Here is a 72,089-nt window from a genome sequence, read left to right as displayed (position 1 = left end):
ATCTTGGCAAGGTGAGACCAGCTGATTGGCAACGGATGACGTATAGGAATATTTTTTTGTTGTATTAATTGTTTTATTGGCTTTATAGTCTTTCCGATTTTCGTCGTATTGTTATTACATGTTCAATTACTTTTTTTTTTGTAGGAGATTGTCAGTTGGCGAGGAAGTATGTGCTTGTAAAAGATAAAAAGTTTTTCAGTCAGTCAGTGTATTTCTTAAAACGTCTTTGCGTATTAACTGCAGAAAAACATTTAACACTATTCTCTGACTTCAATTGACTGTACGTTTTTTCCGCTACTTGTACATTTTCCTTCTTCGAATTTATATTACTTCACCATTTTCGACTTGCTCACTGTCTTTATTGGTTATTATCCTTCTAATTTAATTCATATTTTATTAATTTATCAAACGTGATGAAATTTTCGCTACCTGTCGCTGTTGCAGGTTTTTATACACATTCAGAGACCCATACACAGCTCTACAGCTTTATACTTAACGATGTGTTATAATTACTTTCGCATTCTCGCTTTAGCATGCCTTTCTTCTTGCTTTAATCCAACCTTCATCCATCGCATTTGACTATAATTCGTCTGAAAAAAATGCAAGAAGAATAATAATAAAAAAGCGATAATCAAAGCCATTATGGTAGCTCCACCAACAACAAAAATGGAAATGAAACGGAAAAGTAAAATACCAGAAATTGCATTGCAAATTGCGGCAATTTGGCATATAGCCGTGGCCTAGAGATGACGGAGGAGCTGGTGGTAGTCGACTGTCATTCACCTACTGTGCGTATATGACCGACACAGCTGGCGGTGCCACCAAACACACTTTCACTATCGAAATGAGCCGCGCTCTCCACTGCGACGCTACAAAGGTCGCGGGGCAGCCGCAATGTAAAAATACGTAATCGGCTTTGATTATGATGTTGGTGCTGGTGGTTTGTAAAGTTTGTATTTCTCCAAACTAAAATTGAAAATTTATTACAATCAAATAACCTCAAGTGCATAGCTATGCACAAATAATTTTATCTGTGAGGAATATACTACCAAAAAAGTTGATTTGCTTTTGTTAGGTGTTTAATTATTAATGAGCACCTCCATTTTGCCATGTGTTTATGGTGTGGTTTTTGTGGTTGTTCATGGATTGCTCAATTTAAATAGCAACTAAATCCAATATTATTGCTTTGGTTAAGTATATTTAACGACGATTTTTAAACAATGCAAGTTTGCTTAAAAAATTTCAGTTAAAATATATATCTTCATATTTAGAGAGAGAAAATAATATAGCGGTGTTGTAGTTGTGGGTGATATATAGAGATCAAATATAAGTAGTTTGTATGTAGAAAGTAAATATTGAAGGCAGAAGTAATCCTCCAGTTTTTGCCTTCTCTACAGGCCACAGCGACCTTATTACAATTAATCCACTTGACCGCATGGGCGTTTTGCCATACAAAAACGAAAAACTGAACAATGAAAGGACAATTACAAATCCCGCTATGGCGCGGAGGTATACATATGTACATATACATGTGTCGGTATATGTACATATCTACATAAAGTATTGCCGCAAAGTGATGGCAATAAAAGAACAAAAAGTAGGATGTGCACACTTCGTATTAGTTTTGTTAGTGTATGTCTGTGTATTTCCTATGCGGATGTAAAAATAAAATTACGGATGGCATGTGAATTAAATTAAAAATGATTTAAGCTTTTGTTTTAAACATGTTTCACAGCAATTTCAATGGCTTTTCAAAATGGCTAGTCGGCTTGAAGCTGATTGAAGATTGTTCAACTTATAAAACTGCTCTGATAAGTGCTAATAAGGTTTCGCATATAAACAGCACCACAAGAAGACACATCGTCAATGGCACCTCTCTTTGATATTTATATTGAGCTGATTTTTTGTTGAAAGAACAAAATTATTTGATTCATAGTTGTAATAAGAAACGTTCGGCGGTATCCATCAGTTATTATTTCTATGTCGTCTTTAAAGAAAAGACGATGGTTTTACCTTAAAAGTGGAAATATGTAAAAACTTTATGTAATAGTATCTTATAACGCGAGCCACCTTATTATTAAGCATAGAGTGGAGAATCTTTGCAATAAGGTAATAAATAGCTACCCTTATCCTCAGTCCTTGCTACCCTTATCCTAGTCCTATCTATTTTTGTTTGGCTTTCTTTAACATCACTCGTGTTATTTCTATTACTATTGCTCTACTTTCTACTTCACTGTCTGTGTTGCCCTACTTTATGTGTGTGCATATATTGCATCCACCATTTCCACAACTGCAGCGTCAATTCGCTGACTGTGGTTTTAAGCGCATTCGATGCGTTGCCGTTTTCATTGCCATGCCAATGCATTGGTTTATTTTATCTGTCACTCATTCGCTTCATGGCGTACTTGCGCTTGCTTTTATAGCTGTTCAACCACGCTTCGTACTTTCTTTACTCAATAGTGCTTTGTTATTGTAGTATCTTTCGTTTACATGCCCTTTCCATCATCTAGTAATTCGTGTATGTTGCTTTTTTAGCAAACAGCAGAGTAAATTGGGAATCATCACTTTCTTAGCAAAAAAAAAACACAGCAAAATGAAGGAATATGATGTGGTTTAAGTGTTTAAAAAGTTTAGCCAGCATTTGGTTATAATAGCAGATATACAGCTTCTCAGGAAATTAACATCCGTTCCTAGTGTTTGTTTTCTTGTCTTTCTATGTTGAGGCATCACGTTTCCTAGTGAACTGTTTGTATTTATAGTTTTGTATGAAGTTATACAAAATATAATTTATTTTAGAGCTTAAAAAATAATTCGAATCGAAGCTTAATTTTTTGTTTGATATTTGGGCGAATTTAGGTTTTTGATTGAGAGTATTTAAATTAGACTTTACTTACTAGCTAGTCTTTTAAAAATAATACTTTAGGAAAGTCGAGCAATGTTTTCTTACAATATTTAGCCATCAAAATCAATTTAAAAGGAGTTAAAGTATTCGCTCTTGAATAAATCTAATGGCCTTTAAATTTTATTTTAAAAATTCTTTTTTTTCAGTACCAAGATCCACTTATTTGAAAATTCAATATCATTTCATATTCGATTATTGTGCTGCAAGAGGATTATTCCACTAGCTTATCATTTTAAGGACCATAACTGGTCTATGCGTGGCCTGCAGGTCTACCAGACCTAACCTATCATTTTAAGACGAATTATCGAAATCCGTCTTAAAGTAAGCATGTCATATGCACACACGTCGACTGCCACTAAGCATATTTGCATTGACCTTTTGAGCATTCAACCGTTGGCAGCACTTGAAGTTGTGCAATCTTCGTTTACATAGACGGTGCTTACTTTGATAGCAAAATCGTGAGTGAGTTTGTACGCCTAAGTGTAGGCAATGATCGTGTACAGGGGCTTGTGTTTTTTTAACTTTGGTACTCAAACTAGCTCATGCGTGAAAAGTATAGCGCAATATTCACGATTACAGTATCAGCGTAAACACACTGACATACGGTGGTTCTTTGCGTGCATTATGAATTTTTTTGTTATTGCATTTGACACTCTACATTGTGTTGTATCTGCAAGTGGCAATAGCGTAAATTTATGACCTGCCAATTACAACAATAACACCGACTGAAAACAACAACACTAATACTAAAAGCGTCAACAAATAGCTGAAGACAGGCTAGATATGCATATGCATATATGTATGTATTGTTAGTGCCTTCAGTACCCTCTATTTGGTTGAATCTGCATATGGCACGTTTGCTTTATTTGTTTAGCTTAACACGACACACCAGCTAACGTTGTTGTCTCTCTACCATTGCGAGCATTCAGATGGTGCTAAGCACCACTTGCCAATAGTGTTGTGTCACCTCTATTGTGACGTTTGCGACCAGCAGCTGTGAGTGGTAGTATGCTAAATGTATTCAAGCGAAGCAAAGCCGCTGAGGTATGTTGTCAAAAATGGTATTGAATGTTAATTTTTTACTCTGGCAATTTGTCGTAATATTTTTCTATTATTCTATTCTTCCTCTCAGAGAGCCGAAGCTTAGCACTTAAAGTCCCAATTACTCTGTCAGAGCATGAAGTACCAAGACTAAAAGATTTATATCGAAAAATTTATTATGTGAAAAAACAGTTATATTTCAACCTGTAGCAATGTACAGTAACCCGTGTTACTGATAGCGAAAAAGCTTTGCGCTCGAAAACTATTTTACTCAATATTGAGAAGGAAGTATTTTCAATAAAAAGGTATATACATATATAAATAGTATTCTCTTCCACTCAAATTCCCAACCATTCCAATATGAAATATATGTAAATTTAATTTGCTTATAAATATGTATATATGTATAATATCTGCACAATAATAAAAGTTGAAACGTTTGCAGAAAGTTCAAGTCTTCCCTTTAAACATATTTACAATTTAAATCTGAGAGGACTTTTGATCCATTTTAAAGACAATTTCAGAGTTTGTTTGGCTGCATTGTTATAATACACACTGTATTGTTTAGTACACATAAAACTGTGTTTCTATGCACACTTTGCTTATCTTTATTTTTCTGCACTTGCCTTCATTTGGAAGTCTATGTGAGAATGACTGGTTTTTCTTTGCCTTAGCAACCAAACAGCCGACCAGTCCCTTCTGACTCAAACGCTTTGTCTGTCTCTAGTTGCTAATTTCTTTTGTTATTCACGTAGCATCGTAGTTTTAAAACGAAAAATATTATATTCATCATGTAATGCCTCGAAATATAAAAAGTAGTATAAATAGCCATAACTGATAAGTGCTCCAAACAACATGTTAGATAGCCAACAACAATATGAATATGGTCTTCTGGAGTCCATCTATTTTTATAGCTTCTCGCCCGGTTGCGGAAATTACACTACAGTTAAACGGAAATAAGAAACCATTTATAACAACAACATGTAATGCTATATGAAACAGAAAAGCAAATTATTTTATTAAAGTTCTAGTAACAGAACAGAAACAGAATCAGAACAGAATAAACGAACACAAACAAATTCGCCACTTTAATGCAATATTCACCTGTTTGATAGTGACAAGCAATAAATGGCTACCCGAAGTCGCCTCATGTTACTATGGATGACTTTGTGACGCTGCTGTTGCTGACATTGCCATTGACATTCATCTCACTCTCATCACAAAGGATTGTTCGACGAGATTCGTTGCGACACCAATGCAAATGTTATAATATAAAATTTCAAAATATTGTCTGCACATACTTTAACTCACGCTTAAAAGAAGTTAAAAACTGTGATGATCTACAGTTATTTACAAAAATATGTCTAAGGATTTAAAAAACTAAAAAAGTACTTGGGTAAAATTTTTGCCAAAACAATTATTACACTAGAGTACTTCTTCTTATTTGTAAATTGCATACAATTCCTTGTACCTTACTCCTTCAACGCAATCCACACATATATTTATATACTTAAATAGTACTCAAGTAAGTACAGGAATAATTTGGTCATGCAAAGGTTGGCGGGAATATCTATCCTTTGACAACATGGCTTTGCGTTGCCACAATATCGAAACAACCGCGCTGTAAGTAAGATAGAAAAATTTATTTTATTCGTTGCAATATATTTGTATGTAAATAATACTCTGTTGTTAATACACTCGTGCTTTCTAAGCCGGGACTTATAATATAATTTTTATTGTTTAAAAATGAAATAATAACGAAATGGTTTTGCAGTGTTGTAGGGACAGCTTAACAATTTTACTCACTTCTCTGTTTTCGCACGTTCTCCTTGGTATGTAATTGCATGCTCAATTATATAATCTTAGCACTAATCTCAATTAAAACATGTACAAAGACAAGTATATTTTTAAACTCTAATTTAGTTAGTATACTTCTTGGTTGAGAAGGTTCCTTGTGTACATAAATAATAAAAATTTAATTTTTAGAATTTGAAATAAACCAATGGATAATGTCTATTGACCAATGCGTATTTACCACTACTTCTCACAATGTATTGCTATACAAATTTTACTTCAACAAATCTTTATCTCCGCAATATCAAAACGGTTACAACAGAGGGCATCCGCAATTAATAGTTCACCAGAAGTAGTTATTGCTATTAAACTCAATCTTAGAAAAGTAAAGTAGAGCACTGGTAATATAAACATATGAGTATATATCCAAGTTTAGAGAGCGGATTTTCTTTTCAATAATTTCAATTCATGCAAAGTGTCTGCTAATCTAGAATAATTTATATCTATCTATTTAATATTTTCGTTTAAGCAACCAACTAGCTGCTTATTTGACGCAACAGAATCATGATTTCTCTTAATTCACATTTATTAGAAAATTGTATCTCAATATTTTTATTTTTACCAGTTAATAATAATTTTATCTCAGTAATAGTAAATTTTAACGATAATGAAAATTTTTCTCAATTAAGTGCAGTTAATTATTATTGCATAAAGAATTTAATGAATGCTGTTTTGCATGAAAAATATATGTGTGCATTATTTAATTGAATTACGCAAGCAGAAATATCATATTCAGCACTAATAAATTAAAAAAAGCATTTTACTGCAATTTTTTAACTGTTGAATAACGAGTTTAACGTTTTAGTTGCATATGTTATGCATATTCAAAATAGGAATATGGGAGAGTGGAAAGAGAAAGGAGAGTTCTGATAAATACCGTAATGAAGAGAACAATAAATAATTTCACTATTTTGACTGTACAAATAGCTGATATACATATGTATGTACAATAGGACCGACTAAAATTCTTCTCCTCTTATAAACAAAGATATTTAAAATTTACAGAATTTTGATTTGTATTCTGCGAGAATTTTTGTTAATATAATAACTATTCGAGTTATTAAATTAATAACTTTATTAATATTATAAAATTAATAACAGCTGCATTATCGATTGAAATTTATAATTTTTCGTAAAAAATATTTTTTCCATTTTACAATTTTCTGGAAGTAAATATTATGTCTAAGGATTACGGTGCCTTCAGCATATTTTATAATTTGTGTATACTCTTCGTACTGTCTAACTTTAATATTGCTCTCATTTTCTGACTAGTAGGTCACGTGACGCACATGACCTCGCTTAATAAATTTAATTTTCGCTAACCATAATTTCAAGACCATGCACTTCTCCAACAATTGCAGTGTGAATGTTTGCATGTTCATACTTGCATCATGGCACTGCTAGCTTGTTGCCCCAGTGGCTAGACGGTGACGGTCAGGCTGCAAATATGACCCAAATTAAGGTGATATTTAAAAATTTAATATTGCCAATAAGTTTAAAGCATTAAAAATATTTGTTAACTAGATTTTCACGTTATATATTTTAGTTTATGTCCGCTAACATCTCCTAACTAAGTAGTTATTTCAATTTCTTACTAGTTATAAGGGTGTTTTTGCACTCTCTTGTTGTATGTAACTCCTAAACCAAATGAGTTAGACATAGAAAATAATGATTTAATTATTTATAACCAAATTTATTCCATTAAGTTCAAGCATTACTCAAGTGGCTCAATATTATCTTGAAATTTGAGTAATTACAAAATTGAAAAGTTACAGTGTGATTGCTGAGCAGTAATAATAGTGCAAGCAAAGTTGTGGCTTTTGGTGAATTCCTTGTGCCCTTCAGACCTAAGTTTACTTGACTATGGCAAGCTAGCAACCACTACAAGTGCTGCATAATTAATGTGGCACTAACTGTAATGGAGTTGAACCAGATTGAACTCATGTACACACATACTCAAACATACATAAGCAACAACAAGTAAGAAAGGGCTATGTTCGGGTGTAACCGAACATTTTATACTCTCGCAATTTATTTGTTTAAATTTATTAATGTAACAAACAATTTGACTCACATATTCGGCATATATACGGTATAAGTTCCATAGAAAGTTTGAAAACCCTAATATTAAGTATATGGGAGATAGATGAAGTTATGACCCGATTTCCCTCATTGTTGGCCCGCGGTAATATTATTAGAAGAAACATATTTCCTCAAAATTTCTTCAAAATATCTGAGAGACTTAACTATAAATTCGGTAAAAAATTTGTTAGAAGAACTGAGGTCCTCATATTCGATATATAGGTTCTTAAAAACTTATGGACCAATTTCGACGATTTTTAGAAGGGCGATGCCACTCTTTAAATACAGTATTTTTGCACAGTTCTGCGTCGATATTTTCACTAGTACTAACTTTATATTTTGTAAAGTAAACAATTCAGACCGACTTCAGAGTTATGGTATATGGGAAGTAGGCGTGGTTGCGAACCGATTTGGACTATTTTCACAATATATCATTGAGAAGCTAGGAAAATATTATGAACCGAAATTGAAATTGGTCGAATAGTTTCGGAGATATGGTTTTTGACCCATAAGTGGGCGAAACCACGCCCATTTAAAATTTTGTATACGATTTTGAGTGCAGCTCTTCTGTACCATCTTTATAATGCAATTTAAAACTTCTGGTGGTTTTCCTTACTGAATTAAAGCATTTTTAGTAGTTTTCAGCATAACTTTTGTATGGGAGGTGGGCGTGGGAGGTTGGGTCGGCTTTAGTATAGTATCCCCCGATTTCAGGGTTGAAAGTAGTTGCCACAACTACTGAAATGAAATGATTATGATTCATGTATTTAGGGTAGAATCCCCACTTTTATTAATTTTTATTCGTTTGTACAATATTTATATATTGCAACACTTGATATCTGCCAACCTGGTTATTGAGCATATAAACAAAATTGTGCAAAAATTAAAAAGCTTATCTAAAGCAAATTTTAACTATATTGGCATAAAATAAATATGTGGAAACAATTTAGTGAAGTGTTAGTGTATAACAAGTGCATTATATAAATAAAAACTTAACTAACAATCGAAAAATCGCCACATAAAATTTGTGAAAATTTCAACTTAAAATGCAAATGTAAAAAAGAAGTAATGGGCGAAAGTGCTAAGGTCCACCTTGGTGTTGGATCGACCAGGGTTATTTTTTGGAAGCGCGGCCGAAGTCCGCCAATGCAGAAAATAGTTCTACACGGAAGAACTTGTCATTCCAACTCTTTGATAATCCCTGGTGTTGGATGGACCAGGGTTATTTTTTGGAAGCGCGGCCGAAGGCCTCCAATGCAGAAAGTAGTTCTACACGGAAGAACTTGTCATTCCAACTCTTTGATAATCCCTGGTGTTGGCTCGGTCAAGGTTATTTTTTTGAAGCTCGGCCGAAAGCCGCCAATGCAGAAAGTAGTTCTACGCGGAAGAACTTGTCTTTGTTTACCAATTGAAATGAAATGATTATGATTCATGTATTTAGGGTAAGTCTCCTGCGGCAACTATTATATATATTTGTAATCAGGAGAACGTCCTCTTTCCAATCACACCCTGAAATCGGGGGATACTAAACTAAAGTTTCTCCCCTCCATTTTTGGATTGTATAAGGTAGTACCTAAAAAAGGACTATGGAAAGTTTCCTCGAGTAGTTTGCGAGATATGTGCAAAAAACTTAATAGGTTGCGGGCCACGCCACTTCCCCAAAAAAATTACATCCATATTTGCAACTTCATAGTGCGATCCTTCATACCAAATTTAACTTCAATAGCTTAATTTATGGCAGAGTTATAGCTTTGTATATGTTTTCTGTTATTGCTATTTTGTAGGGGTGGCAGTGGTCCGATTACGCCCATCTTCGAACTTAACCTTCTTATGGTTTTTGGACTTAGAACCAACCGTTATGTGGACAAAACTGTAATACTCTCGTAGCAACTTTGTTGCGAGAGTATAAAAAGCTCTTTCCTAGCTGTTGGTACTGTCGCTGGCTTTGCGGGTGTGCAATTCGAGTTCATGTTTCGTGGTTATGCTGCGGTAGGTTTGTCGAATAACTAATTTTTTGCTACAAGTGCGCATTAGTATGGGGGTGAAATATAGTTCTGCTGTATGTTTTTAGATCACACACACTCGTTGGTAATTTATCTGCCAACGTCGAAATGATTTGCTTGGTAGTTTTGCAAAATGCTATCGGGCGATTTTTTGTATTACGATTTAATATTTGTATCTTTGCAAAATTATATTTTAATATTATCTTAATATATAAAAATCACGTGTCACGTTGTTTGTTTTCGATGGACTCCTAAACTACTGAACCGATTTTAATGAAATTTTTAACACTGTGTGCAGTTTGGTCCAACTTGAAAGATAGGATAGTTTATAACTCTCCTTATGGTCGCATTATTTATTTATTGCAAATTATTTGTTTATTATTAGCAAAGAGCTATCCACCAGTTGGTGGCGCTAAGTGCGCTATGTTACAATAGATGGCGCTACATTTCTTTATAAATTTTCATGGATTTAGGCTGTCATAACAAAAGCTGCCACTTGCTAAAAACATTAAATAAAAATGCGTTGTTTGAAGTTTATATTATTTGGATGTGAGTACATTCATTTGAATATTTGTACGTTAGTTTGTGGTTTGTCTTAGTTTTCTAGCGCTTTTGGATACATATTTATGCATTTGTATATTCATTTATACGTGTGTGTATATATGTGTGTTTTTTTCATAAAAATATTTCATTTTCAATATATGTTCGATTGTGTGTGTAGATAAAATTTGTCAGTACGTGTATACTTTTTCTGTAGTTGGCTTTGTATATTTTTACATTACCGCAAGTGTTTGAATATATTTACGATTGTATGTATATTTTCTCATTTGTTGGTTTGTGGGTGCTTTTGAAAATTTTTACATTGCGGCAGGTGTTTGTTTATATACGTGTAGTTGATTGTATTTTTTGAAATTTGAATTAGTTTTTGTGGAAAAAAATTTGTTTGAGCAAGTGTTTTTTGTGTGACGTAATTTGTTTCGTTATTATGGTTGGCGATCCTGTAATCAAGTCGATCAATAAAAATCACACAGCAGGACAATACTCTCAGCATTATTTCAGATCTACATCGCTCATTTGACACACTTCAATATCCTCTAATATTTTGACAAGGACAGGACGAATATCATATAATTATATCAATTTTAATACAAACTATACATTTTATAACTATATTCCTAGGTAATAATTTAAATGTATTAAAAAATAAAAAATATATATATAAATATATGTATATATGCAAATAAATTATTCACAGCAAAGCGTGCCCGGGTTTACTAGTCTTTATATAAATTATTTGAATTGCGTTGAAACAAGCCAGAGTTTATTGTCGCAAATAGAAATCCGTTGTACCGGATTTGCGGAAGTATACTTTTAGGTGTTCTAATAATATGGCAAGTTTTCTAATTTTTGTATACATTGTAGCAATTAATTTGGGAGAAACAAAAAATAATAAATTCATAACCATAAAGCACGTTAACAAATGAATGGTCCACCGATGTCAAATAATGCAACGCTCACAAATATTTTCAAAAAAAGTAGGATTAGTGATAGAAGGGTTAGTTGAAGGTACGAAAGGAGTACAGAATTTACTGCGTGTCCTCAAAGGGTGTAACTCTCTGTAGCAACTGTTTTCAACAACGCCCGCACAATATATAAAAATGTTTGAGTATGGGTATGTGAAATGTTAAACATGTTTATAGGTAGATCAACAGAATGGATGCCTTAAGTGAGCTTACCAATAAAATGTGTCGTAAGAATGTGACAAATAACATAAAAGCTGAGATAAAGATAAAGAAAAACAAAATATGTAGGGTCGCTGTATGTTTTTTTAGTTTGGGCTGGGAAAAAAGAAACAAGAAATTACGCATTCAGCTTAAGTAAAAGCAGCAATTTGAGATAAATTAATTATAAATGTTTACGTAAGAAGATTTTAGTCTGCATGTAAGTCAAACTTAGGTTATTGGCGGAGAATATGGACAAACTTGCATCTACAAACATAAATATGATATTTACTTCAATTTAGCTTTGAAACTGGAAAAAAAAACTTTTTCATTTAGTTCCAGCACAATCTTATTCTTCTTGTACAACAACTATTTGCGTATAATTCATTGGTATTTCTTTACATATCCATTTACACCAATTTTTTTTTGTATTATCCCTTTTTATGCCTTCATAGCGGAAATAACTTTGTACTTAGGCTGTCGTTTTTCTAATTTGCAACACTGAATAATTTAAATAAACTGTTTGCTTGCAAATGGCACGGGACTTAAGTGCTGAGCTCTTTTAATTCATTAAATAGGGAAGAAAAAAAGAAAACAAGGACTTTCGCAAATAAATAAATATCCTTTTAATTTACGATTGCCAGGTTCACAAATTGTGTAATGTTAGTTTAAGTAAAAAAATAATGAAAAATAAAATAAAATAAAGACTAAAATTATGTTTACTCAATTTTAAAATAAAAATAGAACAATTATAGTTAATATGACTGTTCGTGTTCGCCATTTTGTACGCCAATTTATGCTGATAATCGCAATCAATGGAACTACCTACTACAACATATTTGCGTTATCACCAACTTTCGTACCATATTGGCTGTTTCTGACGATCTTGGCTCTTCTCCTCTGTATAAGAGAAACTGGTGACATTTCTGCTGAAACACACATTCGTCGAACTGCAATTTTAGCAAGACAAAGAAGAGGCGAAGGCAGCATACCATATTTGCTTGCCAAACCAAGAAATGATGTAGAACTTTTCGGAAGTTTTGTCATCAGATTTCGAAAGTCTGCTGTTATATGTAAAATCCCGTAGGGCAAAACTTTTGGCGGTGATAGCTGCCTTAGAAGTTAAAACGCGTTTTTTTCAAATATTCTAATTAAATTAGCATTAACATTCTTATAAACACAAATCTATACGAATAAATATTTAATAAAATTACAGCAAGGTAATTTCATTTCTAACATGTTGCCGCAACAATGGTTGAAAGAAACACAAATTTATCGCAATTAAAAATAAAAATTTCCGATCAAACTACAAGGTGCTGCCAACACAATATTGGGTACTAATAGAAACTAGTTTGTGGCTCCGCGCAGATGTCTAAACTTATATCAACACTTGTTACACTGAAATGCGAAATATGACGAAATATGACACTGTTATACACAATATAACAATTACAATATATAATTGTTATGAATTTGACTTTAGGAAATTGGAAACAGCACTCTCTTGGTAGCTATTATGCCGCTAATGGATTGGTGAGATTAATTGTAAATAAAGAGGATTGATGTTACACAATCTTCGTCCGCAGAAGAATATTGTTTTCTTTCATAGCACAATCGTTCCAGAGCTTGAACGCCTTTAGGTATGTTTTGATTTGCGTTGTGTACATGTGAAAGGAAAGCATGACATTTTTGTATATTTGTTCCAAATATTTGTAAATTTCACATATTTTCATTCCGTTTTCGGTTATATGTATTTACTTTTCCGTCAACACTAATTACCACATACGCTTATCCTTCAGATATATAACGTTGATAATTTGAGTTCACTTACTTAAGTGAGCACTCATCGCAATATCATAGCTGGAATAACAGGTAGTATGAGCAACGTTAACTTTGGTACAAAAAGATATCACTGTCAAAGTCACGACGCTTAGTATATTGCGACCTGTCTTATTAAATCCACTATTCATCGACTAGGATATCACTGGTAGTCTTTACATGTATAAAGTGGGGAAAGTACAGTATAGACATAAGTAAGCATATGTACGTGAAGCCTGCTAAGTTGGGCATGCAAACATTTCAATGGATATACATATATATAATAATAACTGCGAGTATGCTCAAAAGTAATATCAAAGTTGATCCGATGGCTCCAAAGTGAGAAGTGCACTTACTCAAAAGGATGCAAGGCAAAACCTTCTCAATTGAAATAAAGTGGCAAATAGTTGTCTTCACGAGCTGACGAGTGTACTTATCGGGGTAATTTAGCGAACGTGTGAAAATGAATAATATGAAATGTGTGCTGGTAAATCATGGTAAGATTTAATAAAAGTTTAAAAGATTAAATTTAATTTTCACAAATTCATCTTAGGTTCATAAAATTCGATAATTACACACATTACTAAATATTTTAAGTGGAATAGAGATTAAATTTAGCAAAAGCAGTACTTAATATCTCGTTAGTTAAGCTCTCAAGTTTTATCATACAAATAGTTTGGTTATTTTTGAAATACATTTTTTAAATATTATTTATGCATTCTCTTTTTTCAATCATCTCTTATTGGAAGCGATGGCGCTTGCCTCGGCTAGAATGAAAACTAAGCACAAGTTTTTGAACTACCCCTGCCTGCTATCTCAAAGGGGTGCTGAACATAGATATCAAATAGTCAAGTGGTTGAAGAAAGGGGCAAATCCATACAAACAAATTTGGGAAAGGTGCTACCAATAACAATAACAAATGCAAAAATGAAAATTACTTCAACTATCATTGTCACTACCCAACAACTTCATACCACGATAAACTAACCTTGGGAAATTTTAACATATACAAACTAAACAATCACGCGCGACGTCAAAAATATCTGTTGCAGCATGATGATGTCGACGATGACGACCACGCTGGACAACATAACAATGCCTGTAAACATAATGTCAACCCCATACGATGAAACATCAACATGACAACAGTAACAACATACAAACATATGAAAATAGGAATCTGTGTGGGAAATTTTAACAGCACTTTTAACAAATGTGGTGCAACAATCTCAGATTGTTTGGTCTTTTGTTGTTTTACTTATTTTTAATTGCATCCGCAACCAGCAGATACATGGTAATACGAGAGGGTGCCGAAATAACAGTGAAATGTACAGCAGTTGGCTGAAACCGAGTATGTTAAATACGTGTTTGAAGCTCTGTGCTGATATTTTTTTAAATTTCTTTGATACAATTATACTGAAACAAGATGATGCCTGTGAAGCAAATATTTTGAAGCCATCCTTCAGTTTTTGGATTATGATTCTCGGTATCGAATTTTATGGTGTTAATTTAATTTTAATCTTATTAAAATCTTCAAACGAATGGCTGTTCTTTTCAGTGAGAATATGTATAATAAAATCAGATTGTCCTATAATTCCAATAAATATAAAACATATAAAATATATAATTAGAAAAAGTTTTATTCTAACAAGTATTCGCTATCATCTCTACAATTTAATTATATAAGGGGCCAATTCATGCCCCTACATATATCACGGTTTCCCATGTCACACGGCAGCATATTGTATTCAATCAATACACAGGTATTCCTGCAAACAGCTGCGGTCTACTGCATGCTGCACATAATGCGGTTAGACACATTTCCACAAAGGTGCAACGAACACAACACAACCTATACAGACATGCCAGACAGACCACCGTGCTCAATGTGTAACACATCATTTGATAGTGTTGAAGTATAAGAGTCAAAATTGGAACACGATGAGAAACAAATGCAATTGACATCATTGGCAAGCATGAAGAGCATTACTAATGGGTGTAATAATGAAATTCAATGAAACCAATGACAGATGTTAAAATGATGTTTGTTCAACATATATTTTATTGAATAAATAGAAATATATGTAATTAATAAATAGAACTGTTATCAATTTATATTTATTAATCTCTGAACAAATTTAATATCAGCAGCGGATTTTACAACAGTTGATATTTTTGTGAAATCAAGTTAAAACCATTAAATATTTGTACATATTAATTTAAATTTGTGTTTTATTAATAGTCACTGACAAGTGCCACATATTACTTATTGCAATTTGAAATAATTGCAATTAATTAAAGCTGTTACTAACTCACTCTAACATATATAAAATATCCAATTAATTAAAAATTACCCACAAAATTTAGAAGTTATTTTCTCACATTGTATATTTAATTTCGACAGACATTTTGGCAAATCGCTTTATTTAACTTCTTGTGTTTTTTCAATCATATCGATTTGGTTCTATTTAAATGCACAGTTTAGAAAATTCAATTTAAATTTAATTGCATAATAATTCAGGCATTTGCTAAGTGAACACTCATGAATTATCATTAAAAAGAAAGAAAGAAAAAATTTAAAAAAAAATTTTGAAAAAAATTATTAATTTTCCTCGCGTGCCAATCAATATTGTCAATCCGCTGAATTGTTTTCTAATTTTACGGGCAAGCGAATGTGATAGAAATCACAAAAGTCGTGGAAACAGTAAAAACAAGTAAGGAAGGGCTAAGTTCGGGTGTAACCGAACATTTTATACTCTCGCAATTTATTTATTTAACTTTATTAATATTATAAAATACACAATTTGGTCCACATATGCATATATATTGTATAAAGTCCATTGAACGTTGGAAACATTAATATTAGGTTAGAAGCACCGAGGTCCTCCTGTTCGATATATGGGGCCTTAAAAACCCATGGTCCGATTTCGGCGATTTTTAGAATGGGGCTGACACACTATAAACATAGTATTTGTGCAAAGTTCACTAGTGCTTCTTTTATATATTGTAAAGTAAACGATTCAGATTGGCTTCAAACTTCTGGTATAAAGGAAGGAGCTGTGGTTGTGAAGCGATATGGCCTATTTTCACAACACATCATTGGGATGTATGGAAGCTATTACAAACCAAGTTTCATTGAAATCGGTCGAGTAGTTCCTGAGATATGGTTTTTACCCATAAGTGGGCGACGCCACGCCCATTTTCCATTTTGTAAAAAATCTGAGTGCAGCTTCCATCTGCCATTTCTTATGTGAAATTTAGTGTTTCTGATGTTTTTTCAGTGAGTTAACCCACTTTTAGTAATTTTCAACCTAACTTTTGTATGGAAGGTGGGCGTGGTTATTATCCGATTTTTTCGTTTTTGAACTGTATTAAGAAGTGGCTAAAAACGACTGCACAAAGCTTGTTTTTTATAGCTCTATTGGTTTGCAAGAAATATACATAAAATCTATTTGGGGGCGGGGCCACGTCCACTTCCCCACATCAAATCGTTGCAATGCTACATTTGTGGATTATATTGTTCCATACGTGTTGTTGCGTGAGATGTCATTTAAGTGGTACTTAAGGGTGGTGAAGTGCACGAGGAGCAGTATGGCAAAATAGTGTTGAAGCAGAAGACAATTAATTCTTTTAATTATAATACTTTGTCTATTGTAAGACGTAAATAATATTGTCACTCACCAAGTGACAAACAGAATGGTACTGACTTTTGAAATGTTCACTAAAAAGTCACTGCTAAGACAAATAGAACTACACAATTATAGTAAATTACATTTGGAATTTACTAATTGGAATTTTGAATTTTGTGAATTTCTTTTTTTATTGTTTTAATATTTCTGAATGGAAATGTTACTCATACGAACTGTACGACTATTTGAATTTAATAATTTTGATCCAATACAGTATCTTGTAACACGTAATAGAAAATAGCAAACTGATGAGATTTAATTAGTTAGCTGCCATATGACAAATAGGGTGAAGTAAGTAATGAAATGTAATTAAAAATGTTTGTAGAAGTGAGGAAATTATTTCAATGTATAATATAAATAAAAAGATATAACCCCAAAAGCGTAAGCCACGTACCGATAAGTTTTTGAGCTATCTGGCAATAAGTGTATAAAGGGAGGTATAAAATAAAAGCCAGGCGGTCTTTTTGTCGCTTGCATCAATTTCTATTTATATATTGTTCATACGGATAGTAGCATGGATGTATGGAAGTTAATTATGTTCAAAAAAATTGCAAGGAGCTGACAGTGCTTGATTTACAAACTGCATAGTTATTTCTTATATTCTAAGAATATATCACATATCTGACTTAGATAAGACCTTAAAAATTTGGAAAAAAATTGTTTTAATAAAGCGATTGAGTTTCGTGCTTCGTCTATTTGACTATTGGATTATATGTGTATATTTTAAATATAAAACTGATAGTATATTAAAATTGTAGGCGAAGAAGCACATATTTGAATATGAAAATCGAAGAGCATTTACCACAGACCTTCTACTAATACTCGCCATATGCTAACTTTTTTATAAAATACTATGTGCTAACCCTTTCATATCCCCAATCCTTTCATTTGTAGAAAACAGCCCTAAAAATGTTCAGGGTTGTCATCACCTGTTCGCCACGCCAATGACACAAGCAATCTGCTCAGCAATTAACTATAACACCGAAATCGTTTCATCGTTTCAACAAGTAAGTTTTTGTGAAGATCTTTTTTCGCTTCCCTTTTGCGATGCTGACACGTCTTCGATATTCAACATCTAGCACCTTTACAATATTACAACAGTTGTAGTCAATAGAGGTACCCGCCTTCGCTTTTAGCAGCTGCAAATATTTTTCTGTGTTTGTGTGCCCTTGTAACACTGCTTCAAGGCTCATTGCTGGCGACGCCTTCACTTGTAAAGTGCTTGGTAAAGCGGCAAAATTTTCTATGCTACAATTTCTTATATACATATGTAATATACACAGTAGTTTCTGTAGATATAGGTGATTCCACTGAACGTCCTACTTTGCATTAGCTGTCCAATCCACGTTGCTGTAGTTTGATTTTCACCATTAGCCTTTTAATATACATATGTATATGTATTATACTTATATTCCTTATATTCCGACTTAGCGCAAATATCGAAAGTTTTAACTACCACTATAATATAAAGCATTTTCCTAGTGTTTTATGCAGCACTTATTCTCGATACGAATTTAAGTTTTGCAACTACTATTATAGCTAAAACTATTACATGCAACGGTATTTATTATTATTTAAACCGAATTACTTCCCCATTAGGCTACCAATTCTTAAAATAATATGAATCGTTATGGTTGTCATTTATTTGCATTATTGGATCTATATATATACCCTTAATAATACATCACGTCTTTAATTAATGTTACACAGAATTCCATAATTTCGGCATTCTTAAATTGGAATAGAAAATCTGTTTGTAAGATTTGCTGAGTTAATCTACTATCTATATTCCTCTCCAAGCTGCATACATACCAACATTTTCGTATTTGTACAGTAAAAGCGCACTGCATAATCCAATACACGCTCCAGCGCCTCTTTGTATGCTACAACACAATAGTTAAGCGTTTGCTGGTGTCGTTTGACTGCGATAATTACTTCGTCCTTGTTATCGTCTCCCAATTCAGCGCTTGCTTACACAAGCCAATAAAATCATTAGCTGTCTCCTTCGCAGATAACGATGAATTTGAATAAAGCAGTTTCTGCGTTGGAACAACAAAAGCAGCAATTAGCAAATTCATTTGCATGTACTTCTCCCAGCTCTCATTGCTTTAGTTGTTATCATGCTTATTGTGCCGTTAGTGGCACTCTACACTCACAATTAAGCGCAAAATATTTAGTAATTGTCAAATAATTATGCAAAAAATTCAGCCAATGCAGGCAAAGAACGTATATCGTACGTCTTTCACATAGCTGCATTTGATTTTCAAGTCGATTTAAATTCAATTAAAAATAAATGTAGATTTTATTTTGTATGGTAAATCTTAATCAGCATTTTAATCGAGTAGAGACCGGTAAATTGATCAATTGACTCCTGTCTAAAAACGCTATTACCTTCTTTTCATACTTGGTTTTCATACAAATATATGCTTCCTCGTAGTTCTTGGTTTTTAATTTGTTTGAAAATGTTGTTGTTGTTTCTATTTACAGTGTTTATACATATAAACCGTTAAAAACAGAAACATGTCAGATAAAATACATACACATGTTTGTATATAGGCATAAAAGTATGAATTTACTGCATGAGTTTGAGTATGTATTTTTACTAAAATGTGTTTTTATTTGATAAACAAGAACACAGTAATGAGATTTTAGGATATCAAATGAAAAAATGGGCATGTATTAAGCGCACATATATTCCAGTATTATCAGTGATTTAATTAATTGTGGATTTTTACTATTGTGGACCTAGTGACTTGTCGCCTTTACTGCTGTTAGATAAATATTTCCTATTCTACATTAACAATATTTGTACGTGTTTGTTTAGGCTCCATAAATTTGTTTTTGAAACTCACCTAGTAATTTGTGTACAAATATTTATTTATTTGCTTGTAAAGTGTTTCGGCGTGCAATTATTTCGGTTTTGGTTAGCCTTCAATAATGGCACCTATAAAAAAGTTTAACAGTTTGTAGTGAGTTTTGATTTCTAGTTAGTATATTTTTTGCGGTTATAGTGATTTCATATACATAAATTTTTAAAACTCGTGATTGAAATTTGTTGAAATTTGAATTTTGTTTTTATTTTTTCGTTTTAATACAATGTGCATATCATATTTATGGATATCAAAACTGGCAGTGTCTCTATGTACTCAATTTCATGTTTAGCTGAAGTTATACCTTTTTCACATAGGAGCTAATTGATCAATTAACCGGCTACTGATTAAAATCGATTTACCATATAAAATAAAAATCTCAGTTTTCTACATTAATTTTTTATTGAATTTTAATCGACTTGAAAATGAAATACAACTTTGCGACAAAGAACATATTTCCGCTGCTGGAAATAAATAATAAAATAGCAATCAGCTGATGAAATTTACCAACTTCTTATGAAAAAATAAAACAATATGTCTACTGTGTCGGCGTAATTTCTTATAATTGTGAAGCTCTGGAAAATTACTCCGTGATACACACCTGAACGTTAAATCTTAAAACACTTTAGCAATTATTGAAGAAATTAAAGAAAAATTGCTTATTGGGTTAATAACGCCAGAAGTAATTGCGCAGCTCAATGTATCAAAAGCGAAATAAATATGAAAAGGGACCTACACGGTTTAAGATTGAGGTAGGTGGTGTCTCATTTTTTTTGTACATTGCAATTACCAACTATTGTGTCACCTCCAGTGAGAGCCTCTGAATTAAGATATTATGAAATCACACAAATCACAAATTTGAAAAATGTGTATAATTAATGCCACATAAACTAATTAAATTTTGTTTAATTGAGCTAGCGCCTTCTACACATCAACAATCCTCCGCGTTCAATAAATCACATATGCATTACACTTTAGAAAATTGGCAGCCAAAAAGAGAAAGAAGAAACAGTGGTTGGTTGACTAAATCTAGAATAACTAGCGCTAATTGCACGGAAAATGGATCAGAAAGTCAAACAAATGTGTTTTGGTCTTTGTACATTTAATCTAGTGTATGTATGAGCTTCCGCTCATTAATCTTTAAAAATTTTGCCAGTATTTTCGCACAGATGCGGGTATTTACTACTTGGAACACTTTGAAAATAATCACATTCAGATGCTGATGAATTGCCTTTTTTGTACATGAACGTACTTAATAAATTGGTGGGTGAGTAATTACAAGTAACCTCTGCACAATAAAGGAACTTGGAACAATTTTGACATAACGCCAAACCACAGCCAACAAAAGCTGCACGTTCGTTGGCCATTGCAGTGAAGTGACCGACCTGGGCCCAGTCCGCGGCTCTGAAATTCGTTTAAAAATTTGTTACTTAAATAATTTCAAAACTGGTACGTTACATTCTTATATTTTTTAAAATTTATTATTTACACTCACCCTTTCGGAAACTCGTCAGCCAGAGCATTTCCATCATCTACATATTCATATTCTTTCCACCAACCATCTATCGCACGCAAAACATAATTAATCACTGCCTTTGGCTTGTCATCTCTACCCCCTATATAAAGATTTTGACCGGAAACTAGAAACCGTTCAGTACTGTGGCAAGCATCGTGCTTCATATGACAACGCTTCGCATGGATTTCGGCTATATACGCTAATTCGTCATCCCAGATTACTTCACGCATGCGAGTGGCTTTAGGAAAATATCCACGGCTTGGAAGTCCGAATTTTTGTTCACCTCCTGCTATTCTGTTGCGATGTTCATTGTGACGATCGACATAAAGGCGTTTCATTGACCCTGTCAATGGCAAAACACCAAGAACTTCGCCTTTGCTAGGCTTATAAGAGAGGTTACTGGTTTTGGCATGTACAAATAAATACGCTACTTACCACAGAATCTAGATCACACATAAAATGCTTATCATTGCGACATAATTTTTTCTGCTTATTACAGTAATAATAAGCGTTGGTAAAGACACAAGACCATAACGAAATAAGGACTAAACAAAATCGAAAATATTGAATATTCAACATGTTTAAGTTTTTATATTGTGATATGAAAAAATTGTGTAAACCTTCTTCAATAATTAAAAGAAATTAATTTGAAAATTTTGACTGAAGATTTTTCACATCAAATCACATTAAAGTTACCTGGAATATATACAAGTTATTTGAGAAAACTACATACATACAGTAAGGTTTGCCATTCCATCATGGCAAATTATACGATCCAACAATAAGTCGAAATTAATAAAATTTACTACCGAAATTCGGGGTCAGTGGCCTGAACTTTAAGAACGCTACTTCCAATTTATGGTCGCCATAATCGTCTTGTCAGATCAACAATTGAGTGTCTAATGGAAAAATTTGAATCCACAGTCACAGTACGAAATGTGCCAGTGAGACAAAGAAATGCACGAAGTGTCGAGAGTATTGCTGTCTCTAGCGCATCAATTGAGGAAGAGCCAAATTGGTCTCTCATACCTCGTTTCCAAGCGTTGGGCATCTTTGTGACGCCGTTGTGACAAAACGTAGCAGAGATTTGTATAGACAGTAGTAACAATCACGCAGCTGACAGACCGCTTAGAAGATTCAGAAAAGAACAAACAAGTTCTTGTACATTGGTAAGCGCTAGGAAATTGATGGCTTTAAAGCTATGGTGCTTTTCACCAACGAAATTTTAATCTATTGAATCTATTACCTAGACGTCTAAAAATTCGTACCGAGTTTGAACTCATTGCCCTTTAAGTAATGAATAAGAAACGAAAATAGTGGTGGCTTCGAAACCAGAAATAGCAGCAACGTTCGATTAAGTTTATGAAATATTTCTGCAAGTTTAAGAATCTATCCAGACTATCAAGAAAATTTAGCAAATGAATAATATTCTTACCCAAACAATAAATGACACGCTGTGTACTACGAAAACATGAATAAAGAAAATTGTGAGAAAATTTTAAATGTCCTCTAAACCTTAACTTGCTTTGCCCACATTTAGTTTTGCGCTCTGCAAGTTTGCTGTGGTATAAGTATGTGTATGTGATTGGCGTTGCAATAGAGCGCGCAACTCGTCTCTTTCCTTCGCAGTTCGGCGCCAGTTGGAGATCCTAAGTGTAACCAGGTCGCTCTCCACCTGGTCCCTCCAACGGAGCGGAGGCCTTCCCTTCCTCGGCTTCCTCCGGCGGGTACTGCATCGAACACTTTCAGGGCTGTACAACATGACCTAGCCAGCGTAGCCGCTGTCTCTTTATTCGCTGAACTACGTCAATGTCGTCGTACAACTCGTACGGCTCATTGTTCCATCGTCTAAGTTATTCGCCGTTGCCAATGTTCTGAGGACCATAAATCTTGCGCAAAATTTTCCTCTCGAAAACTCCTAGTATCGTCTCATCGGATGTTGTCATCGTCCAAGCTTCTGCACCATAACGCAGGACGGAAATGATAAGTGACTTGTAGAGTTTGATTTTGGTTCGTCGAGAGAGGACTTTACTTTTCAATTGCCTACTCCGTCTAGTGTGGTACAAGTAATTGTAGGAAACTGACAATGTGGCTTTGATTTCATTGCATTGCATTTTCATATAAATTAAATTTCTCAAAAAATCAAAAATTGCAAGCATACTGAATTTTAAATGTCTGCCTTGAGCGAATTAAACAGCCTTGAGCAATCAACAGTTAACCGGCCTTTGTTCGATTAAAGCGCTGATTTAGATCGATTTACCATACAAAATAAAAATTTAATTTTTCTAAATTAAATTTTAATAGAATTATAACCGAGTTTGAAATGCAATGCAACTTTGCATAATAAATTTACAAAAAACAAGTAAGGACTAAGTCTAAGTTCGGGTGCAACCGAACATTTTATACTCTCGCAATTTAATGCTATATTTTTATTAAGATAACACACAATTGGACACATATATTCGGTGTAAAGTCCAATAGAAAAACGAAAATCATCATATATGGTATATAGGCTGAGGTAATTCCTGAGCCGATTAAACTCATTTTCATCACCAATATACATTATATCCAAGATTAGACACACTATTAGAAGAAAAAGATTTCCTCTGAATTAAATAAAGATATCTGAGAGATTTACCGATATTTTCGTTGAAAAATTACCATAAGGCACTGAGTTCTTAAAATTCGATATCCGGGGCATTGAAAAGTTATAGCCCGATTTCGAAAATGTTTTCAGAAGTGATGTCACTGATCATCTTACCGTATTTATGTAAACTTTTATTTCGCTATCTTCATTGGTACCTAATGTACATCTTATAAAGTGAAGGAATCAGATGGAATTCAAAATTTATTTATATGGGAAGTTGTCGTAGTTGTGAAGCGATTTCATCCATTTTCCACACGTGTCATCAGGGTGTCAAGATCTGTCGAGTAGTTCTTGAGATATGGTTTTTGACCCATAAGTGGGCGATGCCACGCCCATTTTCCATTTTTTAAAAAAATCTGAGTTCAACTTCCGTCTGCTATTTCTTGTGTTTAGTGTTTCTGACGTGTTTCGTTATTCATATTTCATATTTCTTTCATTTTTGGACTGTATAAGGAAATGGCTAAAAGAGATGACTGCAGAAAGTTTGGTTTATATAATTTTATTGGTTTGCGAGATATGTACAAAAATCCTATGTGGGGGCGGGGCCACGCCCACTTCCCTAAAAAAAATTACATCCAAATATGCCCCTTCATAGTGCGATCCTTCATACCAAATTTTATTTCCATAGCTTTATTTATGGCTTAGTTATGGCTCTTTATGTGTTTTCGGTTTTCGCCATTTTGTGGGCGTGGCAGTGGACCGATTTTGCCCATTTTCGGAAGCAACCCTGTTACGGTCCCAAGGAACACGTGTTCCAAGGATTAAGATATCTCTATTTTTACACAAGTTATTGCTTGCACGGACGGACGAATGGACAGGCGGACAAACGGACGGACAGACATCCGGATTTCAACTCCACTCGTCATCCTGATCATTTATATATATATAACCCCATATCTATCTCTTTTATTTCTTGGTGACACAAACAACCGTTATGTGAACAAAGCTATAATACTCTTTGCAACATGTTAGGAGAGTATGAAAACGGCGGAAGCAAAGTTGTAGACTAGATAATAACTGCTAAAGATAGTACAGCCGAAACAAACCTATGGGTATATGAATATCTTTATTATTGTTAGGTATTCTGCCACAACCAAATATTTTTAAAAGATTTTTCTCATGATTTTTTAGCATAACTTATATGCATACGAAATTGATAAAATGAACTGAAAATTTAAAATAAAATGTGTAATTTTAATACATTCACACTAGTAAAACTAACACCATAAATATATTACGACAAAAATAAATTAAAAAAGTATCAACAATTATATCACTAATAATTTTCACAGCAGGAAGATATTTCATCAACTTTGCCCAATAAAAGCTTCAAGGCGTCATTCACACCCACTTTCAAATAATAGTCAGTGAGTATTTGTGTATTTCTACTATATATTGGCCTTCCAAAATATAGTTGGAAAAATATTCGAAATGTTTCTACATTATACTGCCAAAAGGAAATTATTTTTTAACAATAACTCTACTATGATCTTGCAGCCACATATGAAAGCACAATTCAAAGGAAATTCATTCAGGAAAACATTCGCAACGTTGAAAAATACTGTGGAAATTATTGCTATGCACCTATGCCAATAATCACTTTTCTAACCAACAATCATTCTTCATGCACCGGTGGTATTCACAATTTATGTACGTGTATGGTACAGCTGCACCTAAAGCCAAATCAGTTAACTATCAGTATGGAACGATTTGCAGAGTTCTATTTATCCATGAGCACGTCGGTATATATTCTACTTACATGTGTACATTCAGCTATAAGGAACTTGCCGGTTCATTGGGAGTTCATTTTACGACCACAAATATTTTACGAAAATTGATTTAGTATTTTCGGTCTTCATTGAGTTTTTAATAACGAAAAACATTTTGAGTACATTTTTATCATATAGTAGTGTGGGTTGAAATTCTGAACAGAATTTTGTTGAAAATCTGAAATTTTTAATATAATTATGTTGTCATACTAATTTCAGTAGGTTTTTAGAGTGACCAGAGAATTAAATCAAGTTCAATTTTCACACTGTGGCTACAAACTAAGATGTATGTCCCCACAAACATTCAATTGGTGCAGAAGGTTGTGGAACAACAATATTTTATAAATATACCATATCCTAAGGGTGGCTATTGTTTAAATTTTTAAATATTTTGTATATTAGTATAGAATCGATTACTAACAATTGATAAACTTGTACACTGAGAAGATAACTGGAATATATAACACAGAATTAATGGATAGTTAATATTTAAATAAATAAGTATAGTGGATGTCGGGAGACGCGTTTAAGCCTAAAGTGTAGCTGCTTAATAAGAAACTCAACTCAAACACTCCGCTGCTACTGCATGTTACGTATACGCCCCGTGCATGCATACACGCTTTTTGTATATGTGTATGTATATTCATAATTTAGTTTGTATACGTGAACTCATTGCGTGTTATCAATTTGATGTTATTTTCCAACATATTACGTAATAAGGTAATAAATAGTGAACAAGTAGCGAAATAATTGTTTTGCTTCTCATTTTGCATTTTCCTTCTCAATAACACAGGCCAACACTCAATTTGCTTCTTTGAATTTATCAACTGATTATAGTAATTTGGGTGCGATGAAATGAAATCTGTAATCAGTTTGTGTATATCAGCTCTAGTTTTCATGATCTAGCTTTTTATACCCTCCACTTATTTTTTCAGGACATAAGTTAAGTGGAGGGTATAAAAGATCTATATCATGAAAACTAGAGACAAACTGATTACAGATTTGATTTCAGCGCGCCAATTTTATTTGTCGTGTTGTGCAATTATACAATGTTTTCTATTTATATTGTAAGCATGTATGTGTTGTATTTCAATACATACTACAACTAATAAACCTTCCTAATAGCCCAAAGGTTTCGTGGTCTAAATATTTCGAGCGTTATTATTATGCTCTCACTCGCTTACCAAAAATTAGTCATGTACTGAAAATATATTTACGCCATCATACAAATTGCCTCCATTGACATAGTGGGTTGGTGTATTGCTGCGAGGGTGGCTATGAGACTCCGAGAGATTGGGTATATAAAAGACTCCACAGCGGAACACTCCGAAATTCTTGGCTGCTTCGATACTTGAATTACTACGCCGCGGAACTTACCTCATGTGGTTATTTGGCGGGACGAAGGGCATGTGAAAGAGACGCAATGAACTTGTTTGCGGATGAATTGATCTATAGAAGGAGTTTTCTGTAAAGAGCTCGCCGTCAATGACATCTTTAAGCTCTCGAACTAATACAGTAAAGCAGACATACTTGTCCGAAGTGCGCTCTCATTCATGGAGTTATGTATTCAGTCTGATAGCAGAGTGGCAATACTGGTACCTGACCTCACCTTCTATTAGACTCTTTTAGGTGCCGAATCATAGCAGGAATCACAAGAAACGTTGGGAACTGAAGAGCTGATGATCTCACACGTGAATTCGTTTCAGGCGTGGTCTTATTAGAATGGGACAAGCTGATGTTCCATTGTCCTCCTGAGTTCTGACACTGGAACAGTTGACAGTGTATGAGCTCGGCAGGTGGTTGTGAATAACCAGCGTGACTAAGAGATCCTTAGAGAAAAACGATATAGAAACATTGAGACACTTTCAACTTCATTGTAAAGCTTATGCAATACTGAGGATGAAACGTCTCGGCAACACTAGTTGCGCCAACCTGATGAATTGGCTTGTTTAGATATTCACCGCCTAACATTTTTTCTTATAGTATCATGAAAAGCTCAATCATCATTTGTTGCAATTACTTTTTCAACAAATATTACAATTAAAAATTTCATAATACCGATTGCTTATTACAGGTATTACTAATAAAAAAGCTAGTTTTTAATTCAATTTGCATACAAATCTTTAAAATATCCTGTCAAGAAAGATTGATTCTGTCTGTACGCAAATCTGATTTCTGTCCAATATTACCAAAAAATTGAATTCACCGGCTATTCGTTTCGCAACTCAAAGTAATTATTCAAAGCTTCTTTTACGCAATTAAGTAATTGCAATGTAAAGAGCAGTCTACATACGCCTCCTGCATAACATTTTCAACTCATTCATACGCAGTCATCTTTCCATTGAGTTGCAGGCAATACCTTTGCTTAATTTAACATTCTGAAACTGATTCTGTATTATACTCGGATTATTATCAATTAAGCTATCAGTGTTTCTGCCTGCATATACTTGTAGATATTGTGGTAGAAAAATATACACATTATTACAAAGCATAGCTGTATATATATATGGGGAATGTTAATGCTACACAAACGAGTTGATTAAAGCCTCTGCGGTAACGTCGAGTAGTCACCGCGCATACACATTTCGAGACTTATATTTCAAAATGATTCTCAGAGGCAATTGAAATCACTTAACGCGTCATTAATAATGTAAATCATATTTTTATCGTATGGGAAAAATATTTTTATTTGGACTTGCATGGCACCAGTAAATATGAAAAACTGTTGAGGGTCCTATGGTTCAATGTAGTTGTGCGCTGATTAGCGCATAATAAAATTGGATTTATTGGTAAAATCCATGTCAATAATAATAGTAATAATTTTAATTTGGTGCTGGAACTGATTTCAATTTGATTTTTGTAAGTGATGACATTGTTATAAGTGATTGAATATATTTTGTAATTTCATACTCTTAACTTCGCAAAGAAAATAAATGCCAGTGTTTTAGCTGTGTTTATAAAATACCTCTCTAAAAGCAATTTGTTGTACTGAATCCTTTTTACTCATGTGTAACTAAATATGTGCTATTTGCCTTATACATATGTTGGTAATTGCCTTACATTTAAAACGGCCCACTTTAGCACGCCTGATCTGAACGTTATTTAGTGAATTAGACGCATATAAGCCCTAGACTGTATGTATGCATGCAAGAACACTTTAGCATTAGACATTTGAAACACAGATATTTAATATGTGATTAAAATGTGTTGATCACGCCCACTTGATTACTTTACACATTACTTAACATTTCTAGTTCTGAGTGAATACAGATACAGAATACGCAACTAAATCGAATCCACATATTATCGCGTTATCCCGCTTCACTTAATTAAAACCAAGCACCATTCGTCGTTTTAGCCGAAATATCTATGTAGAAGGTTGCAACACATGAACACTCATTTATTCAATATATTGAGAATTCACACTTTTGCGTGCCTATTTCTATGCACATGTATCTTTTCAAATGCAATTTTCTCATTGTATTTTTAACGCTGTACCTTGTGGTTATTTTCTTGTCCAGTTTTAGGCGCTACAACCCGCTTTAATTATTAGCGCCGCCTTAAGTAATTTGGTTACTAAGGTCTTTTCCCCTGCTATTAATGTATGTATTTTTTACGCCTACCAATATGCTTTTGTGCAACAGCCGATTAAGGATGCTATGTTTTTTTCCTTTTGGTCAACCTTATCATTTTAAGTACTACCAAGGGACCCCTTATTGAAAAAAATGTGTTTAGTTGACGTAAAAATCGAATAGACTATAAAATAGTTATTAGCTTATTTTTTTCCTCGTAGAGATATGTTTTAGTGTGTTAAGGTAAACGATAAGTTGTAAAATTTTACACATTCTTATCATAGCTAGGTCACATGTTTGCGTGAATTGTATAGATTCCAAAACTCTCTACCCATTCCTCCTATATGTGGGCAAGTACTAATGTGTGAAAAAGTCAAACGAATTTAACCTCATAAATAACTACCAGGCATCATTTGTATGCAAATATCTTCAATGCATGCCGACATGAATGTCCGTGACGCGTTAGTGCTTTCAATATTATTCGCCAATCATTCATGGTTCAACGATTCCATTACCAGCCAAATAATATGTAGTTGTAAATATAGCAATACAATGTGTACTTTTGTTTGAATGTTATAGGGCAATTTGGCGAAGAGCTAAGTCTTCAGCTTGTATCACTGGTTAATAAAGTTTTAATTTGTTTATACAGTTTTAAATCATAAATACCCTCTACCATGAAACCCTTGATTCTGTTCAGTAAATCGCTCAATTATTTAAATGAAATAAAAAAAAATAAAAAATTTTTGCGGTCTATGAACACTTAAAAAGCCAACAAGATACATCAAACGTTTCAATAACTGAATCCACATTAACATGTCACTGGAGCGTTAAGACCCACATTCAATGCTTTATTCAAAACGATTTTAGTGAAGAACGATAAATATCAACAGTCAAAAAGGCAATTACAAAGACTGGTAAGATGACTTTGAAAGCAAAGATATATGAATTGAAATTAAAGGAGCATATTGTATAACCGTCCGTTTAACATGAGAAATGTTTATAGTAAAAACTCAACTGTTATTCGGATACAAGTTCAGGCTAAAAAAATATCAAAACACTGAAAAGGATTCTATCTTAATTATCATTGATGTTAAATTTGTTATTCACATCAGACCAAAGTTATCAGTAAATGTCAGAAACATTTGAAGGAAAAATGAAATGTGGCCTTTTTGTTTAAAATATGATTGTATCTCTCTTTTGACAACCTTCAATTTATTTGTTTTTGTTTTTCTCGTCTGTTTGATAACAACAAAGAGTGAAAGATGGTATACCAAATATTATAACCCAAGAGCAATTAACATAAAATTTATAAAAAAGAGATGGCTGCAAATGTCGTTGATGTTAATCGGCTGAAACCATATTCAATGGACAGATGTTTCTTTCCATAAAATGTAATAAATAAATGTTCAATTTCAAATATATTTATATTATAAAAGGATATAACATCCATCTGCTAAAATCAATTTAAAAATTCAAAAATTCCACTTCACACATTATTTACTCCTTTTTACATGCGCGCCTCTAACAAGCAAACACTTTTTAAACAAAATCTTATATTTTTATATTTCTAATTTTTCAAACTTTCATTCAAATTTTTATTTCACAAATTTTAATTCAATTTTGAAATGGTGTTAGTTAGCTTGCTGACACAACTAATCGAAATGAGTAGATACTTTTAGAATTCTGATTTCTGCTGAGTGGAATGGTATTATATATAACTCCTGAATACCTACTCACCCATACGCACACACTAGAGTCTTGCTTGCAAAAATGTATGTATGTATGTATGTGATTGGCGTTGCAACCGTTTAGCCGGTTATAGCCGAATCGACGATAGTGCGCCACCTCTCTCTCTCCTTCGCAGTTCGGCGCCAGTTGGAGATCCCAAGTGTAACCAGGTCGCTCTCCACCTGGTCCCTCCAACGGAGTGGAGGCCTTCCCCTTCCTCGGCTTCCTCCGGCGGGTACTGCATCGAACACTTTCAGGGCTGGAGTGTTTTCGTCCATTCGGACAACATGACCTAGCCAGCGTAGCCGCTGTCTTTTTATTCGCTGAACTATGTCAATGTCGTCGTATAACTCGTACAGCTCATCGTTCCATCGTCTGCGGTATTCGCCATTGCCAATGTTCTGAGGACCATAAATCTTGCGCAAAATTTTCCTCTCGAAAACTCCTAGTGTCGTCTCATCGGATGTTGACATCGTCCAAGCTTCTGCACCGTAAAGCAGGACGGCAATGATAAGCGACTTGTAGAGCTTGTTTTTGGTTCGTCGAGAGAGGACTTTACTGTTCAATTGCCTACTCAGTCCAAAGTAGCACCTGTTGGCAAGAGTTATTCTGCGCTGGATTTCGAGGCTGACATTGTTCGTGTTGTTGATGCTGGTTCCCAGGTATACGAAATTATCTACGACCTCGCAGTTATGACTGTCAACAGTGACATGGGAGCCAAGACGCGAATGTGCCGACTGTTTGCTTGATGACAGGAGATATTACGTCTTGTTCTCATTCACCTCCAGACCCATTCGCTTCGCCTCCTTATACATGCGGGAAAAAGCAGAACAAACGGCGCGGTTGTTGCTATCAATATCATCGGCGTACGCCAGGAGCTGTACACTCTTGTAGAAGATAGTACCTTCTCTGTTTAGCTCTGCAGCTCTTATAATTTTTTCCAGCATCAGGTTAAAGAAGTCGCACGATAGTGAGTCACCTTGTCTGAAACCTCGTCTGGTATCGAACGGCTCGGAAAGGTCCTTCCCAATCATGACGGAGCTTTTGGTGTTGCTCAACGTCAATTTACACAGCCGTATTAGTTTTGCGGGGATACCAAATTCAGACATCGCGGCATAAAGGCAGCTCCTTTTCGTGCTGTCGAAAGCAGCTTTAAAATCGACAAAAAGGTGATGTGTGTCGATCCTCTTTTCACGGGTCTTCTCCAAAATTTGGCGCATGGTGAATATCTGGTCAGTTGTCGATTTTCCAGGTCTAAAGCCACACTGATAAGGTCCAATCAGTTTGTTGACGGTGGGCTTTAGTCTTTCACACAGTACGCTCGATAGAACCTTGTATGCGATATTTAGGAGGCTGATCCCACGGTAATTGGCGCAGATTGTGGGATCTCCCTTTTTATAGATTGGGCAGAGCACACTGAGATTCCAATCGTCAGGCATGCTTTCTTCCGACCATATTCTCCAAAGAAGCTGAAGCATGCACCTTATCAGTTCTTCGCCGCCGTATTTGAATAGTTCTGCCGGTAATCTATCGGCCCCCGCTGCTTTGTTGTTCTTCAAGCGGGTAATTGCTATTCGAATTTCTTCATGGTCTGGTAATGGATCATCTGTTCCATCGTCATCGATTGGGGGATCGGGTTCGCCATCTCCTGGTGTTGTACTCTCACTGCCATTCAGCAGGTCGGAGAAGTGTTCCCTCCATAATCCCAGTATGCCCTGGACATCGGTTACCAGATTACCACCTGGGTCTCTACATGAGGATGCTCCGGTCTTGAAACCTTCGTTAAGTCGCTTCATTTTTTCATAAAATTTTCGAGCATTCCCTCTGTCTGCCAGCTTCTCAAGCTCTTCGTACTCACGCATTTCGGCCTCTTTCTTTTTTTGTCTGTAGATGCGTCTCGCTTCCCTCATCAGCTCTCAGTATCTATCCCATCCCGCACGTGTTGTGGTCGTTTGCAACGTTGCGAGGTAGGCAGTCTGTTTTCTCTCCGCTGCGAGACGGCACTCCTCATCGTACCATCTTGTTGTTTGTCGTTGCCGAAAACCAATTGTTTCGGCTGCAGCGGTACGCAGTGAGTTTGAGATGCCGTTCCACTGTTCCCTTATACCGAGATGCTGATGGGTGCTCTCAGAGAGCAGAAGTGCAAGTAGAGCAGAGTATTTCGTGGCTGTCTGTTGCGATTGCAGCTTTTCGACGTCGAACCTTCCTTGTGCTTGTTGACGGGCATTCTTTGCTGCACAGAGGCGGGTGCGTATCTTCGCTGCGACCAGATAATGGTCCGAGTCTATATTTGGTCCTCGGAGCGTACGCACGTCTAAAACACTGGAGACATGTCTTCCGTCTATCACAACGTGATCTATTTGGTTCAAATTTGCGCTCCTTTATATGGCCGCTGTAGTAGATGTCACAAGGACCCACCGTCTTCCGTCCTTGTCCCGTCCATCGCACTTCTTGGATGGCGGTGATGTCAGCCTTGAGTCGTATGAGAACATCAACCAGCAGGGCAGAGGCACCTTCCCAATTAAGGGTCCGGACATTCCAGGTGCATGCCCTTATATCATTATCTTTAAAACGTTTGCAGGGGTCGTCATCAAAAGGGGGGTGTCTCATCCGAGGCTTTCGTAGATTTTTCATTGGGTCCCAAGGTCCCAAGCCCTACGCACAACCGCATAAGCGGGCTTCGCCTTCTCACTTTAGCTCGCCTTCAAACGGATGTTTGTTGGCTACCCAGAGGATACTTGGTCTAAAACCGGAAGTCGTGAGCTGCTTGAACCATGTGGAGAAGAATCGTTTCTGGCCACTCCCAAGTGAATGACAATCAAAAACTTTCCTCACTTGCGTGAACTTCTACACATGATCCCATCCTCCTTGCAAAAATACTAATCATTAAAACTAAATATACTAAACAATCTATTCAGGAATTTAATATAGCAACTATTAAAAAAGCTGAAAACTAAAAATTGATAAATATGAATAAAGTAAGTAATACATAAATATAGTTATATTAAGTATTTTATATACATGACTCTGTTGAGAAATTTGTTCACACATCAGTGCTAATTTAGCTTTCTATGCCACTAAGGGTACTTATTTGAGAAGCGTAACAGGCGCTATTCCGCGTCACCTTCATGCCTAATACTTTGAAAAGCGTCCAAATGTTTGCTAATTAAATTTTTACGCCTCTATGCAACTTCAATTGGTTTATGTGTTTTTTAGCATCTACGAACTTTCCAGCTCTCCTTGCAGCTTGAGTTCCATGCGAATTGAGCAAGGACGTGGCGTCCGAAATTTGTCAGCTACCTCAACATTCTTTGGTCAGTAGGACCCAACTAGTCTACTGATTGACTTAGTATGCCACGTCTGGTAGTAGTTCACATGGATAATAGGTGCAATAGAGGAATTTTATACTGCACTGCTGCTTGATGCCTTTACTCTCAGTTCGCCCTTCTCTTATTTCTTTGCACTTTGCCGGTGTGTTGATGCATTCAATGGATATTCCTTTGTAGTCATATTTTATTATTTCGACTTTCATATTTTTTTTAAATTGTTGATGTTATTATTGTTCTGTGCTGTAGTTTAATGTTTGTTCTATGTTGTACTCAAATTGTTTGAGTGAATGAAAGCTTTAACATTTATTGGCTGCACAATAGAATTAAATATTAATTATTATTTAATACAAAGTGCTGCATGTTTGCTGCTAGCATATTTGTTTTTGTGAATAATATATTAATTTACGCGTTGAAGACAATTTGACTTTATTTCATAAATTAAAATGTGCCAAATTAAGCTTTGGGCGCGTAATGATTTTAATTCATAAAGTACAATAATAACAAACTGCAACAGTTTACAAAATTTAAGCAACGCCGAGCTTTTCACTATTGCAAAAATATAATTATTATATAATTACTATAAACAAGTTTGTCATTACTGCATGTCTTGAAATAACATATTGCGCCGTCATGTGTTTGGATATAATTAAATATAAATGTTTCAGTATCAGTTCTTAATTATATGATTTAACAATATTTTTATAAACACCACTTCAAGCGAAATACGCTGACGCAGCAAAATTTAAATATACATGCATAAATACAGAAAAAATACAATTAAAATCAATTAAAAATTTATGCTTGCTTATATGCAAAAATTAAATTATTATAAATAAACTAAACACTTTTCTCAGGAAATTTTTTTTTAAATAACTCTCTTTTCTTTACCTATTTGTATAGTTCACTTTGTGTTAAAATATAACAATGATTTTTATGTTTTTGAACAATTTTTGTATAACTTTTTTTTTCGCGAAAACGATTTTGGCAATTCCACTCTGCGGTGAACGCATACAGATTGAACTGCTCATATCAGAAAAAGTAACTGTAAGCTTGCACAACACATGAGTCTACATAATTGAAAAAACCGCTGGTCAAAAATATTTAAATAACAAAGCTGGTAAGTACAATATACCTTATAGGCAACATTGGGCATGAAAGGGTTAAATAAACAGTGCATATTTAAACGAAATCGGAGAATTCAAACTGTGCGAAAAGAAGCCTTCAATTTAATGCAAATATATTGTATTTATTTTTGCCAGATCTTTATTAATGATAATAAATAAAATTAATAAATTTACGAAAAAAATATTTATATAGTCGTATCTATTATATGATTCCAAATAAATCAATATTTCCATTTAACTCAATTACTAGATCATCTGATCTGTAGTGCTGCATTTTGTTAAGCCATTAAATCATGAACTCGCAGTGTAGGTCGTAGAAATTTCAACGGGCATAAGAATAGCATCACTGTTGTCAAATATTTTATGTTGTTAGAAACACATCCATCATGAGAAAATGTCACAAACATATTCAATAACTCTTTTCTGCAAAAACTTTCTCAGTCCGCAGGAATTTGTTAAAAATTTTAGACTTAAAAATTGATTTTATTATATGTAGGATTGCCGGCATCTGAAGAATTTGTGAAATTTACGATTTTTTCTGTCAGCATACTATCTCAAGTTGTACATATATAATTATTTTATTATGATTTATCATACTCTTCTGGCTAGATTACATTTAATTGAAAGGAAATTACAAAATTGCAAATTAAAATATTTACAACACAAAAAAGTATAACTGAAGTATTTATATTATTTATATACACATGCTTTTAGCTATATGTGTAAGTACATAAGTAAGTCTAATGTGTTGATGTTTTTCCATTCGAAATCTAATTGATCTAATATCAAATTTATTTTTGCCATTGCAAGCTTTCACTAATCTACTAAACAATAAATCCTCTAATCTATCAATTCCTCCCACTTTGTGTGGTTAATGATAAATGTAATTTTCGTTAAACTGACAGTTCAGCAGAAAACTTGTTTATACTTACAAGCTGCCACAAGTTTACGCCCAAAACCCTACTAATACTACATACGTATCATTGCCTTAACTTGTAGTCAAACATACGTTACAAGTGTTCACATAAATCATACGCTGAGGCTGAACTCAACGGTATATTAAAACAACACTGGCAGACAGCAAGATGTCGAATGACTGTCTGCATACTAATCATTCCATGAAAAGCATACGTATAACCATCTACATTCAATTGCTGGATGCGGGCGGTTTTAGGTACAATATAGCTAGAATGTCATGTGTCAATGAGAGACAATGCTTTCAACTTCATCAACTTTCGTAAATCAGCACATATAGCAATGGGTAAGGGTTTATGCATTTAATTCGAATTGTTATTCATTTCTCAGTATGGAGTTTTAATTGATATTATAACAACGCTTACCTACAAGCGTATACTACACAAAACCAAAATTACGTAAGCTATCAATTTCCACATTCGTATCATATGTGTATGGCTTGGAATATATAAATTTATGTGTGTGATAAAGTGAACTGCCAGTATCCACTTTCAACACTGTGCACCAACACAGTTATGGCATAAGCTTCTGAATATTATATCAGCGATCTGCTCGTACTATTATTTTGCCGCATGCATAAAATACGTGGTTACATTTTCCGACTGTTAGTTTTACAATCACATATTCGCTTTCGCTCTCCATTATTCGAGCTATTTGTGGTAAGATCAACAAGCGTGTAATTCGCGCTTCGACGACTTTAACGCATAAAAAGATTTTGTGTTGTCAGCTGAATGTTCATGTGTGTTAGTGCTTTTGTACAAATAGCTTGTTTTTGTTAGACACGAATCGTAAAATATGCAATGAATTGTTAATTGTCTGTGCTTTGTGGTACTCAAATCCATTCAATAGTCTATGATATCCCTCAGCTTTTAAATGCCAACAAAGCAACAATTATTAAACTATTTATACAGTATTTACCATATCAATAGACTCTATCACACCTATTGCGAGTGTCGGCTGGCAGTAGTTAATCGACAATTGAGAGATTATCGACTACAGGTACTATTCTATGTGTCGATCAGTCGCTCAACCATCGACTGTGATTGAATTTCAATCACTCATTTGTCGACAAACATTTTCCAATCATTAGAACAGTTTGGATTTTTTCGATTTAGTTATACTATAGCAAAAGAAAATATAATATAATCGACTTAATCGACTGCAGTCTATTGTACTGCCCATCAACACTCGCAATAAGGGTGTATAAAATAACTTTATTCGCAATTTATTCGTTTGCAACATGGACCCCAGAAGAGCAACATAAAACGTCATATCACTTGGTGTAGTTTAATTCAATTTAAACTTTACTCCATGCATTTATTCTGCGCATTTTACAAGTTCCGCTTTAAAGTTATTTCTTGAGTCCTGCCAATTCATCTCAGCCACATGGGTTCCATTAGCACTCTTCAAAGGTATGCGTTTGCTTCGTTCCAGAAGTTTTTTCACACGTCACTGCAACTTCCAACTCTCCGTCACTTCTTGTCTTCAATCTATCCCACCGGAATAGCTTTACACAATTCGTCAAGTGAAGTTATGCAACAGCAGAAGAAGGTCCGCAGCGGACGTCTTTACTACTACAACTACAGCAGAAAGAACAACAACAGCAGGAGCAAGAAGTAAAATAGCTGCAGTGATATTTTATTTGGTGCTTGAGAACCAATGATTGGTAACGGCAAATAAAACATATATATATATGTGTGCCCCAGAGAACGTCAGGGGTGTCACTTTTTCGCACCCGAATCACACTTATAAATGTGGAGTGCTTGTGGCACTCACAAACAGCAAGAAAAGATAACACAACCAAACGCACAAATCGCTTTCCGTGTTTTATGTTTTTGCATTTCGTCACTCACTCAAACAGTAAGCGTCGATTCTATTTCACCAGACACCCAAAAATTTTGCGTAGATAAGTGAACGGTACAATGCACTGAAAGCAAATGTGCGAACAGCAACGATAGATCACAAAAAGGAATGCGCAAAAATGAGCTGTGAGCGAAACACTCATGTTTTACAGTTATGAGATCGAGTGTTCTCAACTTTTATGCATGAAAATTTAAAATTTTATACTATTTTATTATTTAAAATTAAATACATAAGTACATATGAATATTTAACACGCAATGAAGCAGCAAAAAACGGCTTTTTATTTTAATTTCACATATATGTATGTATATGTGCATATTCATAAACAAATATGTATGCATGTATGAATCTAATGTAAGAATAACAACCCTGTAGTTCGGTACCATCGGAGAAGAGCTAACGATATAACTAATTCCGAATCATTAGCACCGGTCCCAGCCTGATTACATGCAATGTTATTTGACTAACGATTTTTACATTGCAATGTCCTACGAGAGTAATCGAGCGGTGCGACTCTGCATTACCGGTCACTGGTGAAAGGACTAGTTCCAAAATCGTTAGTGAATCGCTAGTACAGAATCACTAGCGTTTTCGTTAATTCAAAATGGCTAGTGATTTGACTAATTCGAACACGCTAGAGGTTTCATTAATTCAAAATCATTAGCGAATTTACTGGTCCATTAACGCTTGTGGTTCTACGAATGAGAAAAACTTTTGAAAACATCACTTTTACAAAAAATAAAACCAATGTTTACGAAATACAAAGAAATATATTTATTTAATTCATGTACAAATATTCTTATATTCTATCTCCTCCCTTTCTTCGTCCTTATCTTACATTATATTATTCTTATATACTAATTATTTATTTTCTTTAATAATATTACTTTTAATTAATAGTTATTTTAATAAATTTTTATTTATTTTTGCAAAATAGTTTTAGTTTTTAGTATAATAATGTTAAATCGATGTACTTATAATAATATGTTTTCAATTATATTAAGTATATACCTGATCTAGGGGTAGATGATCCCGCGATGGTTCTTTGGTTGTAGAGATGGGTGATCTGCGGTGATTTTGTTGTTGTTTGTGATAATCCGGTGTTGGCGCCTCCGCCTGTGGTTTTTTGCCTTCTTCTTTTGTTGCGTTCTTAATCTTATTGTATTTTTTTCACTTATTAAATTAATTTTCACTTTTTTGCACATTACTTTTTCACTATTTGTAAAAATATTCTGTAATTTTCCGTACACAAATTACTCATCTTCCTCTTAATCGGAAAAATGTGAAATGACGCGTCAAATTTTTGGAAAAAAATTGTGTGACAAAAGAGAGAGAGCGCGAAATGAAAAAACAACCCAGAGTAGTGTTTTTAGGGGTGGGTTTTGCCAATTCATTTTTCGAGTAATGCCTCGTTGCATTACAAATCATTAGCGAAAAGACTAATTACTGCATAATGCATGAAATCGCTAGTAGATTTAGCGCTCTAGTAATCAGTTGACACCAGCCGAACTACTGGGAACACACACATGTCACTCACATGTTGTTTGTCTCAAGTGTTGTGCTCTCAATTGCGCTCATTCCTTTTGCTTTAGCATTTTCGTCGGCCTCAACTCATGTACATGCAGAAAAAGAGCACGAAATCGGTTTGAGCTTGTGCGTATGAGTATGTTCGAAATTATCGGTACAAGGCAACAAGCCATATTTTAGAGTGCCGATCACACTCTAAGTGTCGTAAACGCACAAATGATTCGGGTACACTTAGTCCTTTATTGTTAGGGTGTACCCTTGTCGTTCTCTGGTGTGCCCCTGTTTGACTTATTGCTGGCGTCTTCCAAATGTCACTTGTTTTGTAACATCTCTCTAGTTCTTTAAGAAGACTGGAATTTATAAATTCAATGATAAAACAACATTGAATTCACGCCAATTCTCTCAACACTAAAAGAACATCATTCGAAATTTATTATCTACAGATGAAAACAGAACATAGTTTCAAGACGACATTCAACATCATGAGATAGAATAGTCATAAATAACTTTCAAATACGGACTTATTCAACAAAAATAAATTGATACTTATCTAGGCGTTAAATACAAGAAGAATGGTCTCCAAATTGACTTCATAGACGTTTCCAAGTTCACTAAGGGCACTAGATAGTCATTTGCAATATTGTTTTTTGTTAATTCTTAGTCCTTTACTAAATTACTCATGTACATATGTACCAATATTTCAGTTTGGTCCGATATCTTCACTTGTTCTTAATGCCTATATGTATTGTAAAGTGACCGAATCAGGTGGACTTTAAAATTATGGTATAGTGAAAGTCTGCATGGTTGTCACCATTTCCAAGCAATACCATTGGGTAAAATGTTACGAAAGATATAAAAGATGGCGAATTTTATTTTCCGTATAGTGCAGTCAATTTTGCCAGTAATAAAAATAAGAAGAAAATTAAAGTATGTTTTATATAAATAAATAAATGTTTTGTTATACTATTGTCGACAATATCTTTAACATATATTTAGAAATAATTTAAAACTTATTTTGTAAAAAAGCAATGCCCTTGCTTCAACCCTCAAATACACCGTAGAGTATTATGTCTACACATTTTTCGGCATTTTTGTCTAGAATCTAATTTTCTATCCGACTTTTTACAATGAAAATTATAATTATAATTTTTTTCGCTAAGTTTTGCTATCTCCACAGGCTATAGCATTCAATTAATCTACTTGACTACGCGGGCGTTTAGCCGAACAAAAGCTGAAAAGTGAACAATGAAATTATTACAATTACATTTCCCGCTGTGGCACGTTGCTTCTATATATGTATACATACATACTTATATCCTTATAATATTAAATACATATGTGCGACAATATATCTGCAGACATGTTTGCAACGAAATGACATTGATAAAATAACAAAAGCATCATTCGTTCACACAATACATACATATATACGAGTACACGTCGTTTTAGGTTTGTTTGTGTGCTAGTCTCTTGTCTACACGGATATAAAAAATATGGCTCTAAGTGGTTGAATAAAATTAAAATGTATTTAAGCTTTTGCTGTAAAAATAATAACTGTAATGGTCTAGCAAAATGGCCAGCCGGCAGGTCGCTGAACAATGCAATGTTAATGTAATCAAAGTGACCACAATCACGTATTTAAAAATAATGTAAGGGATTTATTTTGAAATATGTATAAAATGTTTCTCAGTGAATTTAATATTCGGCTTATGTATATATCATGAGTGGAGAAAATTTTTTCAAATAAAATTTTCTTTTCTGTACTTTATCTCGTATTATGTTACGTATACGCCGTGTTGTATGTTAGTTAAGCAAGCAATGCATACAATCTGTATTTGCAGGAAGAAAACATCGTTTTACCTTCTCTCTCTGCTCTTAGAGTTAAATTTAAGAACTTTAACATTCACAAATTTACTTACATTGCAACTCTCGTATTCTGAAAGAGAAAATATTTATTCGCTTATGCCTGAATTGGGTCTAACCGTTTATATAGTAACATTTATTTCAATTTTAAATACAAGCAAGCGTACGAGTATATATAAGAAAGAAGCCGAAGTAGTCGAAACAGAAGGAAATATCAGTGTTCATAAATATTTACAACAACTCGTATTAAAATATTTACATATACATATGCATGTATTTCGTTATTCATTTCTAAATAAATGATTGAAATTCAAAAGCTTCGTGTTGTCGCAATTATGTATATATAGATAATGCTGAAAACCGGGAATTTTTAAAGTTTTTTGACCTAATAAGGTATACTTTCAGCTATATTTTAAGGTTTTTTACAAAAATATTGAAAAATAACAGAGTTAAAAGTTCCCCAACTGCTGACTTTATTCCGGCCGAATGAGTAGCTGGAACATAAAAATTCAAAAAGGTTATCGAAGTTTCTTATAAAATGACCAAGGATTTTTTTTAATTTCAAAAATTGTCAAAATGACCCAATTCTGAAAAAAAAATTTCGTTTTTTATTGCCAAATTGACAATTTCCTACCAATAAAAAAGATCGTAAGTCATTGTATAGCAAATATTTTCAAAGAATACTCAGTTTAAATTTGAAGTCGGTCGATCAAATTCGCGTTAAGTTATGATGTTAGCAACTTTGAAAAATGTCGTTTCGTGAAAAACGTGTTTAAAGTTTTAACTAGGGTCTTATACCTTAAATACACGGCAATGACATTTACATTATGAAAATATGTGTGCTTATAAAGTAAGTTGATATATTCAAAGTTCACAGTAATTCATGGCTTCTTTACGTACATATACAAAATATAAACGTGACTAGTTTTTTTTGCCCTGTATGACAGAATTATAGTCGTTCACAACGTTATATGCTATGTCTCGGTGTAAATATCCTTCAGCGCTCATGAAATAATATACTTAAGCTTTATATAGAACACTATGGGTTTTGCTCTTTTGCCTGCGCTTCTTCATTTGAAAGTCTTTATAAAAATGAATTAGTTTTGTTTGTCTTACCAATTAAATGGCCCTCTGGTTTCTCTCGACTGAAAGGCTATCTTGGTTTGTCTGTTCATTAAATGGGTTATTAAACCATATGTCTCTACTAGATTGTGGAATTCTATAGCCACATTGTGTATGTACATTACTGTTTTTTACATTACCTGTATGAGCTCTCTTGGGCCTTTAGAACGTTCTATATAACAAACGCTTCACTTGATACCCGTGTGTTTGTCGTAACCAACATATGGCACTGCAACTGAAGTGCTAGGTATTTATATACACACTACCTTATGTAGGCTGATGTATTATTGCGCTGCTATGCGCAGTCAACCACATAACTTTACTTAATCTTATCGCAGGCTTTACGCTTTTGTAAAATCACTTTCTGCTTTTATCGATGCATTCTTTCACTTACAGCATCACTCCCAGATTATTTACGCTTAGTGATACAGCGGTTTTTTGTACATACTCAACTTCTTTTCATTTCTAGCAAGATTGTTATGTTGCGCTCATCAGAAAATCTGCTGATAAGAACTTTAAGTGCAATTGATATGACTTTGTGATTGCGATGGAGACACCGGCACTGATGAAAAAAATATTTTATGTGACTTTGGGCAAATCTGAAAATTATATGCTTTATAGAAGGAGTATTTTATTGAAATAAAACTAATATTACAATAAAAGAAGCAATTTATTTTTCGCAAGCTGTGTACAATGAAAGACGAAGTTAAGGACAAGGTTCTGTTTGGTCTCGTTGCTTCAAAACCCACAAAAGTGGAATATTTTTTTGTTGATAGCATCTAAAAAGTAATTCTTCCCGAGTGCATATAGTATGTACATTGAAAGATTTTTATTTGGAAATATATGACCAGTCTTGAAGCACTAAAGCAGGTCGTGGAACACGTTGATTTTTGTATTAAATAATGATACTTAATGAAGCTAATGTACAAATAAATACAAAAATAATACAAATAATAACATATTCTTCAAGTACATGCCCTTTTATATAAAAAAGCGTCCGCCACTTACGATTTTACCTACCTTACCAATCGCAAAAACTAGTTCTTTCATGCAAACTCAATCGACTCGTAATGATATCGTCGTAACGCACTTTATAATCTGCTTTGTAAGAATTACCGTTTTCTTCACACATATCATTTCATTTCTGTAATTGTTGCAGTATCAAAAGCTATTATTTGTTCCAGATTTTCCATGATAATGATTGTTTGTATACCCTAGTTAATAAGAAGAATCAACCTTCAAGAGAACTGCTCTGCAAATTCTAGTAGAATAGTACTACGATGAAATGTTTTTAACAGAAATATACAATTTATGATTTTAGGCTACTGCTTTAACAATTTAAAGCGACGCTTGTTGCCAATGTGTATGGGCATATTTAATAATTTATACATCAAGTTACTGTGGTATAAATTTGGTATTGTTTTCATATTTACTTTTTTCGGTGACCTACTTCAAAGTGGCATGCATGACAACGCATAAGCAGTCTCACTTACACTTACCACCACCAATATATTTTAAAACCCATTGGCGTCATACTTTCATGACCCTGCCCTAGTCATACCATGGCCATGTGTTGACAGCCACGCTACAAATGTGTCACAATTTAAGGTGACACGCCAATATTTAAAGTTGTCGGCTGACATTAAATCATCATCAGGTCATGAGATCATCATAAATTTCATTTTGATATAAATACAATTGTTGTTAGTTTGACGAACTCACTACTGCATTTATAAACACATTAATCGTTGTATACTCAAATTCTGTAGAGATTTCCTGGGAAGCACAATTGTGTCTCTTTTCTGACGATATCAAGTACCGTTTACTCTTTAAAAAATTCTTGTGCTTCTATAAATGTCATTGTGGATGAAAATAATCATTCTGCTTAATCCGGAAAAGTTTATAGTTTTCACTGTGCCTGTGGAATACGAAATCTCCGTAAAAGATCACGAAACTTATTGAGCTAAAAATGTGTGTTTGTCAGATTTATTAGTTACCTCATGGAAATTTATCATCCCCCACTACTGAAATCACCTAAATGAATGTGACAAAATAATATTCTGTCATAAAACCTACTCTTACTATTTAAGCCGTCATTTGTGCAAAGTTTCGTCCTATCATTGCTAATGTCTAGTCCCACTTGTTGCCCTGACAGTGTCAAGGACAATCAACCAAGCAATTAACTAAAACACTGAAATCCTTTTACCATCTCGAAAAGTGAGATTTTTTTTTTTGAAGTAACCTCCACTTCGCCTCTGTAAAAGGACGTAATTTTATAAGTATGTATGTTTTTATATGTAGGTGGATAAAATGTGCAACACTGTTCCACGGCCCATTGCTGCCAACGCCATTACAAGATATACATATATACAAGCGATTCACAAGCATAGAATGTGTGCTAAATACTAGAATGCAATTTATTATAGCAATACAGCAAATTTAATAATACCGCCCTCAGTCTACTTATGTTATAACACACTTATATATATATATAGTTGTGAGGTAAGCTTTGCTGTTAATGCATTCGCCGATATTTAAATATCAGAACCAACCGACTAACTTTGGAGTCATCGGCGCAAGCTAACAGCACAATCAACAGCATTCAAACTAACATTCAAACCATACTTAGTTGCCGCTGTATACCCTTGGGTATGTATGTATATGCATAGCTTGCCAGACATTGCCTCTGCTCAAATATTCATTGTTTTAACTTCTTGTACCTTGAGTTGCTTACCTTGTTTATACAATTTGCCAAAGAATTTCTTGTTCTCGTTAAGGTAATGTAAATTCTGCACACTGGTTCGACAACTATAAGATGGAGCAGTGCATTATATTATTCATAATAATTGTTTCTCTAAGAAGAAATAAATTAGCAAGAATAAAAAGCAGTCTATATAAAAATGAAAAAATTTAGACAGAAATTGTCACTTTCGGCCCTGAGGCAAAGGAAGAAATTATTTGATGTCGTTGGTAATAAGATTCCAATCTATTGCCATAGATACAAAAACTGCTTCAATAACTGTTTGATGCTGCCATAATTCGAGAAAGATCAATTTCAAGGTAAATTTAATAATGCTCTTCTACTTATAAGTGGTTAAGTAGTTCAAAAAATGTCTCTTTATGCTTATATTTCCATCCAGTTAAAAGTGAAAAATAAAATACAGTTGAACTTCCACAACTCAAACTTTTTTAACTCGAAGTTCCCCATAACTCGAACTCTAAAATTGGCAATAGAAGTCAAATTTCATAGAAACTTCCTTCCATAAATCGAACTTTTCGGACAGGTCATAATACAAAATTTAAAATTTTACTATCGAGGCAAAAAATTAAAAGAGTCCCTCTATATCGTATGGAGGCGAACAAAAAATATGATATGACTCTTATGGATTTCATAAATCATGCAACCAAGGCATGGAATACAGACGTTAAGCCAAACATTTGGTATTGTGCAACAAACGAAATTACAGAATACATGTTTTAATGTATTAAAATAAAACTTTATGAGAACTAAATAACTAAAACTATGTACAAATCTATATTTTACAGCTTTTTGAAAAGTGTATGTTTTAATGAAAATTTCTGTAACTCGAAATCTCTCTAACTCGAAGTTATTGTGTAGAATACAGTTAAAGTTAGAGAAGTTCCACTGTATCTCAATTCTAGATGAGTTGATGAGTATTTAATTTAGAGTACTCCTCCGTTACGTTTGAGGGTTTTGTTTTCAATTTTCACACACTTAAGCTTCAGTATAAGAGTAAGTAATAGCTCCACAACAAATCTGTTCCACAAAAAAATTTTTTTGCAAATTTTACCATTACTAGGTCTGATAGCATCGAGAATTAGCTGATCTTCTGTAATATGTAATAAACAGAATGAATACGTCATGCGAATCTTGAGATCAGAATACTTGCCAAACATTGGGTGGCTCATGAGTTATCTGTGAATGAAAAGCATAACCTTCACTAATTTAGCTGAATCGCTATTTCTGAGATAAGTATTTTCGTTTTCTCGGACGGAAATCGTAGTCAATTTAAAAATAAGTTTATTGCTTGGAGTTTACCTGATTTACTGAACGAATTTGGTTGTAAAAAACTTGAGTGGAACTATTTTGCAATGTCACATGGTAGTTGGCAGTTGTGAAAAGAAAAATCTGGCAAATTACGAGAACAAAAAATGTCGTTTTAAACGATGTTTTCTCTTTTTACAATTGTGCGCAAGAGCACATTACTGAAATTAAAATTTTATATATTGGAGCTGATACAATTTTCGAGATATCTCCAACTTTATATCGAAAATGGAAGGATATATCGAATATTGCAGATATCAGAATGGTGCATTCGATTCCCTACGACGAAAATCTTAAGCTACGAACTGTTCGTACGGCCTATTCAAAATATAACAATATTAAATAAATATTTCTTGTGCTTTATATATGTTTATATCTTTTCATTCAATAAAAGGAATATAAGTTTGCTTTATTTAAAAAAAGGTTTCCAAAATCCAAATAAAAACTTGATGGAAAAATCGTACGTTCGCGACCCGTACGTTCGCGACCGGTACTCAACCTCATAAATAAAAAACCAATGGACAAATTAAAGCGTGGAATTAGTTAGGAAGAAGTTACTTTATTCCAATATAATATAAATGGTAATGCTCAAAAATTTTATGAAAAGATCAGGCGATTTACAGAAGGTTTCAAGACCGCAGCACTATCATGTAGGGACCGAGGAGGTAATCTGGTAACGAATGTCCAGAGCATACTGGGATTATGGAGAGAACACTTCTCCGACCTGCTGAATGGCAGTGAAAGTACAACACCAGGAGATGGCGAACCCGATTCCCCAATCGATGACGGTGGAATAGATATTCCATTACCCGACCATGAAGAAATTCGAATAGCAATTACCCGCTTGAAGAACAACAAAGCGGCGGGGGCCGATGGATTACCGGCCGAGTTATTCAAATACGGCGGCGAAGTACTGATAAGGTGCATGCATCAGCTTCTTTGTAGAATATGGTCGGAAGAAAGCATGCCCGACGATTGGAATCTCAGTGTGCTCTGCCCAATCCATAAAAAGGGAGACCCCACAATCTGCGCCAATTACTGTGGTATAAGTTTCCTCAATATCGCATATAAGGTTTTGTCGAGCGTATTGTGTGAAAGACTAAAGCCCACCGTCAACGAACTGATTGGACCTTATCAGTGTGGCTTTAGACCTGGAAAATCTACAATGGACCAGATATTCACCATGCGCCAAATCTTGGAAAAGACCCGAGAGAGAAGAATCGATACTCACCATCTTTTCATCGATTTTAAAGCTGCCTTCGATAGCACTAAAAGGATCTGCCTTTATGCCGCGATGTCTGAATTTGGTATCCATGCAAAACTAATACGGCTATGTAAACTGACGTTGAGCAACACCAAAAGCTCCGTCATGATCGGGAAGGACCTCTCCGAGCCGTTCGATACCAAACGAGGCTTCAGACAGGGTGACTCACTATCGTGCGACTTCTTCATGCATCCTCTCCTACACTACCACCAGTGTCGGCCGGTTGTTATTGCTGCCAATCAAAAAGTCAGTAAGATAATAAGTGGTAGTAAAATCTTAACAACAAAACAGCTACGGCAGTCATAGTACAATTCATTGCAAATGAAAATGTTTCTCAGCTTTTGAAGAGCAAACAAGCAGATGGAATGTATGAAGGACCAGAGTTGAAAATAAGAAAATAATTTCTAAATAAAATGCGATAGAAGATAACAAAAGGAAAAAAAATTAAGCAAAATGTTGACAAGAGCAAATACCTGAAATAATGCTAATAATCAGTTATTCAAATAAACATTACATATTTCGGACAATGATTGACATGAAAAGTAAATGAAGTGGATATAAAGTGAAAGGTCAATAGGTTAATAGTAGTTGACTATGAAATGGTATATTTGTTACCATCTTTGAAAGGTGTTGTCATAATCTACAAAACGACGCTAGGCATGATTGGTTTGGATATTGCGTTCAACAGTTATAGACATGTAACATGTAGTTCACTAACGTCGAAATTTTAAAGTTTTCCTTCGTTAAAAGCAAATCCGCTAGGGAAACGTTCCGTGAGATTAATGGTGTTTTGGGGGATGGTACTCACTCACTTTGAGCTGCGGAGGAATGGCTTCGACGATTCAGAGCGGGTGAAAACGACACCATGGATAAGCCAGCCGGCGGAAGGCCTGTGACGACGAATACCGATCAAATCATGGAAAACATCGATCACATACGACAATATCAAGCGAAAACGGCCGCGGTCAATGCCGGTGAATCGTCCAAAACAGTGGCCAAGGCGGGATTGACGGCCAGGAAAGTTTTGCTGTGTGTTTGGTGGGATTAGAAGGGAATCACCCACTATGAGCTGCTCCCATATGGCCAGACGCTTAATGCTACCATCTACTGCGAACAACTGGACCGCTCGAATCAGGCGATCAGCAGAAGGGTCCAGAATTGGCCAACTGGAAGGGTGTAGTGTTCCACCAGAACAACGCCAGACCACACATTTCGTTGATAACTCGTTACAAGCTACGGGAGCTCGGATGGGAGGTCTGGAGGCCCGGACATACCATATGCGAAATGGCGCATGCGTGAACTAAATCCGATCACTGTAACACTTTTTAGAAAACTTTGAATAAAGAGCAAAAAAGCGGAAGGGAGATATTGCCAACCTAATATTTGGCATTAAATTCTCTAGAATAGCGAAAATATGTACATATATTAGGTTTACAACTTTGCTTCCGCCGTTTTCCAATAGATGTCTCTAGGGTCAAGCACAGGTTGATTAAATCGATTAAATCGTTTTATATCGATCTTGGACATTAGTGTCAACATTAACCCAACAAAAATTTGTAGAGATCTGTTTGCATCCCAAACTAATTCTCAACTGAAAATGTCACGTTTTGAGCCGAATTCTCGACAGTTGCGGGAAATTTTGCTTTTCTTTTTTAATTCTAAGAAAAGTGCGGCTGAGGCTCATCGCCATTTGTAACATCGACATTTTGTAATTTCTGGACCAATATAATTAAAATTTTGGCACTAAGCCACATTATATCAAGGATTTTACGTTCACTTAAATTTGCTGAGAAATCACACAGGTGAACCGATATCTTCGGTTTTATTAGAAGGAACACATCTACTTTTAATTCTTTCAGAATATCTAAGAGAGGCTTTGAGGTCCTCATGTTCGATGTCTGAGACGTTGAAAAGTTATTGTACCTCTATTTTTAGACATATACGGAAGTGGCCCAGATCACTTTGGTATATATAACTTTATATTTTATATTATATGTTTTTTATATATTTTAGTTGTAGGTCTTACAAACAATCGCTATGAGAAGAGAATAATTAATAACACGTCTGGACAAAAAACAAAATAATATCACTATCACTATTTTATTAATATTTCCTGAAGAAAATAAACCGTTAACTAATTAACGCCACGTTCACTCAATGAAAAAAATCAACAGTGGAGAAAGTAAAACAAAGACTGAAACAGAAAAGCCGAAGATAATACTATCGCAAACTAAGACCTAAAAAGAGATCATGAAACTGAAAAGTTAGCTGTTTACATATCATATAAAATTATAAACCACAGTAAAAACAACATTTATTTACATAGAATGTGGTAAATATGAAGGGATTATTACAAAGATAATTCATAGAAACTGACAAACTCATATAACTATCAAAAAAATTACATCAAGTGTAGAGAATACATTATTATCATCGTAAAGTTGGTTTGATCGGTAGGGTTGTGACTATGGTTGTGGCTATGGCACCTCTAATTTAACCTTAATTTTTGTATTTTCTATATAGTAATATATTATCTTCAATTTTTTAATTATTCAAACTAAACTCTCCAAACAACAAAGACGTGTTATCTTCACAGCTTTTCTGCCTTAAGCCACACTTTGCTCTGTGGTACAAGCACTATACTGTATTTGGAAATCTCTAATTCCGTCGGTGTCTTCTCCGATAGGCTGAAGCGATAAGATTTGAGCAAAGTTATCAAACCAACACGCACTTGCATACGTCCGAAGCGTAGCCCAATACAGTTACGCGGTCCATCACCGAAACCAAGGAAAGCTTGTGGATGTCGTTTTTGCCCTTCTTCCGGGTTGAAGCGCTCTGGGCGGAATTCTTTTGGATCCTCATAGATTTCCGGATCATAATGTATCTCTTTAGCGGGTATGTGGATGCGTGTGCCCTTCTCGAGTGTGATATCTGTATCAGGTATTTTATAATCATCAACGGAGACACGAGTGAGAGCAGCGAGTGCTGGATATTTACGGAGTGTTTCTGAACACAATATAAAGAAATAAAGTCAAGTCCCAATCAACATATGTGCAACACTTAATGAAAAATGGTACAGATCATTAGCTTACCTGTTATAACTTGGTCTAAATATGTCATCTCCATCATTGCTTCATAGGTCAACTCGCCATTATGTTTCTCCAAAACATTCAAAATTTCCGCTCTCAACTTCTCCTGTATTTGGGGATTCTTCGCTAACTCAAATAACCCATAAGTCATATTACTTGAGCTAGTCTCAAAACCAGCCGCAAAAAATACGAACACCTGTGCAGCCATCTCTTCAATACCCATTGCAGGCAAGCCCTTTAAATCTTTGGAATTTTTCAACTCAATCAGCATATTGAGGAAATCATTACGCTGAATGTTCTGCTCTTCACGCAGACTCACTGTGTCACGTACCAGCTGCACTATGAAGTCTTCAATGTCTTTAGGAGTTTGTTTAACATTGAAAAATTTTAGAAATTTGAACATAGCTGGATATGTAACCATAAATGTACGTAAACGTATAGAGAGATAACGTGGATAGAATATACGGTGGCCTATGCGACGAAATGCAACATTTGGATTCTTTAAGCTATTACACTCAACACCGAAGGCACAATGCCCAATCACATCGGTAGTAAACCGACCCATCAGATCGTGTAATTCTACATCGCCGCTTTTCGTCTTGGCCAATTGTGAGCTGAAAGCCTCATCTAATTGACCAGCCACTGTCACCACCGTGGGAAACATAAACTTCATTTTCGCCGACGTGAAGGTCGGAGTAAGCTTTGTACGCATTGGACGCCACTGATCGCCATGTACACGAAAAATATTATGTGTGAAAACGCTATCAATCTTCCGTTGTACAAAGCGATCCGTAAATTTGTTGAAATCTTTAATTAGTATAGACTTAATCAAGTCTAAATCCAAAACAACAGCAATGGGTTGAGTGAAAATGTATGTGCCGACTAAATTTGCTTCACCATGGAACTCTTGATATACTTCGTGAAAGAGTTCCGCCTTATGTATACTCTTTATGCGGAACAAATTACCAAAAAGATAATTCATTTTCAGTTGTGGCACTCCAAGCTGCTGCCAATATTGATACTTGTAGTGTAGATAGCTGATTAGTAGCACGACAAGTGTGGAGCAGAGAACAAGAAAGATATCCATTTTATATAAAATAATCTAGTATACCGCTAAATTAAGTTAGTTCAATGATTTTTTCGGTGTAAGTTCCGCTACAGTTGGCTTTTAAAAAATGACTATCACCTTGTTTGGATGCATCCGCCCCTTTTTATGACTATTTTCTCTAAAGGCACATACTTGCAAAAAGCAGATATTCAGTTGCAAATCTGTTTATATTGCCCTTGTTATTTTATTTGTACTCGCACTTAAGAAAGTTTGTTCAGCTAAGTAAATTAATCATAATTAAATATTTAATTAATATTACCAAGGTTCACGAAATTATAACTATATAAATAATAATTAATGAGTAGCGGCACTTCAAGTAGTCACGCTTACAGTAGACTATCTTATCACTAACATTCTTAAGAAGATAACTGCATATTTACATATATATTTTTTTTTATTACACACGCGTATACGTGTTTTTTTATCAGATATTTTAGTGCATTACTGTGGTGACATAAAATTTATTATATTTGAGTGTCAATAATTGTTTCATATAAATTTAATTATGTTAGCGTTGTTGAGCATTTTTTATGGCAGACCTTTACAAGAGACAGCCTGGTCTCTCCATGAAATACAGGGCAGTCCGACAAGTGCTTCGACTTGTTTCTCAACATGTAGTTTCTGTTTAGCTCGACACACTTATCTCAGCGATGTTTTAATTTCTTTAATCCATCTAAAAATCCGTGAAACTGAAGTATGATCCGGTGTGTTATAACCTTTTCGGCGAATAGTCGTCAAATAGATAATATGATAAAGATGGGCGTGGCGCCACTAAAACCATAACTCAGGAACTAATTAACCGATTTCAAAGAAATTTGGTACATACGATTTTCTTGACACCCTGATATTACTGCTGGAAAACCATTAACCACACCTACTTCTCACATAATACAATTTTGACTTACATGTGATTTGTACATTACATTGCATTACCTTCCAATATTCGCTTCGATAATATTGGTCATGTCATAGAGGAGCACGAAAATAAAAGTCGAAGGAGATGTAGACAGTGTAGAAGTACAACAATTTATATGTGTAAAAAATGTCATATACATCTTCATGCTGATTGTTTTAAAATATTTCACTCACGCTAATCGCAATAGTATTAGCGTAAGTGAAATATTTTAAATGTATTTTTATGACTTGCTTGTATAATATAAGTTCAGTAATCCCAACGTTGCGTAGGCGCAACATTTCACGGAAATAAAAATAATTAATCAATATTTTTTTATACTCTCGCAACAAATGTTGCTAAAGAGAGTATTATAGTTTTGTTCACATAACGGTTGTTTGTAACACCCAAAACGAAACGAGTTAGATATAGGGTTATATATACCAAAGTGATCAGGGTGAAGAGTGGAGTTCAAATCCGAATGTCTGTCTGTCCGTCCGTCCGTCTGTGCAAGCTGTAACTTGAGTAAAAATTGAGATATCTTGATGAAACTTAGCACACTTATTTCTCGCCACAAAATGGCGAAAACCGAAAACACATAAAGTGCCATAACTAAGCCATAAATAAAGCTATGGCAATAAAATTTGGTATGAAGGATCGCACTATGAAGGGGCATATGTGGATGTAATTTTTTTGAGGAAGTGGGCGTGGCCCGCCCCCAAATAGGTATTTTGTACATATCTCGGAAACCAATAGAGCTATATAAACCAAATTTTCTGCAGTCGTTTTTTTAGCCACTTCTTAATACATTCCAAAAATGAAAGAAAACGGATAATAACCACGCCCACCTCCACCGCCCAAAGGTTAGGTTGAAAATTACTAAAAGTGGGTTAACTCACTAACGAAAAACGACAGAAACATTAAATTTCACTTAAGAAATGGCAGATGGAAGCTGCACTCAGATTTGTTTACAAAATGGAAAATGGGCGTGGCATCGCCCACATATGGCTCAAAAACCATATCTCAGGAACTACTCCACCGATTTTAATGAAACTTGGTTTCTAATAGTTTCTTTACATCCCAAAGATATGTTGTGAAAATAGGCCAAATCGCTTCACAACCACGCCTACTTCCTATATACCAGAACTTTGAAGACGATCTGAATCGTTTACATTACAATGTATAAAATAAGAACTAGTGAAGATATCGGTGCAGAACTTTGCACAAACACTATGTTTATAGTGTGGCAGCCCCATTCTAAAAATCGCCGAAATCGGACCATAGGTTTTTAAGGCCCCATATATCGAACACGAGGACCTCGGTGTTTCTAACCTAATACTATGGTTTCCAACTTTCAATGGACTTTATACAATATATATGACGAATATGTGGGTCAAATTGTGTATTATATAATATAAATAAAGTTAAATAAATAAATTGCGAGAGTATAAAATGTTCGGTTACTCCCGAACTTAGCCCTTCCTTACTTGTTTTATGTATTTTTAAATGTAATAAACAATAAAACCATAAAATATGCATTTATTTTTACCCTTGGGAATTAATGGGTTAACTCAACGTTGTCAGCTTATAACGCAGATGCGGTAAATAATTATCAACGTTTACCTAAACGTTTACCTAAAAAAAATCAAACGGATATCTAAATTGGTATTAAATAAAATAATTACATGAAGAATTATGCTAGGTTATGATAGGTAGCAAAACCCTACAGATTTTTTCTTTGACGTTTCACTTCATTTACATTTCACAGTTTATGGTTCGGCCTACTTTTTCAGAGCAAATAAAAAGCTTTATTATGCACTGACAACTTTTTTTAATATTGTAAGTTCCATGTGTCTCCAATTTTTTATATCAACATCAACTTTTCTTCGACAAAGTCTCCTTTGGTAGTACTTAAAATGTGAAGGTTAACCAAACATATCAACTTTAATCGGTATATGCACAAAAGTATAGTGAAAAGCTTCAGTGTTATTACGTAATTGAATATATCAACTAAAATGCATGACTACTATTGAATAAGCTCACCACCATTAAAGTTATTTATTTATCAGCACTTGTACTCACATGGAATTTAAAGTGTCTATAAATAAAAGGACCTACCATGGGTTTAGTTATAGTGGCACATGTACATATTAAGCAATGAAAATTCAATTTTACCAAGAAAATATGCAAATATTATGAGTAAGTGTTAGTGGCAACGCAAAACAACCTCAATAAAAAGATTTTATATTTGAAAAGCCAAACATATGCCTGTATAAATCCAAAATTAAAAGTCCTATTTTTCCTGGGAGCAAAAAGAAGTTTTCACTTACCCAAATATTTAGCATTTGAAGGCGAAACACTTAGTCAAACATGTGCGCTAAATCTTGTCTTAAAACTGCCGCTGCTACGTAAACTATTGCAATTTTTAGGTTTTCATTTGAAAACATAAGATAAAATAATTATTATTTTCCCATTTATTTATGGTGAGATATGGTTTGACTTCAGCTTGAGCTGTAAAAAATATCTCAAGAATTAAAATCTGTCATTATGATTCAGGATTCTGAATAAAACAAAAAAAAACGTTGTTCTTATATACATACATATTTTATTATTCTCTCCCGAAATCCCACAATCGTTATTACAATTGAAAATTAATCAAATATTATAATAATAATTGGAGTTTTAATTGAACAACTCAAATACTGATGAGTGTTGTTTCCATTAGTATTTCATATGACAGAAGCCAAAAATATTCAAACAAAATTTTATAGCCGGAAGCATTACTAAATGCGCAATTTTACACACATTTCCGTACTGTATAAGCTCACATACGAGTACATATTTATATACACAAATCAAATATTTATGAGGAATTTAATATAAAAAAAATACAAATGTTGTTGTTCGGTATAGTGTAATGAAATTATATGATATTCAAATAAGCCATTTGAAATGCATATAAAATAATTTGGTAAAAGTTACTTAAAATATAAACGTTAGAAAAGTAATCTTACCTATTGACTTGCTGAATTCATATGTACTTTTGTCATTGCATAGCTTTGGGCGCATATGCAACATACTATTAATTTTTCAGGTTTAATAATTACAAAATAAAAATACTAAAATAATTGTGTAAATAAATTCTAAAATACCTTTCCAATAACGTCTAAAAATTTCTAGACGATCTAAGTAATATCTTTGGAGATACTGTCTGAGAAATATATATAATTAGAAATATAGTGGAGAAAGTTACGCGTTCACTTAAAACAATAAACGAATTTTTCTCGAAGCAGTGTTCTCAAGTCGGTTGTCAAGATTTCGCGAGAACTACTCCAACGATCTTGATGAATTATTAGACAGATATTAGATAACCCTCAGTGATTGTTCGTGGTATGGTCAAGAGCCAAGAAATAACGTCATTCATTTAAATGATGCAAATTCTTCTTTCCATTCAAATTTCAATTCAATTCAAAGAAAACTTGATTCCAAAATAAACAAACTAATTTGCTGATAACTAAAAGACTCCTTTATTGAATAGCTTCTTTACTTGAATGCATGCGAAATAATAAAAAAATATCTTACATACACGAAACAATGTTGTACCTTCAATCATTAATGGCCTTAAAATGGAAGCACGCATCTAAACAACTGCAATTATGCTATTAATAGAGCCAATTGTTGATATCTCAGTCTGAGAATCAAATGAACTCGAGTCGAAAGTGGTAGTGGAAATAGTTGAAGTAAGACAAATTACGAAAGGCGGCGCTAATAAGTACAAAGCGTCATAGCGCCCAAAAGTAGGCAGCAGGCAAGCGAATAAGTTAATTTTACGAGTGGAAAATTGTTGCAATGCTTCCGAAACAAAAATGGTATTGCAATATAATGTGATATTGGTTGTGTGTAAGTGTGCTTTTGAGTTGGAGCGGAAAGTTTCATGATATTCACAATATGTATGTTCGTTCAACTAAAAAAAGTGAAGGCGCAAACGCAACGAAGCGTTAATTTATGTGAATCAGCTTTGCGCAGGGTAACGCAGTGCTATGTGTACGTAAGTGCTTTAGTTGCGCACTCATTGGTATATTAGTTCAGGCCAAGAATGTTAGGTAATGTGTGTTCGTGTCAAGTGGGCGTGATCGACACATTTTACTTGTATATAGCGTAGATATATGTGCTGGTTGGAATTGTCTGCCTCTGCGAGTATCGCGTTCATAAATTACTTCCGTTGCTGTCCCGCCTAAACGCGCTAATGTGTGCGGTTTTGAATGTAACACAATTATTAACATGATATCAGTAACATATGGTATATTTATTTGTATCTATCTATAAATGCTTCATATCAATACTCAAAACCTCTACATAAAGAACGTATTTTTTCATTTTACGCATTTAAGACAAATTGCTGACAAAGCAGCGATAATTTCCCATACATCAGAGCAAATTGAAGTTTAGCTACACCACTAATATGAGCAAAATGTATCTGTGCAATACAACAAAATCATAATGCGTCAAAGTTATTTACTATGAAACCATAATCAAATGAAATTAAAACAAAAGTTTAATGGAATAAATAATTGGCACTTTGGCTCGTTGACAGGTCAGTTCATTTGTGGGATTTTGCAATATTTGTTGTGATCGTTATTCAGTGCAAAATTTTGCATATTTAATTGTTACGTATACATGAAACATTTAAAATAATTTGCGATTATTACAATTATACTTGAGTGAGGTGTTATGCTGTGGCCCACAATGAGTCATTCAAATAGTAAATAGCAGTAATTTGCTGTTGTTTGCATTCACTAAGTGTTACAATGCATAATAACAATTTAATATATCCGCAATGTGTTTTTTTAGTAGCCGATACGACGATATGAAATACATATTTAAACTATAAATGAAATTAATTAACCACTTATATACATTCACACGTATTTAAAATCATTTACTGCGCTAATAAAACTACATGACAGCGATCAAAAACTTCCAGCCATCATCCAACTCATACATTGAGAATGCCCACAGATACATGCATATGATTGTATAGATCAGCATATGCAAGCAGAACGAGCCAAATTGCTTCCCCAACCCCAGCCTTGTTTTGTGACATTTTATTTGCGAAACATTGCTGATATACTTATAATTTCTTGGAATATATATCCATTAAACTGTTTTTAATTATATACCATAATAACGATTACTAACTTACATGTCTTATCAGAGCCTTTTTTCTTCAGTGCAAGACATATATGTGTATATATATTATTTTACCTACACGCAATACTTTCGCCACCACAACCGATTTACGCTGTCGAAAGTTCCACTGAAAATGAGGTAATTTTTTAGCTGCCCACATTTCACACGCACTCAATTTTCACTAAACCTACTTGTGTGAAAACTTTTTCATTGGAAAGGTTTGTGAGCGCCAGCGTTTATAATAAACTGCAACTTTAGAAAAAAAGTTTGAACAACAAACTTTTTGAGCAGCTTTTAGCGTTAAAGTAGTTGTGGTTCCGATAATAGTGGTGGTAGAGATATGTACTTAGCACCAAACCGAAAATTGTAATAAAAAACGAAACATATAATTAAAGAGTGCAGCTCTCATTAGAATTATTGCTTGTTGCACTTTCTTTAATTTTAAATCGTCGGATAATTTGTTCATTACTAATTACAAGACCAACAACAAACATTCGCTTTTCAGAATTTATAAACAAAATTGGAAAATTGCACCAATTCGGTTATGTGGTAGAGACAAAAAAATTAGTGATAAAAGTTGCAAGCAAACTGTTTTCCATTTCAGGTATATGCAGATACCATTATTAACAATTGTATTTTGTTCGTAGAAAGGTTGAGACCCTCAAAAAATCTGTTGCTGATGTGGCCCGGCACTTCAATATCATTTATGTCCTGGAAAAGATGGTGATACATAAGAAAAATTCCTAGACCCAAATGGAAGTGGGTACAAACCGTAATGACGACCGTGGCGCTGGGAGTGCTATTACATCGGTTCAGCTTTACAAAGCCATATAACACTGGAACTTAGTACATCGATTGAAAATATTCTTATAATAAATGTGAAAACATATTCATGTTGTATGTGCGTTTTCTTGCTCCATCTATTACATCAGTTAAAAGAGTTCGCTCAAAATCTACAATTGGTTCCAATGTAATTCTTAAGAGTTCCGATAAATTTCGGTTAAAAGATCAAACATATACTAATTTTTCTATGATACTAGGAATTCTACTAGTCTGATATGCTACGATTTTGTACCATTATTTGAAATTGCTTCCTATTAAATTTTATGTATGGTGTGTGTTTAGTCTGTTCAATATATAGCCACCAGCAAGTTAGATTACACAATGTCCCTTATATAATTTTCAAAATTCATTTCACTTTCATAACTGCCCCTACAAGGTTGTGTGTAATTATGTCTGAATTGAAAATGATTTTCACATATTCACTTATTAGTTAAATATTTTACAGAACGGAATAGAAAATATTCATAATACACATACTACTTACATATGTAAGTATTTATAGATTCAATTAATTGCAAACTGTAATCTTTCGATTTAATTGCTAACACACACTTAATAATTAACACAAGCTTTTAGTTTACAAATGTATCAGCCATAACAACAGCTTGACTGTTGACCTAAAAAATATACTATATATGATGATTGGTTATTGCTTGACCTAAGTGACTGTGGTCCCTAACCATATTTATATACAGAGCGCTATTTGAATAAGTAAGCATGTATTATATTCATTGTGTATAAAATTGTATGTGTGTATTTATATATAATTATTCTAATTCCACTCCATTACAATTAGTGCCACATTAATTATGTAATACTTCTCAGTTGTTGTCAGCTAAGATACAATCAAGTAAACATACAACTAAGGGACTTTAGAAATTTACCAAAAACCACAACTATGTATACAAGTATATGAAGAAACTAATGTTACTAAACATTCAAATAGTAGATTCTATATTATGCAATTAGTCGACCTGAAAGCTTACTTTACGCTGCATGGCTAAAGCTTGAGTGGTAGCACAAAATCTTCATATAATTTATTAAATAATACATTCATTTACATACATTAGACTTACAAGTAGGATCATGAACTGTATGCTGTGAGATATTGGAAATGTCTTCTACATATATTTGCTATACGAGGTATGTTAAAAAAATCTACGGGAATCTTTTCTTTCTTTTTTTTTTAGAAAAAATATGTATTTATTCGACTCAATTAATGTACTTGCCTTTAAAATAGTTCTCATCCGATCCTTTTAAATAAATGAACCACACAACTCTTTCACTAGTAGTATTTAAATGAAATTACTGGCTTCCATAAAAACATTTTTAATTTTCAATATTTTGTAAGTAATACTGTTCGTCGTAATTCTCGAAAGAATACTATTTCTTTCAGCTTTTTTTATGAAATAAAAATAGAAACAAAAGTTTTTCAATCACAAAACCTTTGAAAAATGAACTTACTTTACTTCAATCAATAGTTCAGGAATACAACTTGGATACGAATAGAGAGAACCAAATGCGCATATTAGTAAGGCTTCCTAAAAAAATTTTCACTATTTTTGCAGAAAATATAATTTTTTCTTTTTTTTCTTTCCAATGATAATCGATGTGTATTCAGTTACCAAATGCCTAAAATATTATGCAGTTAAATTTAAATTGTATTCTATAAATAATTCCATGTGTCAAGATGTCTATCGAAATTAAATATTTAATTTGAAAATATATATTCTATATTATTTGGGTAATTTTTAATTAATTTAGTATTTAATAACTGTAAGAATGAGTTAGTGACAAATTGCAATAAGTAATATGCTGTGCTTGTCAGTGACTATTAATAAAACACAAAATTAATCAATATACACCAATATACAAATATATAATAGTTTCCTCAGATCACGTTTTTGTTATGCAAACGAAAAATTATATAATTGTAACCTGGTTTCACAAATTAAAAAATATTCAAATTAAACCGCTGTTGATATTAAATTTGCTCACGGACTAATAAATATAAATTGAGTTTGAATATAAGATTTATTTTTTAATTTCATATACTTATATTATTAATTATTTATTATATTTAGTCAAACATCATTTTAACATCCGTTATTGGTTTCATGCAATTTAATAATTACACCTATTAGTATGACTTTGCCAACGTTGTCAATTGCTTCCTTTTGTATTCTTGTTCCAATTTCGATTCTAACACTTGAGGTTGCAAAGGATGTTCATATAAAACGCGATTGATCTGCCTAGCTAGGTATAGATTTGTTGAAATGTGTCTAACCGCATTATGTGCAGAATGCAGCAACAGTTGTTTGCGGGAATGTCAGTGTATTGATTAAATACAATATTCTGGCGTGTGACATGGGAAACTGTGATTTGTGCAGGATCAATGAATAGGTTCTTCATTTGATCAATTTGGAGAGGTGATAGTGCCTTCTAATAACATTATGAACACCATTTCAGGCTTATTACCATCAACATTTATGCAAATCTTGGAAACAGAAATAATTCGATACCAAGGCATCATGACAAACTATATGATGGCTTCAAAATATGTGCTTCACAGGCGTCATCTTGTTTGAGTATAATTTTTTCAATCTTCAAAAAATCTTCAAAATATCACCACGGAGCTTCAAGCGCGTATTCGACATACTCGGCTACCAATATTCTAAGATTCCGTAATTCTATCTTTTATTTGCAATACACATGGCAATTTATAAATAACTTTTCTCCACACAGATTGCTTTTTGTCATATGGTCGTATGTTGTTATTGATGTTGCGTTATATGGCGTTGACATTATGTTTACAGGCATTGTTACGTTGTCCAGCGAAGACATCGTCATCACCATGCTGCAACATGTATTCTACGCGTCTCTTGTGATTTTTATGTAGCATCAACAACAGCTGCATTTAAATATTAAATTTTCTCCAAGGTTCGTTTTTGGTGATGTGTTGTTGCTGGGTAGTGATAGTGACAGTGTTATAGGTAGTGTTATAGGTAGCAACTTTCCCAATTTTTTTTTAATTAATTTGCCCTTTGAACAAAATGAGAGCTTAATAATATCTTCTTAGTAAATACTAAATATATATTCTATTCCAATTAGAATATTTGGTTTAAATTAAGTTTAAACATGCATGCATATTAAATCCTATCATGATTTATCAGCACACATTTCATATTATTCATTTTCACACCTTCACTAAATTACCCCAGTAAGTACTCTAGTCAGCTCAAGAAGACAACTATTTGCCACTTTATTTCAATTGAGACATGTTTGCCTTGCATCCTTTTGGTGCACTTGGCAATTTGGAACCATCGCATCAACTTTAATATTACTTTTAAGCATACTAGCAGGTATTATTATATATACGTATATGCTTTAATATGTTTGCATATGCAAATTTGCTGATATATGCCTCGCATACATATGGGTACTTATGCCTTTACTGTACTCTCTGCTTTATATACATATAACGACAGTCAGTAACATCTTAGTTGATGACATGCCTCAATATGTGACCGATCGACTACAAATTAAAACTTAGTATTCTTGAATATATTTCCACAATAACCTCTTGACGTCTGTATCCAAAGCCTTGGTTACATGATTTATGCAATCCATAAGTGTAATATGAGATTTTTGTTCACCTTTATACGATATAAAGGGACTCTTTTCAAACTCTGCCTCGATGATAAAATTTAAAATTTTTTATAATGCCCGGAACTTTTCAGATTTATGGAAGGAAATTTTTATGAAATTTGACTTTTATTACCAATTCTATGGAGAACTTCGAGTTAAGAAAGTTTGAGTTATGGAATTAAAATTGTATGAAATTTGATTTCTAAACGCTATTGTCAATTCAAAAGTTCGGAGTTTTTCGCGTTATAGAAGTTCGAGTTTTGGAAGTTCCACTGTATGTGTATACATTAAGATATATGTATCTTTTATATTTTACAGTCAAGCACTTGTTTTTAAATATTTTCATTAATTACTCTGCCATACCTTTAATATATGATTCCTTACCTTCTGTGAACTTGTTTTCCTGTTGTCAACAAAATAACACTTTTAACTAGTTGTCAACCAAGGAAAAGTGTAAAATGTAGTAGAAATGAGAGGAATACACCGACGTGTATATATAAAAGTTTGTAAGTTGTATCAAAATAGGTATGTTATAAATGTTTTCTTTGAGTGTATATCAACTAGTGTTCATTTAATGCTATTAGTTCTCAAAATTTGTTTGCTCATTAAGTGGGTTACTTAAATGGCAATATTATGTACGACCTTTTCAACCAACCCTCGCGTTAGCTAAGCAACAATACGTTGTCTACTTTATTGCTTCCATCACTTAATGTTGTGTTTAATGAAGTGAAAAGTTGTTTGTAACTTTTCAATAATGATATAACTTTAGCCCACCAATTTCTGAACTCCATGCCACGAGAAGGTATAAGAAAAGACTTGCAAACTTGTTTCAATATTGCAAATCTGATTAAGTTGAGGTTGAAGTGGTGTAAATAAATGAAAATCTGTAACAAAGTTCAATTAAACAAAAAAGCGAACAATAACTACCCTAAATGAATGAGGTGAAAGGTCAGTAAAAGTGTGGCTTTCAATAGTGCGGCATAGCGAAGGAACAAGCAAATGATCTTTTACTAAACTTTAAGTGGCGGGTCAAAAAGGATTGGATATTCTCCCTCACTCCAACTCACCACTCAGTTTTTACTTATAGCCTTTACTTTTTGTACTCTCGCAACCTGTTGCACAGAGTATTATAGTTTTGTTCACATAACGGTTGTTTGTGTCACCAAGAAATAAAAGAGTTAGATATGGGGTTATATATGGGGTTATATATATATAAATGATCAGGATGACGAGTGGAGTTGAAATCCGGATGTCTGTCCGTCCGTCTGTCCGTCTGTCCGTCCGTCCGTCCGTGCAAGCTGTAACTTGAATAAAAATTGAGATATCTTAATGAAACTTGGAACACATGTTCCTTGGGATCATGAGAGGGTTGCTATCGAAAATGAGCAAAATCCACTACCACGCCCACAAAATTGCGAAAACCAAAAACACATAAAGAGTCATAACTAAGCCATAAATAAAGTTATAACAGTAAAATTTGGAATAAAGGATCGCACTATGAAGGGGCATATTTGGATGTAATTTTTTTGGAGAAGTGGGCGTGGCCCCGCCCCCAAATCGGTTATTTATATATATCTCGGAAACCAATGAAACTATATAAACCAAACTTTCTGCAGTCGATTCTCTTACGTACCCCACCGCACACCATGAAAATAGTTGAAATCGGATAATAACCACGCCCACCTCCCTTACAATGGTTAGGTTGAAAATTACTAAAAGTGGTTAACTCATTAACGAAAAACGTCAGAAACACTAAATTTCACATAAGAAATGGCAGATGGAAGCTGCACTCAGATTTTTTTTTTCAAACTGGAAAATGGGCGTGGCGTCGCCCACTTATGGGTCAAAAACCATATCTCAGGAACTACTCGACCGATTTCAATGAAACTTGGTTTGGAATAGTTTCCTTAAATCCCAATGATATGTTGTGAAAATAGGCCAAATCGCTTCACAACCGCGCCTACTTCCTATATACCAGAACTTTGAAGACGATCTGAATCGTTTACATTACAATATATAAAGTAAGCACTAGTGAAGATATCGGTGCAGAACTTTGCACAAATACTACGTTCATAGTGTGGCAGCCCCATTCTAAAAATCGCCAAAATCGGACCATATGTTTTTAAGGCCCCAAATATCGAACATGAGGACCTCGGTGCTTCTAACCCAATATTAGGGTTTCCAACTTTCTATGGACTTTATACAATATATATGACAAATATGTGGGTCAAATTGTGTATTATATAATATAAATAAAGTTAAATAAATAAAATGCCAGAGTATAAAATGTTTGGTTACACCCGAACTTAGCCCGTCCTTACTTGTTGATTGTACATCTTATCCTACCACGTGTTCAATTAAGACTTTTATTTGTTAATAGCATTGTGCGAATAAATTAAAAAGTTAAAAATTAAGTGATAATAGCTATTTAATATTGTTGTGAAAATAAATTATAATATGGGTTGGTTTCTAATTGTTTTTCGAGGACCAATTGAAATTTCATAAAGGCGTAGTATTAGAAAAAAACGAAACTTGATTTTTTTCTATTGAAACATATTAGAACACGACAGAGATTTATTCGCATTTTTGGTAAAAAGTCCGACCTAAGGATTGAGCTCCCCATATACAGTGTCTGGGCCTCGAAAAGTTATGATTTCGATTCCGATTTCGACAAAGTTTAAACGAACGATGTCATAACTCCAATGCACAATGTCTTCATTGTTACTGAAAAATAGTGCGAATGTGAACCAATTTCGCCATTTTCAAAGTGTGTCATCTGAATATCAAGGAATGATTCTGTACTAACATGCTTGAAATTGGTCGAGTAGTTTGATATACATGGATTTTAACAAAGAAGGTGGCGGCGTCTATTTTTCATGGTAGTATTCTACCTCATAACCTTGAAGAGCTGGAAGTGAAAAATACAACCGTCACTAACCTTTAGTGAAATCTCCACAAAATGTAAGCATCACATGTGCAGCAGTCAGCAACCAATAGCCTACAGCCATTGACACCAACTCTGACATGACTGGCCTTTGCCCATTGTGCCTATGGGTATGCTTTCATTACGATCATAAAAGTGAATAGCAGTTATACAGATAAATGCCTACAAGCAACGTGTCAACGTGAATTTTGAGATTGATTTATTGCTTATGGAAATTAAAAGTGTTCTTTCCAAACAAAACGTCAGCTAATTTCGTCAATAAAATTTAAAATTTTCGAAAATTGTTTGGAACCAGCCGTTACAATGAAAGATGCGGAAATTAAGAAAATTTTCAAATGAATGAATACAATTTACAACTATTTGTGTTAGTCTAACGATAAATCTAAGCGTAATTTCATATATATATATTGGAAATTATTACCGGGACTTATTCGTAAGGAACAAAAAATGAAATGGGTGTGCACTACAAGTGTACAAAGTTGAAAGAAAGCACACCGAAAAATTTTAAGGAAAGTGACTATACTAAATCAATAGAATTCAAAATTCGAAAAGTTTTTACTCATTTCGATTTATTGCGATATAAAATAAACTTTTGCGTTTCATTTCTTTCACCTTGATTTATTCTGTTCTTAAATAAATTTTCCTGTCGTGCGCCTAAAAGCATGCTTAGCGCACAAATAATTTGATATTTTATGCAAAAAAACTTTTTAACGGCCATAGTGCGAATGCTTAAAACGTGAAGCGCTGTAGAAAACTAAACTCTTTTCGACAACTGCATAGACAGGCGTTGCTGCCCGTCATCAGCTGTTAGTTTAGCAGAAAATTTGCACAACGAGTTTTTAGGCAAATGCGTTACGACGCTAACCACGAAATTTATCTTTCTACTCTCGGCGTTTTTTGGGTTATTTTAACTTTGCTCAGAAACAAAACTTTGAGTGGACTAAACTCAGCACCAGTAACATACATACACGCAAAATAAAATGCGTTCACACTTCTTTTTGTTACATTACACATTATACGTGTCTACTGGTACACTTTGGCTCTACTCCATTGCATTTTGATGGCAGCCACTTATTGTTCGAAGTATTTGCACACGCAACAAACTATTAAATTGAAAACTTGGTTGCGGCTTAGAGAGTAAAGGGTCAATAAGAAAATCATATTGATATACATTTCATGGTTTCCTTTCACTATTTTTTTATTTTTAGTGGAGAACTTTTACAAAAACGATATATAAGCTTTTGATAGTAATATTTTTTGCTCTTTAAGTGGTTGTAATTAGCAAAATTAAACCACATCCGTAACTTGAGTAGATTTGAAACACTTCCTTTCTTTACATTTATTTCAAATATCAACCCCATAAAATGATTTAAATATATGTGTATTTTCTTAAACAAACAATAGTAACGAATTAAGATAGGAAATTAAGTGGAAGTTTAAATTAGAAAAGTTTTTCGGACAATAGTTGGCACTGCGCTGGGACTCATGTCCGTTGTTTTTGCTGTAGTTGCAAGAAAATTTAGGATAGATGCTAAATATATTACTATAAGAAATTATGAACAGTGTGAACGCAATCTTGAACTTAGTAATTACAACAACTTTCTTACGAAAAAAAGTAATTGATAAATATTTTTCTTCAGTATAGATTAAAGACTATACCTTCACTTCACCTCTCAACCGCTTTTGATCACACGAAATGCTGTTTATAAGTTTGGACCTTAAATGAAGTGATGGCAAATATACATGATGCAACATTTTAGTTACAATACTTGCAAAGTGGACACTGTTAAAATAAACATCCGTAACGCATTTGGAGAATGGAGGATATACACTTTATAAGTGCATTAAGCGTGAACCTGAAAGTGAGCTTACGAATGATGGTACAGTGACTTAAATTGATTGGCAATAAATAACTAAGAAATGAACTAGATTTGGTATGATTGTGGAAGATTTTTGAAATAAAGTATTTTAAAATACCACGACTCTAAATAACTAAATAACTTTAGACAAATCAGAAAATATATAAAAATTTGATTTTTGAAATAAAGTATTTTGAAATACCACGACTCTAAATAACTAAATAACTTTAGACAAATCAGAAAATATATAAAAATTTGTATAAGGTTTGAGTAAGAATTTCATTCCAAAAAATTTTTGTCTACCACAACCCTTTTACTTGCTTGAAGTGCAGAAGCCAGACGACGCACCTCAGAGAAAGCAGTTGCTTTGTGGTCCTAAAAATATGCTCAGATTTGTATATTTTCAAAAAGAAATGTGCGTTTTCCCACTTTCTTTAGTTCGCCTTTGTTTCAGCAAAATTGGGTTCCGGCATAAAAACTCTAACACAATCAAAATATTACTCAACTTTACTACTATACCAACAGCATTTTCAACTACAAAGGCAATATCGCAATTGGATATACGAACATTAATCAGCATTTTATGGGAAGTTTATAATCTGCAAACACAACAAATGAACACATACATACGTTTTTACTACTGCGAGATTCTTGTTAGATTTCATATATGCACTTATCTTTTAAGCACCTGAAGTCATAACACACTTTATTTTTCTCTTATTCTCTCGCAATCCAAGTAGTTTGTACTTCCTTCATTATTGGCCATGTAAAAGCTTCACTCAATTGCTGTCTTTATTGCCTTCAATATTTTCCTTCCATTTCCTACTTCAACATGTCTTACATACATATGCATATGTGTATTTGTATGTGTTTGGTGTAGTCTATATGCGTATTCGTTCACTTGCTATGTATTGTTAAATGCATGGAATCCACTTATCCCTTATATCTTATCATCCTGAACTTTGCACATATGAATATTCTCAATCTGTACAGCAACAACAAAAATAATAAACATCAAAATGGCAAATAGCATTTGAGCTGCAATATTGGTTGCATTTAAAAATTGCTGAGCACTCAATCATATTCTGGCATTGGATTTCTGAGCTATACTGATTTTTTGCTCGATGTTTATGTAGAGATTATTCAACGGAAAAGCTAGAATTTTGTCTAAGCCGATTACATACAATGATAGGAAATCTTTCTCTCTACTATCGTATACACCGCTTATGCGATTAGAGCCGAGCTACAAGAGTTAAAATAAATTTGACAGCGTTGTTTAAAGAGGTGTGTCGCAATGGACTGTATTTTTTGCGCTTTTCAATGCTTTGTTAGACTTACCACCGGTTCGAATCTGAAACATTTCCATATATGTAATTGAAATTGAAATTGAAGTAACTTCTTCTTTAATGCATACCGAATACTATTGCTGCATTATATTTATTTATTTGTATTCTAAACTTAACATTATTAACAGTACTATTTGACACAGTTGAAATATAGTGTTTTGTCTAACTTATATCTAGTATTTATGTGCCAGTGGTTTTTTGCTGCAGCTTAAAAAAAAGCTGCGTTATTTAAAGTCGAAGGTAGAGAGCAGAGTTGGAAATATGGAAATAGACAAAAATTCGCGTTACAATCACAACAGATCAAAATACAACTAATTGAAGGTAACCATGATCCTTGAAAACACCTTGACGGCATACCAGGAAAAGTTTTACAATAAAATTGTAATCTACAAAAAATTATGTTGACTAAACGTGAGCTGGTTCGGGGTTAGTTGAGTAGCAGTTTCACGAAACAATGTTAGGTTGTGAACGAAAGAGAAGAGCGGAAAAGTGATCAGTTTTTGCATAGATTTTGTTTTAATTTTTCATTATACTTTCACTCTCGATATACTTTTTATTGCGCGAATACATTTCGGTTTCCAATCAAGATTATTTTTTTTATTCGTTTGCGGGTAAAAAATGTAATTTGTACCCGATTTCACTTCGCATTCCGCATGATCGACATAAAATCATTGAATGTGGTAGAAAATAATATATAAAAGAAACAGCATTTGATCTGCATGAATAGTGGTCTAACAGGGTTAAATAAATGTATTAATATTAATGTAAGAATATGTCTTTGCTATGCTTTTACAATAATAATACAAACTTTGCACGATTTGCTTAGTTGATATTAAACTTATTATGTATAATCATACACTCGATAGCTTAAAAGTACAAACGAAAGCTGTCGGATGCCAGTAAAATTAGATTCAAAGAAGTTTGATCATTATTATTGCCCTACCCATATCATAAATGTATCACTTAAATATGCCATGATCCCTAAGAAGATACGTCGAAAGGGTCTGAAATTCATAACACCCTTTTTATTTTCACTTTTACATACCCTTTTGAAGTTCCGTCCATCAGGCCACGTCAGTACGAATGTAAAACTTCAAACGCATTTATCTCAAAACTCAATTTTTCAAGTCGGTGGACACGATAATTCAAAAAGAAACGATGAGTTTTTTGGTTTAAATTCTATCAAAAAATCGAATTGCAATAATTTCTTTTTTCCTTCGTTCATTAACTAGATTCATTCATGTTAGGTTAGGTTAAATTATTCTGGTACTATCGAAATATTTTTGGTTTATTGTTATTAGATGAACCAATCATGAGATATGATGTCCACCGCAAGACCTTTTTTTTGGCACGTCATTGAAAATGAGGTGCCAACGGCTGAGTTTTCGGAATTTTTACATTAAAAAACTGAAACCCACAAAACTCTTTAATACACTAATAATATACATATATTTTCTTTTTAGTGCTGTCAAAAGCCTTTTAATTTCATGATATATTAACAAACTATGGCATTAGGAAAGGACATGACGTTTTCACATCTGATAAATTAAGTTGCTGATAATTACATCCATAGCTGAGAATAAAATATAGGTGTATTCAATGCAAAACTTCTTCGTCACACTAAAAGGTTTGAATATTATTAATTTTCTCTTTAAAACCCACTAATACCATACAGTACATATATCTGTATATCTGCATACACACATTACACCAACAACTACAGCAACTAAATAATTCCGTCTCACTACGAACAAAGCTATTATTTAAGTAATGCTGACTGGCAATAGAATCAATGAACCGTTGTTCAGTGGTCAAGCATCGTTACGTGAGTACTAAAAGGCGAATAACACTAAACATTGCTGTAAACAACACTCAAATATATATAGATACACATATATGTATGCAGTGAAGTTATTTGCATTTCCTCGTTTAATAGCAAAGCGCTGTTCCAGAGATGATTATGAAGTTAGGTAGGTAGGTAGGTAGGAGTGCTGCCATATAATTATATGGCCCCAATTAGCACTAGATGTGCCATTTTGTTGCACTATTCGTAGACCTTATCATTTACTGTTCTCCCGTTTCATCTTTCCGTTCAAACCACTTTGTGTTTTCGATGAAGCTACTTATGTCCGATATGCTTTTAGTGGATGCACTATGCAGAGAAAGTGGAATATTGTTTCCTTATTCCCCTCTAGTTCACAGCCTCGACAAATGTTATTATAGGGTATGCCCATTTTCATTGCATGTTCTCCAAATGGCCAATGATCCGTTAGAGTAGCTGTGAGTCTGAAAATACTTTTCCTGGACATATTTAATAATACCCCAAATCTAGTCTTATCGTATTTTGGCCATATCTGTTTAGTTATTTTGTATTTTGTTGTATTCTTCCATCTGTTCTCTGCTAATTGTTCAAATTGTATGTTGTGCTCTCTTTTGATTGTTCCTAGCGGGCATGGTATTGGCATAGCTTCGGATTCGCCTAAAACGGCTCCTGCTTTTGCCAACTCGTCTGCCTTTTCGTTATCGAAGATGTTCCTATGGCCGGGAACCCAGACCAAGTCTAATTGTACTTTGTCTTTCAGAGTGCTCAATGCCTTCTTGCAGTTTTGGACTACGCTGGAATTAGTCAATGGCGTCGACAAAGCTAAGAGCGCCGCCTGACTATCTGTATAGATTATTGCTTTTTGTATCCTCTGGTAGTTAACCAATAGAACTTCACAGGCCTTCTCTATGCCCAGTACTTCCGCTTGGAAGATGCTAGCCAAGTTCGGTAGACGGAAGGAGCGAGAAATTTTAAGATCATCGGAGTATACTCCTGTGCCTAC

The 72,089-nt window shown here is 33.9% G+C and overlaps 2 protein-coding genes across 2 annotated transcripts; both read right to left on the bottom strand.

The window, feature by feature from the left end:
* Positions 1–20,221: 20,221 nt before the first annotated feature.
* LOC128920452 (antigen 5 like allergen Cul n 1-like) lies at positions 20,222–22,145 on the bottom strand. The gene is made up of 3 exons (XM_054227719.1): positions 21,932–22,145; positions 21,476–21,879; positions 20,222–21,384 (listed from the first exon to the last, which is right to left on the bottom strand). The coding sequence occupies exons 1-3, from the start codon at positions 22,073–22,075 to the stop codon at positions 21,114–21,116; spliced, it is 819 nt and encodes a 272-aa protein (XP_054083694.1). The 5' UTR covers positions 22,076–22,145; the 3' UTR covers positions 20,222–21,113.
* Positions 22,146–50,616: 28,471 nt separating this feature from the next.
* LOC105220560 (probable cytochrome P450 6a14) lies at positions 50,617–52,631 on the bottom strand. The gene is made up of 2 exons (XM_011197005.3): positions 51,438–52,631; positions 50,617–51,351 (listed from the first exon to the last, which is right to left on the bottom strand). Exons 1-2 carry the CDS (start codon positions 52,519–52,521, stop codon positions 50,936–50,938), a joined length of 1,500 nt encoding a protein of 499 aa, XP_011195307.3. The 5' UTR covers positions 52,522–52,631; the 3' UTR covers positions 50,617–50,935.
* Positions 52,632–72,089: the final 19,458 nt, after the last annotated feature.

This window comes from Zeugodacus cucurbitae, chromosome 3 (assembly GCF_028554725.1).
Source record: "Zeugodacus cucurbitae isolate PBARC_wt_2022May chromosome 3, idZeuCucr1.2, whole genome shotgun sequence".
In the NCBI taxonomy this organism is placed as follows: domain Eukaryota; kingdom Metazoa; phylum Arthropoda; class Insecta; order Diptera; family Tephritidae; genus Zeugodacus; species Zeugodacus cucurbitae.
Note: the sequence above shows the minus strand (reverse complement) of the source record. Positions and strands in the feature narration are given on the sequence as shown.

Coding starts and splice junctions, on each gene's coding strand:
- LOC128920452 (XM_054227719.1), bottom strand. CDS start 22,075: ATGTTGAATATTCAATATTTTCGATTTTGTTTAGTCCTTATTTCGTTA. Junction 21,880..21,931: donor TGTGTGATCTAGATTCTGTG/GTAAGTAGCGTA, acceptor CTCTCTTATAAG/CCTAGCAAAGGCGAAGTTCT. Junction 21,385..21,475: donor GCTGACGAGTTTCCGAAAGG/GTGAGTGTAAAT, acceptor AACGAATTTCAG/AGCCGCGGACTGGGCCCAGG.
- LOC105220560 (XM_011197005.3), bottom strand. CDS start 52,521: ATGGATATCTTTCTTGTTCTCTGCTCCACACTTGTCGTGCTACTAATC. Junction 51,352..51,437: donor TTTAGACCAAGTTATAACAG/GTAAGCTAATGA, acceptor TATTGTGTTCAG/AAACACTCCGTAAATATCCA.